This window comes from Physcomitrium patens, chromosome 5, assembly GCF_059467195.1.
Source record: "Physcomitrium patens ecotype Gransden chromosome 5, ASM5946719v1, whole genome shotgun sequence".
In the NCBI taxonomy this organism is placed as follows: Eukaryota; Viridiplantae; Streptophyta; class Bryopsida; order Funariales; family Funariaceae; genus Physcomitrium; species Physcomitrium patens.
In genome coordinates, this window is record NC_143414.1 from 6,470,890 (window position 1) to 6,542,978 (window position 72,089).

The window sequence follows — 72,089 nt, forward strand, 5'->3', positions numbered from 1 at the left end:
ACAAAAGTTGCTACCATTAGTAGTGCCATTTCAAATCTAATGAAAGAGATAGAATAGAAAGAAGCCACGCATTGAAATGCTTATTTCAAGATGGTTAGCAATTAGTTGAAAGTGGGTGATATACAATATCAGGATTACATTCTTAGTAATGGCTTGCTCTATTTTAAAAAATAAATTTATGTATCCAACAATACTAAACTCTGGACCTGCATACTATAAGAAGGACATAATATTTTAATATCTGGATATCTCAATCGAGAGAAGATTCTAGAATGAATCTCAAGTACATGATTTTAGGTAGGTTTGGATTATGATGTTTGAACCTTTGTATACTCTTATAAGTTACGTCAATGTAATAAAGTATACAACGTAGCATCTCTTTGACTATTGCAACTAATTCTACTACCTACTGTATGTTGGAAGCAAGTGACTATAGATCTCATTACGTATTTGTTACAGATGCCTCATAATCATATTACAATTATTGTCTTTGTAGATCGGCTCTCAAAGCAACATCACTTGGCCGAGATGTGCTCAAATATTGATGCATCAATGCTTGCTAAGTCTTCATTGATGTAATCTCTTACCACTATGAATTACCTTATATCATCGTTTTTGATCAAGATCCATGCTTCAGAAAAAGTTTTGTCAAGCCTTGTTCAAGCTACTAGATACACGACTTACCATATCTACAACCTTCTATTTCCAAATACATTGACAAATAAAGCATGTAAATTAAACCTTGGAAGATATGCTATGGGTATTTGTGGTGGTTCATCATAATGATTGGGATGAATACTTGATTCTCTCAAAGTTTGATTATAATGATAGTATTCAAGCAAATATTGGTTATTCACCATTTTTCCTTAATATTAGTCAACATCCAATTATGCCAACAACTCTCCATCGTTATATCAATACCATCAACTGAATCACAGAGGAATTTATATAATGGCTTACAACATCCTTACAAGAGGCACGACACCGCCTCCTTACTACACAGAATCGACAATAGTAGTATGTGAATAACTATTAATAATACAAGATCTTCTAGAAGGGTGATCAAGTATTATTCTCTAATGCCAACTTGCCACTTACTACATCAACTCAAATTCATAATTTAGCACCTCGATGGCTTAGATCATTTTACATTTCTACAGTGATTTTTGATATCACATATCGTCTTGAAATTCCGCCACATATTTGCTTCCATCCAATCTTCCATATTTTATAATTGAAGAAATTTCATACCAAGCCTCAATACTTTTTGGATTGATATGAACCACCACCACTACCATTTGTAATTGATGACCAACAAAAATATAAAGTAGACAATATTTTACAGCATTTCTATATTTGTTATGGCAGTGGACATCCTCAACTTTAATACAAAATTCTTTGAAAAGGTTTTTTCATTCACAATATAACATGAGAACTTGCACAAAACCTCACCCAATATCAAGAGACACTTTGGATATATCATCGAGAGAAAAACAAAGATGTTCCACATTAATAGAGGGAAATTGACTGTAATAAGGTATAGTTAAGATAATTATATAGATAGAATTACAAAAGTTTATAGAATTTGGAATTAGATTAATAGACCAGATAGGATCTATTATAGAATATTCTAAAAAGAATTTAAGATAATTATTTAGGTAGGTTCTACCATAGAATCTTCTAAAAAAGGCTTAAGGTAGTTATTTAAGTGAGATCCACTACCTAAGAACATTCTAGAAAGTCCAAGGTGATATGACAAGGTATGAATAGAACTGACTAAGGCCTTTTGGGACATGTAGTCAAGTATGCTTTTAGACCCTTTTTCTTAGTAAAACTTGGTTTTGCATCTTTTTGTTCTATTTTCGTTTGCTCAGTTTTATCTTTCATGTTCTATTTTATTTAGTTCTATTCAGTTTTATTTTGATCTATTTTTTTCTATTTTATGATGATACTTTATGTTGTTGTAGATTAAAAAGATCTTGAATTTTTAAAACAATCTGGTCCTATTTCAATGTACATGGACAATAAAAACTCAAGTATTACATCACAACAAGTATTTTGAATTATTGCCAAGCATGTTGGAGCATGTTTTAATTAAGATTTGATTTTAAGATCACTTATGAATCCAAAAAATAATAATGTTTGGAAAATACCATTTTTAAATATTCTTATCTTATATCAAAAGAAAGAAATACATCTTTTGATTAACAAAGAATGATTTTCTTAAAGTCGATGCATTTTTATTGTCAAACAATGAATCTAATATTAATTTTTGATTCAACCTTTCTCAAGTAAGTTCAATCAAGTATATCCTCTAATCTTCTTATTTATGATGTTAAGAATACTTCTTTTTAGCCTTAGAATACTTTCAAGTTTGAATTCAAGAACAATCTATTTTATTTTAAAGAATGATTATACATTCGAAAAGATGAAGCACAATTACATGTTCTTCAAGCTTGCCATGATTTTTTACCAATCAAAAATTTTAGATACAACAAAACTTTGGAGCTAATATCTAAAGATTTTTAGTAGCTTCAAATGTAAAAGGCAGTTAAAAACTTTATACAATCATATGACATTTGATCAAGATAAAAAAAACTCATCATCATTGACCTTATAGACTTATTTAGCCATTACTTATTCTAAAACAACCATGATCTTTTGTTTCTATGGACTTTATTATAGATCTTCTAGTTTCAAGTTCTCTTCATTTTATATTTGTCATAGTAGATTGATTTAGTAAAATAGAATATTTTATACTATATACAAAATTTATTATAAGTAAAGTAATAACTAAGCTTTTTCTTAACAATATCTATTGCTATCATAGATTTCCATGGTATGAGTGGATTTTTCTTCCATTACTTAAATTTGATTTAATTAGATTATAATTTAAATTAGAGCTCAATATTAATTGATGTGGAGATGTAAAATATATATAAGATAGGAAAAATAAAATAATATAATAATCAAGATTAATCCAATAATACAATAAGTTAGTTACTTATTTTTATGATTTAATTTTTAGCATTTGTAGTTCATTTAGTTAAGTACCTTCCAAGCCTTATTCCATCAAACTTGAATTCTGAATGTTAAAAATTAGAATAAATTAAAAAAAACAACAAAATAAAAAATAAAAAAACAAAAATAAAACAATGGACACCACACTAGAGTGCTAGTCTAAGACTTTCCAAGATGGCATTAACCATGCAAATCGGAGTTCTATACAAGAAGTTATCTATAGATGAAGTTTTGATGATAAAACTTCATCTAGAATTGGAAATTTAATAATAAATAGCCTTAAATATTTAAGTTCCGTACTAGCATGATGTTAAGATTTTTAAGATAAAAGATGAAAGTTTGAAGATTACAAAATAAAAAATAAAAAATAAAAAATAAAAAAAAATAATTAAAATTAAAGTTAGAATTAATAATTAAAAATTAAGTGAAAGTTCAAAAGTAAAAAAAGTAAAAGTTGAAGGTTAAAAATAAAAATAAAAGTTTAAAGTTGATGATTAAAAGTAAAATTTTAAATATAAAGGTTAAACAAAATAGAAAAAAATTAAAAGATTAGATTAATTTTATTTTATTTTTTATTTTATCTTTAAAGGATAAAAATGAATAGAAAGATAAGAATTTAAGATTAATTTCTAGAGCGAGATAAAAGTTCTTTGAAATTAGTAAATAAAATTAATTAAATGATAATAAGACAAATGAGTGATAATATAGCAATTTAGGTGCTAAAGGATGTGATTAGAGGGTGATTAGGTAAGGAAAACTTATTTGGAGTATGTCTAGTTGAAGGCAGCAGATTCCTTGTTGTTCGGAAATTCGCCAATATTTTCGTATAGCTCTTAAGTAATTGAAGTTGTTTTTGGTTGATATTGACTTAGAGTTGCTCCTATCTACAAAATTTCATGGTGATCCGAGGTTTGACGTCTGAGATATGTGTTTTCAAAGCAAGGTGACTTGAGCTGCCTAGGCAACAGACCCGCTTCTACTTAAAAATTCACTTAAAATCAGTTATTAGTTTAAAATTGACAAATATAATTTTTTCCTAAAACCACTCTTAGTAGAGTTCTATTTTCAATAAATTTCAGCACAAAAATAAAGGTAAGTATTAAGATACAATTTTTCAAATCTGGTTGTTCAAAACTGCCAAGTCAACAGATCCCTTCGCATTTAAAAATTTATTAAAAAATTGATATAGCTCGGGAATTAGTGATTTAAATTTTTTAATAAACTAAACTTTAGAATGCAATTATTTTAACAATCCACATCAAAGTTTATTTAGAGGTCATCAAGTTATAGTTTTTTTAAGCTAATACTCCTACTCTGCTAAGGTAGTAAATCCCTACCATCTTGAAAACTTGCCTAAACTTTGTCACAACTTCAAATCAAGCGTGCTTTATGCCGTTACAAAGCTAAGAGTCAGTAGAATCTGCTTACAAATTTTCACAAAAAGAAAATAAAAACAAATAGACTGAGAAAGTTAAAATCGAAGCCATATAAGTTTAAAAAAGAAGATTTGCATTCACAAGATGAGGGGACATTTTGCCATGGCTTCGCCACAAGATGGAGAGGGAAAGGGAGCTCGGCCACCCTAGCCATCTTAACCAGGTAGAAAGAGGCCCAAAAGTGGTGGATACATCTCCACCATCAAAATTAAAAAATCCCTAATCAAGATCAAGGGTCTTCAATAACTCTCACCTAATCCCAATTTCAAAGCTGGAAATACCTAAAACTCAAAAACTAACACCTTTGAAGTAAAACTAACACCACTAATGTCTCTAAAACATATTTTTATCCTCAGATCAATTATTTACAAGCCCAAATTTGAGTTCTAAATCATAAGAAGTAATTAATTTGCTAATTTAGTTGTAAATTTCAATTACAATTCTAATTTTAATTAGTCTACTTGGAAATCAGCAAGGATTCTTGCCATCAAAGCCTTCATAATTACCATTCTTCAATTTAAACTCCTTTAAGCATGAACTCTTGACAAATCCAAAATCTAATTGCAAATTGACCTTGAATTAATACGCTTTTGATTTTTTCCAATTTTCCTTTTTTACAACTTCAAGAAGTGATTAAAATCACTATGAGAGCAAATTCCACCAAAAAATTTAACTTTTCTCCATCCTTTTAAGATCATCATTAATTTAATAATTATGTTTTATATTTTTAATCCAATTAAATTGTAAAATAAAATTTAAGCTTAAAAATCTCAAAATTAATTAAGAAGATAAGATAATTAGGTTTAAGGAACTTTTTAACTATAGTCAAATTAGAAATTAAATTTTGGATTGAAAATTAAGATTGTAGATTAATTTAAGATATAATTCCCAGGAATTAGAAGAAAAATTCTATTAAATTTGTAATTTTATCACTAAAATTAAAGATTTAAAATAATTCAAGAAAAAAAAATCATAAATCTTCTAAATTTACTATTTTTTCTTTTGAGTTTTAAAATAGTCAATGAATCTACTAATTAGAATTATCCATCTAATTAATAATTTAAAGATATGATCAAAGTTATAATTAACTAAAAAACTAATTTTCATCTATTAATTAGTTATATTAGCATTAAAATTAATAAAAATATGTTAAAAATTACAAAAAGAATTGTAACTAATCATTGGAGCTTTTAATTATGCTCACACGATGGAATATTATATTGAATAAGGAGATACAATTTATATTAAGATTTTGGAGATATCTTTTTAAGTTTTTGAAAGTAGACATAAAGATATCATTGGCTTTCTATCTTCAAACTAATAGACAATTGGAGCAAAAGAATCAAGGTTTGGAGCAATATTTGAGGTGTACCATCAACTATCAATAAGATGATTGAATAATTTTTTTACCATTGGCAAAATTTGCTCATAATAACATGGTACATTCTTCTTTTCAATTAATACCTTTCTTTTTCAATTATGGTTAATATCCACGACTTCTTACTTTTGAATTTTTAAAAGTTAATAATCTTGTAATAAAAAAATTGACAAATTTTTTGTCAAAGTTACATATAATAATAAAGGTTTAATTGAAAAAAATCAAGAACAAAAAAAGATCAATATAGATACTTATGGCAAGAAAAAACATCAATTTTATATTAATGACAAGATATGATTATTTTATTGTAATATCAAGACTATTTGTTCTTGTGACATGTTAGATTACTATTTCTTATATGTGAATAGATTAATCTAGTTGCTTATCAATTGCACCTATTAAAATCTTTGAAGATCCATTATTTGTTCTATATGTCTCTTTTTGAGCCATATATGACAATAAATGTATCAAAAAGATGACAAATATAATATCCTTCTATAGAAGTGGATAATAACCAAGAGTATGAATTCAAAGAAGTTTTAGATTCTAGATGGCACTTAAATAGGTTAAAATATCATATTCATTAGTATGAATATGATATTAGTGAACATACATAGAAGCCAATCAAGAATCTTAAAAATGTAATGAATAAGGTGGATATTTTTCATCAATGATATCCATCAAAATCAAAATAAAGGGTAGAAAATCTTTGCTATAAAAGAAGTATAGTTGAAAAAAAATTCATTCAATCTTTTATTCTTGTTTGTAGTTTTTATATATTTATGGTGCTAAAGAGATGAAAAATCAACAACCAATAGATTTGATTCATAAGCCATCATTTGTTGACTTAACAAATAAGACATTTTTATTATTAAAATCTTTAAGATGACATAATTGAGCTGAAGATCTTTAAAAATAATATGTTCTTCTTTAAATAAATGATGAGATATAATGTATTTGGCATCACAACTTTGAAAGAAACTTTCAATGTTTGGTGATTTTATCAAAGGTAGAAATAATTTGTGATGGTATTACAAATGTTTTATTTGAAAGAAGTTACAAAAACCTCAACAATGATCAAATAATATAATGGTCTACCTTCCTTAGAATAAAACATTATTGGTAGCTCAAATGACTTATTAACTAACTTTAAAAGAAAAAAAGATCAAAATATGTGACAAATAGAATTTATGTGATAGATATACATAAATACTCTAGTAAATACCTATATGATTATGTAGAAGTACATAAAATTAAATAAAAATAGATAAAATTTCATAATACCTTCTAGAGAAGTTTCTTAAAAGCTTCATAAATGCTACTTTGACTTTACATATATTATAGTTGATTGAAAGGTTAGAAACTTGATCAATAAATTAACCAGCTATTGATAGCTTATGGAACAAGCTAATTATGTGGCGTACATATAAAAAACTTATCTTATAAGTAAAGATACATGTCCTACAAAGTCAATACAATTTGGAGGTCTTATAGGACATTGCTACATAGCTCCCAGTTAAGAGTATATATGGAGGCAAGAGTAAAGCCTTCTTTACTCTTGTCAATGCCTTTCTAGTCCTTAGTCTTATTTCAAGTCTTTCTAATCATCTTATTTTTAGCAGCAGTTATTCTAGTTCAATATTATATCATCTTTGAGTAATATTTTAGTTCCTATCAATGATACAAGAGTATATAGAGGATATTATTTCTTTAAGATTCATGCCCTTGATAATTTGACAAGAGTGCTAACTTATCATTTCTGTCTTATTTGAAAAGTAAGTACATTATTTCACTTCTATTATTATATTTTGAAGATTGTGGACTATCTACTTTTAAACAAAAAATCTTAATTTTTAATACTAATCTTTTATTTAAAGAGAGTCCATTACCTCTCTTGTAGAAATTTTTATTTGATATTAAAGGTTGTGAAATACTTTCTTCTAATTTAACTTTTTGAATTTATTTGAGTTATCTATAGAAGAAAGTATTATAGATGCTACTTTCAATAAAAGTGAGAAAATTTTTATAACTATTAGAAAACTTCATGAGCTTATAAACATTCTAAGACTAGAAATCTCACTTATTTTCAATGTAAATTATGAAAATACTATGTTTACACTTATAGAAGAAGTTTAGAGTCTGTGGTAAGAAGTTGTGCAGTTCAAAGAAGTAAGTAGATTAACCTTGCAATTAAATCCAAGGAGTTTTGTTTCTATAAGTATAAAAATGACAAGGACTAGTATACTTGAGAAGTTTAATAGAACAAGATCAAAATTTTGAAGATTTTTGTAATAAGTCAAGTTTTACCTAAGGTTGCATCTTTTCTAAAACTCCAATGGATTTATTTAAGTCGGATTTATAGATGCACTTCTATTAGGAAGTGCCTTCTCTTTATTTTCACCTTGAATAAAAAAAGATTTGTGACTCTTTTATGATTTGAATTCATTCTTAGAAGTATTTACGGCTACATTTGAAGAAATTGATCAAGAAAGAGTAGCAAAGACTAAGCTCTTATCTTTACAGCAAGGATCATGATTAACCACCATATATGTTGCTGAATTCCAAAACCTTACTTGCGACATGGAATAGAATGACAAAGCCCTTATCAATCAATTTTGATATGAATTGAAGGATAATATCAAAGATTTGTTACTCGCAATGCCAAAAGTAGAGTCTTTGAAATAATTTATTGCTCAAGCCATTCCATGTGACAATTAATTATTTAAAAGATATTAAGAATAAAGATTTGGCTCAAAAAGAATAAATCAAATAATGATGGCAGTTCTTAAGTTTTCAAAAAATTATTCATCAAGGTTCAAATCAATGCAAATTGATACAATACGTATGAAATCCCTCATAGAGTAGGAAAAGACTTGACATTAAGAAGGCTTATGCTTATATTATAGAGAAACTAAATACTTTAATTAACATTATCCAAAAAAATAATAAAACTACAAAATGAGAAATATGGTTGCCAAAGAAGATAGTCTGTCAAAAAATAAGTTTTTCCAACTATAATAGGGACCATATGACTAGAATCTTATATAAATCTTAGTAAAGATCTTATTTTCTCCTCAGATCTCCCACCTTTTTTTATAATAGAAGTTTATAAGGTTTAAAAGTTTAAAAGTTTATAAGGTTAAAGTTTATAAGATTACTTATTGATCTAAAAACAATAATGTTTGTTGGACAACCTTTGTAGATGTTTTTATCTTAGATCAAAAGAAGAAGATGCATCTTTTGATTAATAAAAAATAATTCTCTTGAAGTCCAAATATTTTCATCTTTAGGTAACAAAATCAATATTAATCATTAATTTGATGTTTGTTAAGTAAATTCAATCAAGTATGTTCTCTCATACTCTTCTCTATGATATCAAGAATAATTCTTCTAAATCTCATGATAGTTCTAAGTTCAAATTCAAGAACAACCTACTTTATTTTTGAGAATAATTATATATTTCTAAAGGTGAGGCACAATTACATGTTCTTCAAACTTATCATAACTTTCCAATAGTCAAATATTTTAGATATAACAAGATTTTGAAACTAATATCTAGAGATTTTTGGTGGCCTCAAATATAAAAGGCAATCAAAGACTTTATATGATCATGTGATATTTGTCCAATATTCAAATCTGTATGTCATTACCTTTATAGACTTCTTCAGCCATTATTTGTCATGGATAAACAATTGAAGAAGATTTGAGAAGGTTCTAGGAAGTTTTAAAAGATTCTAAAAAGATTTTTATAGATCCTAGAAGATTTCAATAGATTTTAAGAAGGTTCTAAAAGGTTCCAACAAATTTTAAGAAAGTTCTAGAAGATCATAAGAGATCCTAGAAGATCCTAAGAGACTTTAGATGATTTAGAAAATTACCAAAGAAAGATCTTAGGCTTGTTTTGTTACCAAGACTCATGAAGACTTCTCAAGAAGCTTCCTAGGACTTAGAATATATAGGAATCAAGGCTGAAGGAATCCTCAATATCAACAACTTACTTCTTGATGTCTAGCTAAGATCATCTTGCCTTATATCTACTTAATGTTCTAATATCGAGCTAATTCCATTTCTTGATCTTGAATCCTTATCTTGTATATGGTCCTTAATAGTTTGTCAAGACTGCCATAAAATAATACTAGAAGCTTGATCTTTCTTCATAGAGAATAGATTATCCTTCTTCTTGGAAGTACTTTAACATTCTAGAGGTTGCAAAATACCTTCTCCTAAACTAATATTGTTCTTTTTTTGATATTTTTTTGATTTTTTTTATAGTATAAATCAAGTTTTTTTTTCTTTTGAATGTATATATTTCTCTGCTTTTCTATAGTAGAAGGTAGAAAAGTCAATATGACAAACTTCAAAGAGATCAACTTAGATTTTATTATTAATTCTCTTTAAGCATTAAAGATCAAGACAGAGAATTTGTCAAAACAGAATGAAGAACTATATATGACCATATATAATAGTCAAGAAGTCGAAGTGCTTCAACTACTACATCAAATAATAAAAGAGGTTCAAAATTTTCAAACGACTATATCTGCTTCAACAAACATAAGAGGTGCATCTACTAAAAGCAATGATCTAATAACAATAACAGTAAAAGAACTAAAGATCAGCATTTCAAAAAAGTTTGATGGCAATCGCTCAAAATTTTGTGGATTTGTAAATCAAATATGACTAATCACCCTGAATCAACCTCAACAATATTCTAGTGAAGCATCTCGTGTTAGTTTGGTTAGAACCTTATTCTCAGATCAAGCTTTATCTTGATTCACTTCATTATTTGAAAAGAATTTTGATATATTGCCTAATTTTGAAGCATTTTTTATAGCATTTGCAAAAGAATTTGCTAAACATGATAAGGTTCATTCTTCAACAACTAAAATTTGAAGCCTTTAACAAAAAAATATTTTACATCAATATATGCTTCAAATTTTTAATAATTAGTATATGATATAAATTGGAGAGAAGATACATTGATGAGCCAATTTTATTAGGAATTAAGAGATGATGTCAAGGACTTATTGTTATCTATGCCAAATCCTCAAATACTCAATGAAGCCATTAGTCAAGCTGTGAAGTATGATAACTATTTATTTCAACAACGACAACATAAATGTTCTTCAATTATGCCACATGTATATACAAATTATTTTATATCTTCTTCATCATCCAATTGTAATGAGTATTTGGAAGGAGAAGATATGCAGATTGATGTAGTTTGCTTCAAATCTCTTTCTTAGTAAGAAAAAAAGCATCAAAGGAAACTTGGCTTATGTTTCTATTGTTGAAAACTTAGCCATAAGATTGATAATTGTTTAAAGAAATGCCATCATATAAATTGAATGAGGAGTGCAGCCACATCATTAAAAGCTTTGCAAGAAAAAGACTATATCCAACCACAATAAAGACCATGTGGCTCGATTCTTTACTATTACAAATCAAAAAAAGTCCTATATTCTCTTCCAACCCTTCCTATTGTTTTACTGTACATATATAATTAGGAGTCACAAAACTAGAGTATTATGCATTACTTGATTCGGAAGTCTCTACATTTTTTATTGACAAAGAATTTTTTAGATCACACAAAATCTATATGATCAAAAAATCCAAAGCCATATATGTAGAATAATAGATGGTCGACCTTTATCCTCTGGAGATGTCACTCATGATACAATTCCATTAGAAATAATCTTTGACAACTATAGCAATTAAGTAGTATTCAACATCATTAGATGTTAGGGACATAGTCCTTAGACCTTTCTAGAGACAAGTTTCTAGAACCTTCTAGAAAGAAGTCTCTAGAAACTTCCAGAAGATTCCTTGAATATTTTCTTGGAATATTCTTCAAAGATTCCCTAAAGATTCTTTGAAAATTCCTTAAAGATTCCCTTAATAGGCTCTAGAAGATTCTTAGAATATTCTAGTAGATTCTTGGAAGTTACTTGAGAAGCTTCCTAGCTCTTGGGTAGTTACTCGAGAAGCTTCATAGTTCTTGGGAAGCTTCTTGATGCGCTTCCTTAGAACCATAGGCCAGTAGTATATATAGGAGTCGAGGCTGAAGAGTTCTTCAGTCTCGACAACACATCACTTGAAGCTCTAGCTCAATTCTCTTGGCGTTGCTCTTGTACTCATCTGATAATCTAGTTCTTGTCATTTCTTCTTGAACTTCTTGTTTAGATTTCTTGTTTGTATTTTTGGTCCGTGATAGTCTGTCGAGACTACCTTTATCTTAATATCAGAGCTGAATCCTTCTTGTTTGAGAGCGGATTACCCCTCTTCTTGAAGGTATTCTAGCGCTTTAGGGGTTGCGGATTACCTTCCTCTAAACTGATATTTTCTCAATCACAATATCAGAGCTTAGTTCTTTGAGGCAGAGAGTGGACTACCCCTTTCCTTGGAGATACTTGAGCGTTCTAAGGGTTGCGGATTACCTTCTCTTGGACTGATATTAATTCCTTCTTTTTGTTTAGCATAGCTAATAGAAAAGACTGTTAACATCGATTTCAGAGCTTTTCCTTCTTGATAGAGTGCGGATTACCCCTCTTCTCGAAAGCATTGAGGCATTTTTAGAGGTTGCGGATTACCCTCCTCTAAAACTGAAATCGTTTAGTGTTTTTTCTTTTCTTTTCTTTTCTCCGAGTAGGTTTTAGTGACAGGTAGTGCTACAATTTTCTCCAAGAGACTTAGCAATTCCTTCTTCTCTCAAAATTTTAATCCATCTATTCTCTAAATATGGAAGTAGACCAGGTCATAGACAGTGCATCTCCACAAGTAGACAATAGAGTGGCAACTCTTGCAGATCTTCAAGCTCTTATGAATAGTGTACGAAAGGAGATTGCATTTCTTCGCAATCCAAGTAAAGAACCTAAAATTGATCTAGTGACCGAAGAAGCTAGACGCAAAATTCATAACCTACAACAAGAGATTATTCGACTGTGAGAAGCAAGACATGTGTCACATACGACCCCTATAGATACTTCAAGGATTAGTACGAAAGAACCAAAAGCGAGCATGCCAGATAAGTTTGACGGAACAAGAGCCAACTTCCGAGGTTTTGTGCAACAAGTACGGCTTTACCTACGCCTATACCCTTCTCGTTATCCGAATGGATTTACCCAGGTTGCTTTCATATGTACTCTTCTATTAGGAAATGCTCGCTCCTGGCTTGCTCCACTATTGGAGAAGGATTCTCCAATATTGTACGACCTAGAGGCTTTCATAGAGAGACTTACTGCTGCGTTTGGAGATAGCGATCGAGAAAGAGTGGCTGAAAGAAAGATACAAAATCTGCGACAAGGATCACGTTCTGCTGCAATCTATGCTGCAGAATTTCAACAGCTTACATGTGATCTTGATTGGAATGATAAGGCGTTCATGACACGATTTCGATATGGACTGAGAGATGATGTCAAGAACTTATTAATCACCATGCCTAAGGCGGATACTTTAGAAGAACTTATATCTTAGGCAATTATTTGTGACAACCGCCTCTTTGAATTACGACAAGAAAGACGATCAGGCTGGAGAAATGATGGAGCATTTGCTACATTTTCAAAAGGTCCAGAGAATCACTCCACAGATCCTGAACCCATGCAAATTGATGCGGTACGTTTCAAATCCCTCACAGCTGAGGAAAGGAAGCGACGGTTTGAACAAAACTTGTATTTATATTACGGAGAAGTGGGCCATAAAGCTGTAGATTGTCGGAAGAAACAGAAGCCTCAAACAACAAGACTCAGGAGTACAAGAATGCAGGAAAACAATGATGCCCAGCCACAATAGGGACCGTGCGGCTGGACATCTCAACATCCAAAATTAATCAAGGTCCCTTTCTCTCAGCTCAACCTTCAGATTGTTTTATGGTACCTTTACATCTCGGTATTCAAGAACTACAAGTCGATGCTTTATTAGACTCGGGTGCATCCGCTTGCTTCATAGATGAAGAGTTTGCCAAGCTTCACAATATTTCTCTTGTAAAGAAACTTAAGCCTGTCCATGTAGAAGTCATAGACGGACGACCATTGTCTTCGTGCAATGTTATCCATGAAACTAAACCATTGAAGGTACTTCTTGAAAACCATGAGAGCAATATTGTGTTTAATGTTATCAAGACCCCTTCATGTCCTATCATTTTGGGACTATCTTGGCTTGATAGATATAATCCATTGATAGATTGGAAGTTGCGGAAAGTGACATTTCCAACAAACTCCTTGAAGGTGGAATCTGCCAAGACAATGTCTAGAAACAAATCCTTGTTTATAGGTGCAAGGGCTTTCATGAAGGAAGCCAAGCAAAATACACCTCTTGTCATCTTCGCAACTCCGACTCAAGAAGATGCAACTCCGACTTTGGTTATTCCAAAGCAGTATGAAGAATTCAAAGATGTCTTTGAAAAGAAGAATGCTGATATGCTGCCAGAGCATCGACCCTATGACTGTGCCATTGAATTGCAAGAAGGAGCACAACCACCTTTTGGACCAATCTACAATTTGTCGCAGATGGAGTTGACTGAGTTGCAGAAGTACATTGACGAGAATCTAGCCAAGAACTTCATCCGTCATTCAAAGTCGCCAGCTGGGGCACCAATCTTATTTGTGAAGAAGAAGGATGGCTCAGTACGGATGTGCGTGGACTATCGAGGTCTCAACAAGGTGACAAAAAAGAATCGCTATCCACTGCCTTTGATCTCTGGTCTTCTACAACAACTTGGGCGTGCAAGGATCTTTACAAAGATTGACCTAAGGGGAGCTTACAACCTTATGCGAATCAAGGAAGGAGATGAATGGAAGACAGCTTTCCGAACAAGGTATGGCCATTTTGAATACAATGTCATGCCATTTGGTCTTACTAATGCTCCAGCGGTCTTTAAACACATGATGAATGACATCTTTCGAGAGCATCTAGACGATTTTGTTGTCATCTATCTAGATGATATTTTGATATTTTCTAAGAACGAGGATGAACATGAGAAGCATGTTCGTCTGGTACTCAAAAAACTACGGGAGCGAGGACTCTATGCCAAATTGGAGAAGTGCTTATTTCACCAAACTGAGATGGAGTTTTTGGGATTCATCGCGACTACGGAAGGCTTGAAGATGGATCTAAAGAAGGTGGAAGCAATCATGTCTTGGGAAGTTCCGAAGACGGTTAGGGACGTACAATATTTCTTGGATTTGCTAACTACTATGGAATCTTCATCAAGAAATATTCTCAAGTTGCTGCCCCCCTTACTCGGTTAACGTGCAAGGACAAGCTCGAATGGGGACCTATCGTAGAAAAAGCATTTCAAGATTTGAAGATGGTATTTACTACAGCTCCAATCTTGGTACATCCGGACTTTACAAAGGCCTTTTATTTAGAGACAGATGCTTCGGATTTTGCTTTGGGAGCTGTACTTTCACAGATGGGCGTAGATGAGAAGCTCCATCCAGTTGCGTTCTATTCTCAAAAATTCTCTGCTGCTGAGATCAACTATGAGATCCACGATAAGAAACTCCTTGCTATAGTAGATTCTTTCCAAGAGTGGCGCCACTTTCTCGAAGGAACTGCACATCCAGTGACCGTATATACAGATCACAAGAATTTGGAGTATTTTATGTCGGCTCGGATTTTGAATCGGCGTCAAGCTCGGTGGAGTATGTCGCTATCCAGGTTCGACTTTGTTATTACTTATCGGCTTGGGAAGCAACAAGGGTTATTCGATGCATTATCAAGGAGATCATATCTCGTGCCAAAGGCTGGAGATGCAGCATTTGATCAACAGTGCACGACATTGTTGAAGCCAGAGAAATTTTGGCTCAACGCACCTATTGTACCAATTGATGCTGACTTCCTCGACCAGGTACGGGCCGCAACCATTGAAGATTCTCTAGCCCTTGATATCAAGCAACATGCTAGTAATGATAAATTCAAGATGGAAGGAGATCTAGTATATTTCGAAGAGCGGTTGTATATCCCAAAAGGACCAACACGACTTCGAGTTCTTCAATCTTGTCATGACTTTCCAGCTGCGGGACATTTTGGATTCAATAAGACCTTGGAACTTATTTCCCGTGATTTCTGGTGGCCTCAAATGTGGAAGGATGTGAAAGATTTTGTTGTATCTTGTGACATTTGTTCAAGATCCAAAAACCCTCGACATCGGCCTTATGGACTTCTACAGCCATTGCCTATTCCGCGCCGACCATGGTCTTCGGTTTCCATGGACTTTATTACGGATCTACCACCATCGAATTCATTTGACAACATTTTTGTTGTCGTAGACCGGCTTACAAAGATGGCGCATTTTGTCCCTTGCAAGAAGACATCGTCAAGCGAAGACACAGCAAGACTCTTTCTTGATAATGTGTATCGATATCATGGTCTACCAGATGATATCGTATCGGATCGAGGAACCCAGTTTGTGTCAAAGTTTTGGAAATCTCTTTTTGAAATATTGAAGGTGGATATCAAGCTTTCTTTGGCATTTCATCCTCAAACGGACGACCAAACAGAACGGGTGAATCAAGTTTTAGAGCAATATTTACGTTGCACCATCAACTATCAATAAGATGATTGGGTCGCATATCTACCGCTAGCCGAGTTCGCATATAACAACACCTTTCATGCGTCAACTCAACAAACGCCATTCTTTTCCAATTATGGATACCATCCAAAGCTTGACTTATGGAGTTCGTCAAAGATTAACAATCCGGCAGCTGAAGGATTGGTAAAGGAGCTTTTGCAGCTTCAAACTACATTGAAGCTTCAATTGCAAACTGCCCAAGAATCTTACAAGGCGTCCGCGGACAAATTTCGGAATCAGGCACCTAAATTCACGATTGGAGACAAAGTTTGGCTGCTTCGACGAAATATTAAGACCAAGCGGCCATGTGACAAATTGGATTATCGGAGATTGGGACCATTTGTTATCCAGAAGCAGATCAATCCTGTAGCGTATCATCTGGGGTTACCAACTACTATGAAGGTACATCCTGTCTTTCATGTTTCTTTGTTGGAGCCTTATCGAGAATCGTCTTTTCCTGGAAGAGTACAATGTCCACCACCTAGCATAGAAATAGAGAACCACGAAGAATACGAGGTGGAAAAGTTCCTGGATTCATGGCAAAGACGGGGTAAATTAGAATACTTTGTGCATTAGAGCGGTTACGATATTAATGAACGAACATGGGAGCCGGCTGAAAATCTCGTGAATGCGCCGCAAAAGGTACAGGAGTTTCATCGACGATATCCTGAGAAACCCAAGCCGGTTCGACGATAGCTTCTTACTGAAGCTTGCTCATCCAGAAAACAAAAAAGAGGAGAGAGCACCACCAAAATCCATAGTTGATGTAGTCATTCTCTCCAAGATAGCGTAGAACTTTGTTAGTAGCCCAAGTTTGTTCTTATTGTTTTAGCCTTTGAATATGAATAGCCAAGATACTACACTTGTCATGTCATCTCAAGCAACTAGCTCACGAAGACGACCGCGAGATGAAGAACCGCCTGCACCACGACGACGTCAAAGGATTCCGAGCAATAGATCGCTGGTGATTGTATTTGAGGTCGAGCCTGCCTACAATGGTCAGCCAGAAGGAGTGTTTGCAGGACAATTTCACAATGAAGACACGGAGGGTCATGCTTGTTTAGAAGTTGAAGGCGTGGGCCACTACCGTTCGCTTCAAGGACCATTGAATCACTTGCCTCGTGAACAACAATTGGAATTCATAGCAGAGGTTATGCGACAGATCTTCATTTTCTTGCGTTGGTATTGACTAACGATAACATTGCTTCTCGGAGATCTCGAAGCTAAAGGAGGAGGTGATGTTAGGGACATAATCCTTAGACCTTTCTAGAGACAAGTTTCTAAAACCTTCTAGAAAGAAGTCTCTAGAAACTTCCAGAAGATTCCTTGAATATTCTCTTAGAATATTCTTCAAAGATTCCCTAAAGATTCTTTGAAGATTCCCTAAAGATTCCCTTAGAATGCTCTAGAAGATTCTTAGAATATTCTAGTAGATTCTAGGAAGTTACTTAAGAAGCTTCCTAGCTCTTGGGTAGTTGCTCGATAAGCTTCATAGTTCTTGGGAAGCTTCTTGATGCGCTTCCTTAGAACCATAGGCCAGTAGTATATATAGGAGTCGAGGCTGAAGAGTTCTTCAGTCTCGACAATACATCTCTTAAAGCTCTAGCTCAATTCTCTTGGCGTTGTTCTTGTACTCATCTGATAATCTAGTTCTTGTCATTTCTTCTTGAACTTCTTGTTTAGATTTCTTGTTTGTATTTTTGGTCCGTGACATTAGATCACCATCAAATCCAATCATTTTAGGACTCTTATAGCTTAAAAAATACAATCCATGGATAGATTGAATATCCGAAAGTTAGAATTTAATCTAATAGATCATAGAACCTCCAGATCTATAAAAAAAAGCTTCTAATATCTGACAAGCCAAAACTTAAATAACATTTATTTATTAGAGCTAGAACATTTGTAAGGGCGGCCAAACAAGGTACTACATTTTTTGTCTGTGCAAATCCACCATAAGAACTTGTGATTTCTACAACAACAATTTGAGAAGTATACAAGGATTTTGTAAATATATTTAAAAAAAAAAATCTAGACATCTTGTCAAAGCATCGCCCTTACAATTTTTTGATTAACCTTTAAGAAGGTGCTTAATCATCATTTGGATCCATCTATAATTCATGGTAGAATAAGCTTGTAACTTTAAAAGAGTACATTGTTGAAAATGTAGATAAGAATTTTATTCGACATTCCAAGTCACCAACTGGTGCTTCAATATTATTTGTGAAGAAAAAAGATAGATCTTTACGGATGTATATTGATTATTGTAATCTTAATAAAATCAAGATAAAGAATTAATATCCATTGTCATTGATATCCAGACTTTTTTATCAACTTAGTCAAATAAAGATCTTTACAAAGATTGGTCTACAAGGTGCATATAACTTGGTATGCATTAAGAAGGGATATGAGTGGACGACAATATTTTGTGCCAAATATGGACATTTTGAATGCAATGTCATGCCTTTTGGACTTACCAATGTATCAGCCATATTCCAATACTTAATGAATGGCACAATGTATCAAAATTAAAGCTGTTGCAAGCATCTCAATGACTTTCTTGTAATCTATTTAGATGATATTGTAAACTTTTTCAAGAATCCGGAAGACAACAAAAAAATATGTCTACCTTATGTTGAAAAAGATATGAAGTACAAGGCTATATGCAAAAATAGAGAAGTGTATATTTCATGCATCTCAAGTTGAATTTGTTGGATATATTATTTCCAACAAATATCTTTTTATGGATCCAAAGAAGATATAAGCAATCATCGATTAGACAAAGCCAAAAACTATATGTGATATTCAATGCTTTCTTGGATTTGTAAACTTGTACAGAGTTTTTATTATAAATTACTCCAAGATTGCTGCTCCACTTATGCAGTTGATATGCAAGGACAAGCTAGATTAGAGCTCGGAAGTAAAGAAAGTTTTTCAAAGCTTAAAAGATGCTTTCACAATAGCTTTAATTTTGATACATCCAGATTTCAATAAACCCTATTTTATGGAGACTGATGCCTCAGACTTTACATTGAAAGCAATCTTATCACATTATAGAAAAGATTGGAAACTTCATCAAATTGCATTTCTTTCTAGAAAATTTTCAATGGAAAATATCAATTATAAAATCCATAATAAATATTTTTTTGCCATCATGGATTCTTTCCAAGTATGGTGCCACTTTTTTGAAGGCACCTTTCATCATATGACTGTATATATAGATTAAAAGAATCTTAAATACTTCATGTTAGCTCAAGTCTTAAAACATCACTAAGTGCATTGGAATATATCTTTATCGTAATTTGATTTTTGCATCACATATCGATCCCAGAGCCAACAAGGATTATCAAATGTATTATCAAGATATTCCTATCTCAAACCAAAAAAAGACAAGATAACATATGATCAACAACGGGCAACCTTGTTAAAGCTTGAGCAATTTCAGCTTCAAACAACTAATGTATTAATGCTTATGGATTTATCATTTCTTGATTAGGTTCATAAAGCCTCAATTATAGACCCTCTTATTTTTAATATCAAGCATCTTATAAAAAATCTTTTTGAAGAGTCTTCTAAATTTAAGATTAAAAACAACTTCTTATTCTTTAAAGAACGTTTGTTCATTCCTAAAGAACCAACTCACCTATGCATTCTTCAAACATGCCATGACTTTCCTATAGTTAGACGTTTTAGGTTCAATAAGACCTTAGAATTTTTATCTAGAGACTTTTGGTGGCCTAAAATGTAGAAGGATGTTAAAGAATTTGTACTATCATGTGATATTTGTTTAAGGTCAAAGAATCCTTGACACTGATCATATGGACTTTTTCAACACCTTCCTATTACAAGACAACTATGGTCATGTATCTCCATGGATTTCATTACAAATCTTCTACCATCAAGCTCATTTAATACTATCTTTGTAGTTGTTGATTGATTGATCAAGATGGCAAATTTTATACCTTGCAAGAAATCAATTATTGGTAGAGAGACAATAAGACTCTTTATTGATAATATATCATGGACATATATATTTATTTTAATAGTTACTTATATGATTAGGTAGAAATAAATAAATATAGATTAATTTCATAAAGTCTTTTAGAAAAGCTTCTTAGAAGCTTAATAGATGCGGTTTTGACTTTAGGGGTATTAGTAGGATAGAAACTTGGCCAACAAGTTAATCAAGTATTGATAGCTTATAGAACAAGTTAATTCCATATAATAGCTTATAAAACAAGCTACTTATATGGCACATACATATATAACTTGTCTTGCAAGTTAAAACATGTGGCTAACAAAGTCAACATATGTTAGAGATCCTATAGAATATTATCATGTAGCACCTAGTTAGAGAGTATATATGGAGGCAAGAGTGAAGCCTTCTTCAGTCTTATCAATGCCTTTCTAGTCCTTAATCTTGTTACAAGACTTTCTAGTTGTCACTACGATTTGCCAAACAACATTCTGCTGGATTGTGGACTACAATTTGAATCGAGGTTTTAGAAGGCACTTTTCAAGATTCTTAAGGTTGATATCAATATTTTTTTGTCTTCCACCATCAAACTGATGGCCAAATGGAATAAATCAATCTAATTATTGAGCAATATTTGACATCTCCCATCAACTATCAATAAGACAACTAGATTTTCTACTTGTCATGGGTGAAATTTGCATATAACAATACAATCCATGCATCTACACAACAAATTTCATTCTATTCAAATTACAACTATCATCCAAAATTAGATATAATAGAGCCTTCAAAGTCGAAAAATCTAGCAGCAAAGAAGTTTGCTACAAAAATGGCCAAACTTCAAGAAACCATGAATATTCACCTAAAAAAGGCTCAACAATGTTATAAGCTAGTGGCAGATGAATTGAAGAAGGAACATCCTTCATTCCAAGTTGGTGACAAAGTGAGGCTTCTTTGGTCCAATATAAAAACCAACAAGCCATTTGATAAGTTGAACTACAAAAGGTTGGGACCATTTGTGATTCAAAAATAAATCAATAACGTAACTTATTGCTTAGAATTATGTATATCTATGAATATTCATTCAGTCTTTCATGTTTTACTTACAGAAAAGTATAAAGAATCAAACATATCAAGTCAAAGTCAATGACCACATCCTATGGTTGAAATCAATAATCATATTGAATTTGAGGTAGAAGAGATAATAAATTCAATGATAAGTTATAGAAGACTTCAATATCTAGTCCATTGGTGAAGATCTGATATCAAAAATTAGACGTGGAAACCAGCTACCAATCTTGTAAATGCACAAATGAAGGTTCAAAGGCTCCATCAACGACATCCATCCAAACCAAAAGTGACAAAATGAAGAACAGTAGCTTGGTAAAATAGCTTCATCATGAAGATTCTTAGTTCTTGGCCTCATAAAGTAGGAGAAGAAGCAATCTCTGAAGAAGTAGTTTTTTCAAATGTTTAGAACAATAATAGTCAATAGTTCGAGTTCACAACTGTAAATTGTTTATATTCTTTTGATCTTTTCTACTTTATGTCATCTAGATAGTCAAGACATAGATACCGTGTTGGTCATATCATCTCAACTAAGTAGCTTGCGAAGATGACCTTGAGATGAAGAGCTACCTAATCCACAAAAAAGTTGAAGGATATCCAATAATAGGTCACTAGTAATTGTGTTTGGGGTAGAACTTGCCTATGAAGGACGTTGTCATAATACGTGAAGTCTTGCTTGAGAATGCTCCGGGCACCTGGCTGTGGAAGGTAGAATGGAAATTGCAACAATATAATCCTAATTCTAATAGAACACTAACAATGCTAAATAAGATTTCATCAAATTTAGATAAACCTCATAGGAATTCCAAAGAAACAATAAGAAATCTTAAAGAAATATTAGAATGATTACAAACATATCTCAAATACATCTCAATTCAATCTTAATTTAATCCTAGTTGAAATCTTACATCATTCAAACTTTAGGCCAAAAACTAACTAAATCTTAAATCCTAAAAAAACATAAATAAAATCCTAAATCCTAAATCAAATCGTGATTAAATCCTAACCAAATCTTAAATCCTAACCAAATCCTAAATCCTAAATCAAACCCTAACCAAATCCTAAATCCTAAACCCTAAACCAAACCCTAATTCTAAATCAAATCCTAATCAAATCCTAAACCCTAATCCTCAATCAAATCCTAATAAAATCCTAATCTTAATTCTAAATCCTAAACCAAACCCTAACCAAATCCTAACCCTAAATCAAATCTTAACCAAACCTTAACCCTAAATCAAACCCTAACCAAACTCTAAATCCTAAACCAAATCTTAATCCTAAATCAAATCCTAACCAAATTCTAATCCCTAAACCAAATCCTAATCCTAAATCAAATCCTAACCAAATCCTAAACAAACCCTAGTCCTAATCCTAAATCCTAAACTAAACCCTAATCAAACTCTAATCCTAAATCAAATCCTAACCAAATCCTAGTAATTTCTATAACAAAATTAAACCTCAATAATTAATGAATGAACCATTGATCTTAACTCAAATTTTGCTCACTTCTTACAAACTAAGTTGAAAACAAGTATAATTCCGTAATGAAGATATCAAAGTGCATGCTTGGTTACAAGTAGAAGGCTTTGTGATGGATTAGTGGGTATGCTCTAACTTATAAGAAGCATTCACTTAAAGTTCGAAGGACCAACCATTACATTTTCAGTGTACAAAAGCCGAATTCAAAGCCATTCCTTCAATCATCATCGGAGTTATTAGAATCAATGAAATAATTGCTCTCTACACAAATGTCTTTAGTTGCTGGAGAGTTCTCACCGATTTCACCATTTTCCTCCATTTAATGTACAAATAATTGAGCAGACAGGACGAGCATTCACTGATAAAGAAAAAGAAAAAACAGAAAAAAGAAAATGGACCTTATCAAAGCACAGCTCTTTATATCTAAGATCCATCCAAGAGCATCGGCAACTCGCAGAGGTTGCGTATCTAATTTACTCAATCTTGCAACATCCAGTCATTTCTAGGTCACTGTTTTCTGACCTGAAATATGTACTCTGAAGAAGCCTACATTTCACAGAGGCCAGAGAACAGATTCATAGTTCTCATTAAGAACCTTGGGCTGATCTTGAAGCAAGGACTTATAATATCGAAATTCATTCAAGATAACGATTGTCATCCACTTAGCGAACGAAGAACTCTTTACTCGTATGAGCCCGTGGAAACCATCCGGACCACGCAACCCGTGTCACAGAACCATCGTTTGCCAATGACAATACGACAAGTCAGCGCAACGAATCCGACTTGACATACACGTCGGACTGGACGAGGTGACGTGGTCCGCCACGACATCGGCCCTTCTTGTTCTTCATAAAGGTGCCGCCGGCACAGCGTGAAGGGGGGGGGGGCTTGCAGGAAATGGCTGCTGCGGGGAAGAGGAAGAAGCCCTCTGGGCTCCCCATACAACCACTGTTGGTGTGTGCAATTATATTCAAGCGTGTCTGCGCGTTGTCGTGACAATGTCGTGGCATTGTCCACTACTTTACTCGCTAGAGTCGTTGAAGATGCAGTTGTGTAATTGGCCTTTAAATCAGACCTCGGCATTTCGAGTGTGAGCCGAGTTCGAGGGATGAATTTCTGCACAATGGCTGAAAGGTTCTGAGGGCCATGGCGTGAAGGTGCGGAAGGTGGGGTTTTGGAGATTGAGAGGGATGAGTGAAGGCAGGGACCTCGGCGTGTTTGCGGAGTAGAGCAGGACCGATGAGGCATTGAGCACGATTGCTATGGCGGAGAACAACACCGTCGACGTGACGAAGAGGAAGAGTCACGGGAGGTGGCTCTCGTGTGTTTACTGTCTCCTTGTGTTGTCGGTTGCCGTGGCGGTGAGATTTTTCTCTCAACCCTTGCCATTCCAAGTGTTGCAGCCTCAGATTGCCCGACATAGCTCGGATTCGTGTGAGTGCGAACGCAACCAGCAGTTTCAGGGTGTGGTGAAGGATTGTTGTTGCGACTACGGGACCGTGGATTTGTTGAATAAGGAGGTGCTGCACCCACTGCTCCAGGAGCTCGTGAGGACGCCCTTCTTCCGGTATTACAAGGTGAAGTTGTGGTGTGACTGCGAGTTCTGGCCCAACGATGGGATGTGCCAACTGCGTGATTGTAGTGTCTGCGAGTGTCCGGAGAGTGAATTTCCCGCCGCGTTTAGGTCTTCGGGGCATGCAAGTTGCCAAGAGGGTACACCTGAAGGTGCAGTCGATCGAACGGTGGACGCCAAAGCTTTTCAGGGTTGGACCGACAGCGACAACCCTTGGACTGTGGACGATGAGACTGAGAGTGAGGACATGACGTACGTCAATCTGCTCTTGAATCCGGAGCGGTATACGGGGTACAAGGGAGAGTCTGCCCGTAGGATATGGGATGCAATTTACGCGCAGAGTTGCTTTGAGAATGGTGAGAATGAGACATGTGCTGAAAGGCGTGTGTTTTACAGGCTCATATCCGGGTTGCACACCTCTATTTCCACCCATATTGCCGCGGATTATCTCGTGGATGAATCGGTGAATGCTTGGGGCAAGAACGTCGCACTGATGCATGAGCGCGTTCTGCAGCATCCGGAGCGTGTTCAAAATCTGTACTTCACTTACCTCTTCGTCTTGCGCGCTGTCATCAAGGCCGAGGCCTACTTGTCTGAAGCTGAGTACTTGACCGGGAACGATTCCGAGGACAACCTTACTCACAAGCTTGTTGCAGCGTTGGTGGGTAATGAGCGGCTTCGAACCGCATGCCCTATTCCTTTCGATGAGGCTAAAATGTGGCGTGGACCAGACGCGATCGAACTAAAGGAACAGTTGCAGAGCCATTTTCGGAATATCAGCGCATTGATGGACTGCGTTGGCTGTGAGAAATGCCGACTTTGGGGCAAGCTCCAAATTTCGGGTCTCGGCACGGCACTCAAGATTCTCTTTTCCTTAGATGGAGAGACTAGCGCTGGCAACGTGATTGATCTTCAACGGAACGAGGTGATAGCCCTAATGAACCTCCTTTCCAGATTATCAGAATCCTTGGAGTTAGTACATGAAATGGCTGACGTGGTCAAGGGTCACAACAAGTTGTCCACCTCTGTCGACGGTGTTTCGACAGTACCGAATCAAAGTAAGAGCAGCTGGTGGTTTCTTCAGGAAGATGACAAACCTCCCAAAAGTCTTCCCAGCTTGTTTCAGAACTTCGGATTTTAGAAGTCTCTTCTCGGTTGCAGAGAATTGAGCGAATTTATTTCTGCATGCTATGTGTATACATTTTTGAGTCCTGGATTGCGTAAGTGGAAAAACAATAGAGCCGCACGTTGATTTCAATCAATCAGCATTTGTATACTAATGAAGAGGTATGTTAAGACTTCTATACTCCAGTGGGGTCATCAAATGCCCTGGTAGAGCTGGGGCTGAACAGTTGTGGTCTCTGTCTTAGATTAGTATGATGATCATTGTCGATGAGCGTGTCATGACATGCCGCAGCTGGGTCCAAGACCGAAACCGTAAGCATTTGACACAATCTACTAGCAACCGATCTTTTGAAGGTCAGTACGGTAATCTTTTCCTCATGTAGGATCCAGGAAGGTGTTTCTCTTTAATTTATTTTTTCGTGCAAGTTTGCCTTTGGCAACATGTTGCAACGCTATTAAGAAAATAAATTGCTTGATGATCCATTCTCGGAAGACACCGTGCACCGCAGCAATCCATGTTTCACTTTCTTGAGGATCTATATTCTGAACGATTTCCTTGAGTTTCTGCTAACCCTGGAATGTCCAAAATTATTTTTTCCTACAGTAGTCTTGTCTCCTCCACTCTTGCCTTGCTGCTCTGGTGTGGTTGGTTTTCCCAGCCTCTCTGGGCTTGCTACTCAAGTGTGTGCGTTTGAGTCTTAAATAGTCCTCATGATCGATCAAAAGTGCAACAGTAGTGTGGACCCTCGTATACACACTGACCGGTTATGTTTCATATCCAGGATTCTGTGGAGGTGATCAGAGATGGTGAGCTTCTTTTCCGTGCTACTTAAAGAAATTTGCAGAAGATTGACTGGGCTAATCAAAGAATTGTTGTGAAGTTCAAACCCCGTAATGACAAGTGTTCACTGTTAAGCATGATGGGAGTGCCTCTGACAGACAAGCAAGACGACGAGCCTATGACAACTCTAAATTCCAAGTAATAAATATTTCCATCCAAACCGTGTGAACCGATGTCATCGTGCAGTGAATCATTCGGCAGAGAAAAGATCCACCTCCAGTAGCAGCTCCAGCTCCATCTCCTATGGTAGAACCAGGACTTTGTCTTCAGCTCCCCGAAGCCCTTTTGGGTTTCCTTTCTTTGCTTTTTTGCCCTTCCATCCCTCACTCCCTCAGTCTGTGCTTTGTCTTTGCTGTGCTTTCATCTCCTGAACCCTCAATGCCTGTCGAATTAATTGTGGCTCCAAAACATCTTTTTCTTCATTGTCCTTTTCACGTTCACATTTATTGGAAGTTGAAGAATATTCTTGTCTGTATTTTTGTTGTGCGGTTGGAATATTCTCAATGTCTATCTTCCACTTTCGGTATGGGTGACAATTTTTTTTCTGTTTTCTTTTATTCTTTTCTGTGTAGATATTTGTGCGTGTTTGTTTCCCTGTAGTTTTAATGTCATGTTTTTATCTGTACCCTTTCAAGTAAAAAACTGTTCAAAAAGTTGTGAAATGTATACAATATGTACAGATTCACTATTTTTATGTAATTAGAATGATCAAATTTCAAGGCTCTCAAACATCGTACAAAGATGGATTACATTGTCTTCAAGTTTGCAAACAACAAGAATTGTATCATCTATTCTTTGAAAAGCAAAGCTTGCCTCAATTAACTCTCATCAAGTTCCACAAAGCACTATAAGTTTCAATTTTGTTTCTACACACATAAGCTGTAGAATTTTAATGTGGAAATTATGATTATTTTAAAAGATGCATTAAGCTTGTAATCTAGAGATTTGTACTTGATTGCAAGCTCTGTATGTGAATTTGCATTTGATTTTTGTATATTTTAGTTTATTATTCTTTTAAGAATGAATATGTAGAAAGTATATTGAACAATTTAATGTTGTTGTCCATAGGCATATGATAATTATTATAAAGTCATGATTTTTCGTTTTTAATTTTTTTAAATAAAATTTTACTGTATTTTCTTAAGAATATATTGCACTATTTGTGAAGGTTAAAATTTACTTTACTAAATTATCTTTGGAATAAAATGTTATAAAGAAAATCAAAGAACATTTATTTTCTATCACTTTTTAATTTTGTGATAACTTAAAGTTAAAATTCTAACTTAGTTATGATTTGATCTTATACTTCATGTTACATGAGATTTTAAACAATAATCAAATCAACACATAATACAATAACTTAATACTTTTTGTATTTTTTATTGTATGTGATACAAGCACCTACAAATTCTTTGCAAACCTGCAATTGTATGAAATTATAGTATAATATGTAGATTAGCTCTTTAAGTTTAATTTATTTCTATAATAGAATTTTTATTAAAAAAATATTAATTTAAAATGAAATTAAATCTAATCATTATAAAACTCAACTTAAATGATTCTAATCCTAAAATATATATATATATATATATATATATATATATGCTTTTTAAATTCTAAAAAAAATTAATTCTAAAATAATTCTAATATTATATGAAACTTAAATTTTTAAAAAAAAACAAACAAACAAACAAAAAAAAACAAACAAAAAATCAAAAAAATCCCAAAACATTTCAAATTGGAATTCTAATTTATATTTCTAAATTGACTCTATGCTAGTCTTTAATCAAGTGCTTGGTTATTGTCTTCTACCCAAGTGATATTTATTTTCTTTAAGAATTGATTTTGTCAACAATAATTCTTTGTTTAATCTCCACACTCATGTTAATTGCATTGTAGTCTAGCTTATATATCTTTGCTCTTGTAAACTACATCATTTTAAAGTTTGGTTTTAATTACCAATAAAAGTACAAAAAACAAACTTAATTAATCATTATCTTTGAAATTGATTCTACTTGATTTTTTTTGAAATTATTTAAACACATACACACACACACACACACACACACATATATATATATATGTATAATTTGCACAACTAAACATATAAATATTTTGGCCTTAGATACTCTTATGTTTTTTTATTATTTATTATTTTATTTTTTGGATGTAAAAACTAATCAAAGAAATAAGAATAACTACTACATTTCTCTTTATAATAATATAACTTCTAAATATTTTTTTTGTATCTTTAATTTTTTATTATTTATATATTTTTATATTATTTTTATAATCATCATTTCTAAAAAAATCTATTTTTTTTACCTTTATTTCTTTGTGGTTTTTGCTTAAAGCCTTACATGTCAAGGATATAGATTTGACAATATCCAAAAGAAAATATACTTAGTTATGAATAAAAATAGAAGAAAATAATGAAAGAAGATATGTCTGTAAGATATAAAAGAATTGAAATTGCTATTACCAAATATAAAGATACCAAAAAAGTCTTGAATAAATACTACAATAGAATAAAAGTGTTGGCAAGTCTTAAAATGGTCTCAATCTTGCCTTCATATAAACTAGCCATAAAGAAGGTCTTGTAGAAGCTTTTCTAGAACTAAAAGACTTGTGGCTCAAGCATCAAATTATAGGTTGCTTTCAACACAACTTCCTAAAATTAAGAAACTAGTGAAATAGGTTTCAATAGTTACATAGCATATCCAAAAAAGTTGAAATATCTAATCCACATCTAAGAAACTAACTTGAAGCTACATAAAGAAGATATTATCTTTCCAACATCTTTCTACTAACTTCTACTTATTTTTATTTACTTCTATTCTTTTAAGTAATTTAAACATTTATTACAATAAAATCTTATCATGGTAAATAAATTTTATTTTATACTAAAAAACTTTGTTATTCTTGCATGTTTTTTATATCAATTTATTCAATCTTTTTTCTAATCCTTCTATATCTACAACTTCACAATTTATCCATCTATTATTTTTTTTTTTTTATAAATTGTCTAAAGGCCAAATTAAAAAATGAGATTGAATTTTTATAAATATATGTGTTGATATTTTTTATATTTTTCTATTTTTAAAATTTTGATATTAATCAATTCTCTATTCAATTCTAAATTTATTTTTTATATGCATTTGTCTTCTTTCTTGGTTTGACAATAATACACAAGCTTTTAGACTCTTCCTAGCTATACATTATGATCTCAAATAATATCTTCTTTTATAAACAAAAATTCTTCTATACCTTCATAAATTATAGGTTTACAATATAATTATTTCTTTTTTATGATTTTATTCCTATACAACATGCATAGTAATCATTAAAAATCGTATTTTTATTTTATTTTATTTTTATTTTTTTCAAAATTCTATATATAATATATACATAAGTTTATTAAAAAAATAAAATACACCAATGATTTCTTATCTCAAAAAAAGATTTTTAAAATTACCATTTTTATATATTTTTTAAAAAATAATTAAAAACTAAATGATTTTTTAAAAGAAATCACTTAAATATTTTTTAAAATAACTATAGTTTCTAATTTAAGATTATAGTCTAATTTTACTATAAAAAGTTCTTATTCTTTTAATCTAAATATTTTACTATCAAAACATTCTTTAATAAAATTTTTCTAATATTATATTAATTTTTTTAATATAATATTATATTAATATATTTTTAACTAGCATAATTAATACTTTAATCTAAATCAATATGATCATAGTTAATTCCCTAAGTAAGTTCTTTAACCTTTAAACCATAACTTTCATGTAATCAAACTTGATTTATTGTAGATTCTATAGATTATGTATATATTAAAATTTTGCTTCAATATAATCAATGATCACAATCTACTATATCCTAAATTAAAATGTGCAAATGTATATATACAATGTGCAATGGTAGATATATCTATTTAATCATTAAAAATATCTTTTATATTTTTATTTTTTTTGGAACCACCTCTTTTGTAACTTTTCCATGATGTATATATATGTGAGAAAATTTCTAATATCATTTTTGACTAATTATAAATTTAATAAAAATCTCAAAGATTTTTAAAATAATTTTAGATACTATTTTTTAATCTTTAAATAATTGATTTTAAAAACTCAATCCTTGATTCTATCTCTTATAAATTATGTTAAATAAATTAACTCTTTTGTGTCTTTTATCTCTTAATATTCTACCATCTATATATATATATATATATATATATATATTTATATTTATATATACAAATTTATATAATAAATATATTTTTTTCTAAATTCATTTATTTTTACATTGATTTAAATTTTAATATTTTTTAATTTTTTAATAAATTATTTTGATTTATAGATATGCTAAAAAAATTAAAGTTTTATTATAATAATACTATTATTTTTATAAAATTACTAATAGTATTACTTATGCATGTATCAAGGACATGAATCACAAATAACCAAATTATCAATATACTCTTGTATTGTCAAAAAAGAGTGGATTTTTACTCAAAGATACTATAGTAGTGAAACTAGAATAGCTATTGTCAAAGACAAAAAGACTAGAGACACTTGAAACAAAGTCAAAAAAAAAAAAAAAAAAAAAAAACATTGATTAGAGTTAGGAAGGCCTCACTCTTGCTTCTACACATACTATCTAACCAAAAGCTACAAGGCAATGTTTTATAGGACCCTCAATATAAGTCCAACTTACAGGACATGTGTCTAATTTACAAACCAAGTTTCATATATGTGTGCTACATAGCCAACTTATATCATAAGTGGCCAAAATGTGCAACATATGGCTAACTTATTGGCTAAGTTTTTAACCTACCAATTACCTAAAAATATATTTAAAGCCAGATTTATATCTATGAAGCTTTTCCATAAGATTATAAAATTATATAATTTATTTATTTTTACTTACTTCTACCTAAGTTTTCTTATATAGGTAATTACAAGTAATGATTATATTTTTAATAACTTGGTTTTAAGAATAGATAATACTACTTCTAAAATCGCACAAATATAAAAAAATCTTATATTAAATATTTTTTGTTCAATAGATAATAATAGATATTTATAATAATAATTTAAATTTAATTTTTTTATTTATAATTTAATTTATATACTACCTTGACAATGCTCAATATTTGTATACATTAAAACAACCTAGGATAAAGATTCTGTATATGTAAGATTATATATGTATGTAAATTATATATATATGTATATATTATTATTATTATTCTTAATTTTTAGATGTAAATTTTTATAAAAGTGCATAGAAGTTAATCCTAATATAGTTCTTTATTTTCTAATTCTAATCAATTATAAGTATAATTCTAATTTTCTTTTAAAATTGACCTTCTTAAATTTTATTACTAATCTTTTGATCCATAATATTTTACAACTTAACTCAATTTAATTGAACTAAATTATTAAATTAGTTTCTAAAAATTTAATTTAATCTTTTATACTTAAAAACTATAAGATATCATTAGAAAGATTGGATTTTACATTACACTTGTAAAAGTATAATTATCCAAAATAAACACCTAAAAACTTTAAAATTAGAATACATCAAAAAATTAAATTTTAAAATTTTAAAATTTATTAAAATATTTTGTGAAATTGCATTGAGATTTATCTTTTAAATTTTATAAAATAGAAAATAGTACATACATTCAAAATTTAATTCCTTTAATTTTTATCACTTCTAATTAAATTTTGTGAAAATAAACTTGTTAATTTTTAAATTCACAACAAGATTTTATGTATGATTCAGTTGTAAAGGATGTAATTTTTTTCTTGAACTTAAATATTATGATATTCAAAAAATAATTTTGTATGAGTATTTTTAAAATTTTGTTTGATTAATTTTTTTTAATATCACAAATATACATTAAGTGTCTTTTAGAACATTTTTAGATATTTGAAAATCCTTTAGAATCCTCTAAAACATTTAACCCCATTCTTAAGGTCTTAAAAAACATCATAACATATTGGAACACTTTGTAAGATTCTAAACTTGAAGGCATTAAATTCAGAAAAAAATTCAAGTATAACCCTTAAGAACCCTGAAATATCAAGAATATTCTTGTATTTTTCATAATAACAAATGTATCCATTGTATATGATAGGATATCACTACAAAAGATTTATTTGCTATTTTCAAAATCACAAGGATGTTCTTGATATTTTTTTGGTACTTGAGGGACATATTTGAAAATTTTCCGTAAATTTATTCTATAATAATTTATAGATTGGACCAGCTGGTGGTTGAATTTTATTTTGAAGACTAATTTTACAATTTTAAAAACAATACTTGAAAAAAATATTAGTATCTTTTTTATAAAAATTATCTTGATAACTTTTGTATATATTTTAATAATATTATTAAATTATTTATTTAAAAAAATAATAGAAATTACATATTTGACAAAAAAAATATTTTATACTTGCACAAAATAACTTTGCATATGCAAATATAAAATAACTTTGCTTATGACCATATCAAGCCAGTGAGCGAAATATATTTGTGTGTGACTTACTTTTTTCTCATCCATCCATGATAATAAACTTGAGTAAACCAAAATTCTGTTCGTACCATGAACTGCAAACCCCACTTTGTAACGTGGTTCTTGGTGTGGAATATGTGCCCTGCAAGTTGCTTTGCCCCACTGAATTCTTCAAAATAAACGAATGAATGGATGGATGGCTGAAGTCATGGATGAATGGGAAAATACGTGCGTTGATAGAGGGGATGATGATTGGATGGATGGATGAATGTTTACAAATGAATATGTGGATGGGTGGAATTTCAAGCCATTATGGACACCATCAAGAAGTTTCTTTTGGTTGGATTTATATTACTATTATTATTATTATTATCATTCACAAGTACATTGTGTGTATGAAGTTGCTTGTAGTAGTATTGTTGAGTTTGGTTTTACCCCAGTTGTGGTGCATTTTATTTTAAAGACAAAATATTATTACCAAAATGGTTTAATATACAGCAACTGGTAAAACCATCAAATGTTGCCTAATCACATGAGTGAACAACATCAAACGGTCATTATTTGGTTTTTTATACAATCTTTACATTTGCATTGATCTTTTGTAACCATTAAAAAAAACTCCATTGAATGTTTATTTACTCATATTGTGCCAACTTATTTGCAATTTGATCATTCAATGCACATCCTTATGAACTGATTAACAACTATTGTGGCTAATTTATAATGTTAATATGACGAATTGGGGCACAAAATTGACACAAAATATTGATAAAAAAACAAAAATGGACTTTATTTTGCTCAAACTACTCTCAAAAACACATTATCAATCCAAAATCTAAAATCTCTAAAACTCTATTTTGAAAAATTAATAATAGCAATTTGGTAAAAGCATACTAGTGCTCTCATATTCATATATATATAAAAATTTACACACACGCACAGAGACATACATATACATATACATACATACACACACACATATATATATATATATATATATATGAATACACTCAAACATACGATATTCATTTCATGTGTTACGGGGACAACAATGATGAGTAATGATGGGAAATTTTCAGGGGATAAATTATTCACAACTAACCATTCATGAGCAAGCAAAGGGAAGAATATTTTATCTTGATATTTCAAAGTTAAATTAAATAAATAAAAATAAAAATCAATAATGATGATGCTCAAGACAGTAGTATATTCAAGAATGTGGTCTGGATACTCCCAAGCCTCGGTATCCTGAAAGGCGTTAGTTCCCCTAAAGTCAGATCCCTCTTGTCCCTATAAAATATTCTCCTTCACCGGCTCAGCCGGTAACCTCACGACACCCGCAAGGGCTGGAGCAAAGCCCAGGTTAAGCGGGTGGGGACCAGACGGCGACGGTCCACAACGGCCCCAGCCGTACGCGAACCGTGATCCCAGATCCTGGGCCAGGAAAGGTCCAGGCTCAGTTGGTGCGGTGGCTCGGGTGGGAGTTGTAGCCCTGGGACCGGGTCTATCGGGCACGGGTTCACGGCGCCCTGGGCGCACCCGGTCGACAAGTTCTATCTCGTCACACTGGCTTCTAGTCCAGAATAGCCTTTTTTCGTCCCAGCTCTTCTTCTCACGTCACACTTGATTTTTCATTTATGGCATGCAAACTCCCATGCTAGAGATTAGATCCCTCGTGGTGGTGATTCAGTATTTCAGGTTGTGAGTATCATCCAAAGAGGGTGTTAGGCGCTGCATTGAGAGAGGGGAGGAGGAATCAGCGAGCAGGGTGGTGCCTGGCGTGGGGTTGTTACTGGGTCAAGGGAGATTTTATATCCCCGCAGTTCTGGTCTGGGAGGGCTAGAGATCTGGTCTGGACCTGTGAGGGAGAAATGAGAGTTAAGGGTGATTGAAGAGGTCAGGGGATGATAATAAGCAGGAACGCGCCTGCAGGAGTGGCCCACAGGTTGTATTGGGCGAGGGTTTGTCCTTATCTCTTCTCTCTTGGGAACCCCCCCCCCCCCCCCTTATTGGTGCTTACCCAGCTTGTGCATGCTACTGCAAGTTTTATATCACCAGAACTGGTAAATCAGTTGATTTTTCGCCTGAGTGCTCTGTGACACTGTAGCTCTAGTCTTTCAATTCTGTCGAATCTAGCAATATGTGTGCCGAGCTCAGGGTTCAGTTCACAGCAAACACGTTGTAAGACAAAAGAGACGCATGTAAGAGGCGGTTTTGGAGACGAAAGTTGAGGTATCTACGTCAAGTGCTCACCGGTAAATCACGGAATTTGAAGCCGTCCGCCTACAGGAACCGCAGATGGCCCACTCGCTGATCAGTCAGCAACGATCTTAGAGGAAATATTCTCCTCAGGTCTTGTGGTGCGGGGATTGGTTGGGCTTTTTGCCAGATTTTCAGTTTGTGAGGCAGGAGGAATCTTGCGAACATCCTGCAGAAGCAGCCACACTATACCGATGTTCAATTAATCTTAATTTATGTAGTCTAGCAAAGAATTTCAGAGCCACTATAACATACAGTGACGTCCCTGCGAATTTGACGTGCAGATATCCATAATTATTCCGGAGGTGAAAGCAATTGACTGAGTAGGCAAGGTGCCCATAGCACCATACTTGTCGAGTGGACAGTTACTGTATATCAGGCAATGCACCTCGTTCACGCCACTGTCAGACTCATTCTACGTCAAGGCTAACAGACAAATGACCTGTCATGTTCAAACGACTTTCACAAGTACCTTACAGCTACATCACTATTCTGATGCGATAAAAGTCTAACTTCTGTAGGGCTTGTGGTATCCTGTACTTTCCCACTCCAGAGAGTATCATGTGTATATGCAGGATGTAATATACGTATATATGAAGTCCAGTGCCAGGTTTCTCCACTAGTTCTACTCAGGACCGGGTATTCTCATGCAGTGCAGCTGAATTATCTGACTGACATAACTGCGGAGAATGTATAAGGGTAAAAGGACTGATTTACCATAAAGATGGAAGGGGCTATGGGAGCGTTAAGAGCGATGAAGGAAGGAGGTTGACTAGTAGGTAATGGTGGGAGCATTAGGCTAAGTGTACTTGTGGTGAGATGGGGAGGGAGAGGATTGCTTTGGAGATGGAGTTGGGCTGATGCTAGCAGCTTTTTCTAAGAATATGCATGTGGGGGGCAAGTCGAGGCGCACTCTCCACCATCGGTACCATCCCTACGAGGTACTACGATTTCTTTGTCTACCTGCCTGCTCATTACCTCTCAGCTACTGTACACACCTGGACGATTATCGATTGACGACGTTGTTGCAGTCAGGAACGAAAAAGCCTCATCCGAGCTTGGGTCCCCTTGCGAAAGATAGTGACATTATGAGCAGACTCAAAGTGCTAGCATCTTCGAATTACGCCGGTAAATTATACGCTCACGCCAGTGAATATCCAGTTCATCCATACCAGTTTTATGACAAAGAATACAGACGATGAGACGTGGACTTGGATCTTACGCTAGTGGAGTGAGAAAGACGCCATTCCGAGAGCTATTTTTCCAGATATCCGTCGCTCGGGAATAGACCTTTTATCAGACAGTTTCGGTTGCTTTAGCTCGCAAATTGATCAGCATGACCTCGCAGTGCTGGTTAGACAGTGTCCTTCGTGTTCGCTAGCAGCCCATGCTATTAGGAAGTCCGTGCCATCGCAATTCTAGTGGCTAGTAGAATCTTCCCCGTAACAGCACCTTTCGTTAAGAGCTAGAGAAGAAGATTTTAATCAAGGGGTGCACAAGCATCGCGACATTGTAGGCAGCAATCCCTTAAATCTTTGATCACAATTGTGACATGCAAAAAGATGAATCAAGCATCTCGTGGAACGTAGTAGGTAGTGAGCACAATGGATTCTACTCCGGGTGGATCCGTGCTGTGATTGAGAGGTATCAACTTATTCAGCACATACTGCAAAGAATCAATCAAATAAGCAGACAAGCAAAGTTTCAGATCTCATCGACCTCGTGTCCAGACTTGACCGTCTCTAGTTGGTATGCAGATGTAGACAACAGGCAGTTCAAGCAATAACCGTGCGTGTTGTGTAGCACCATCAAGACAGCCATGTCATCGGTATCTAATGCACCACGAAAGTCGAATGTGGCGTCCACGCTGTTCAAAGCGTCGAGTAGGTTTCTACACGGCGGAACAAGTAATGGACAAGGAGCTGGAGGAAAGAGTATGAAGAGACACAGAGCATGTGCCTTGTTAGATAAAGAGGCGGTCACCGCAGAGAATAGCGACGTTCAAGACACAGCGTTGAACGAGCTAAAGGATAGCTCTGCCGGGACAAAGACCAAGAAAAGGTTTGTGGGAGTGCGACAGAGACCATCGGGGCGTTGGGTTGCTGAAATCAAAGACACAACGCAGAAGATTCGATTGTGGCTGGGAACGTTTGATTCCGCCGAAGAAGGAGCGAAGGCGTATGATAGCGGTATGTTTGTGGTGTTCGTGAGTGCAGACTTTTTGTTACCATCTTCTTCAAATTGTTGGTCCTTAAAACTGCCCATGGTTTAGTGATTCGAGGTTAAACTGACAGGTTGTATTTGTAAATGATTTATTGCTTGCAGCTGCAAGAGCTTTGAGAGGGGCTAATACTCGCACAAATTTCGTTCCTGCCGTGGCAAATGAGGGCACGGTGCCTGCTTCTAAAGCAGCTCGCCTCATCCGACTTCGGCAAATTGCAGCAGCTTCAAAAGCTTGCGAAAATGAGCCCCCCAATGTGACCCAACCGCAGGAGCAAAATGATCCCAACCTCGGGAAGATTCAGGACGAAGGCAACGACCGGCTGATCTCTACTCCGAAGAGACAGGATATTCAGCCCTCCAGCAATTTACGTACTGCTTTAGGTGATAATCCCCCCCACCTACCCTCGTCCCCGCGTAAACCTGCTCGTTTGATTAGCCACAGAAGCAATGCACCGTCAGTAAATGCAAAACCAGAACAGGAAGGTGATGCTCCTCTTCCTGTCATTACTGATCGAGGCGCAGTGGATTGTGACCTCAAGGTTAAGGTGGGAGATTTCCTCTCTCCGCATTGCTCCTCATCGAAGCTAGAACCTCAGCAATCCATCACCTCTGAAAATCTATCCACTGCGATAAATCGGAGTCTCACGGTTTCTCCACAAGATCCTCCAACCCGACCTTCTTCTCCTCCTAGTCTCTCTTCGTTTAGAATCCCTTTTGATGGTATGCAACCAATCAGTCTAGCTGATGGAGATGCACACTTGGTGAACAGCGGTTTAGCTGAAGCTGCAGCAACAGACCTTAAGTTCAACAAGCAAACGATATTCCCAACCCAAATAGTGGAAGAATGGCAACGACTATTGTCATGTGAGAGCTATTTAGCCCTCGCAGTTGACAATTTCATGGCTCTCCCTCCTATCTCCCTTCACGTAGCGCCGTTGGAAGCGTCAATGCAACTATTCAGATCGGATCATAACGTGTCTGATTTCGCAGCGAGCACTCAACATGGCGGTTCTTCCCAACATCATATTCCTTGTACCACCAATAGGGATCTCGTGACCATTTACCCGCCTGCAAGGTACAGCGACCTCAATCCCAGGATGAGCAACGGCAATGAGATCCCATACAGAGCGAGCGTCAGTCGACAGGTGAATTCGGATGATGCCATGAGTATGGACGCTTCCAAGAGCGTAACGGAGACAAAATGTTGTAAACCTGCTTCGACGGTCCCCAAAGAGGAAATAAACTATGGAAGCGCTGAAATACATGGCGTGGAGACGGAGAGAATAGTACAAGAAAGATACGCTTACAGAGAAAAAGAATTTCCAGAACTTCTTGTCTTGGATCACATGCCATGGTCGGAGTACGGATGGGGGGACGAAACAGGCATGGAGTCCGGGTTGCTAGGGTTGAATCTAAGCAGTGAAAACTCAGAAGTATACACCCCAGCGTTCGATTTCTCTGCAGAGACCATTGACAGAGATTCCTGTACAAATGTGCCTTCCAGATCCAACAGTTTTCAAGAATGCGTCGAGTTAACGAAGCACTCAGAGTTGGACTACAGCATGTCACCACACGAATCGAGTCTTTCTAGCCCGCAGTTATCTCCTCCAGCAACCCATCTCTCCATGTCATCATCAGACCTTTGGAGTCTGAATGATACGAGCGCATGGGATGGTCAGTCAAGTGGGAGCACAGAAACCATCACAAGCTCAGACATCAAATCGGGTGGCGATGGCAACGGCGAGTGCACGAGCCAAGACCACGAAGCTCTCTGGAGTTCCATGGACCTCCCTCCGCTTTGTATGGTAGCGTAAGATGTCATTCGACCTAGTTTGGTTCACTTTCCATGTGAATTTGGGATCAAGAGCTTGCCCCCAGTCTTGATCATGCGACAAAGAAAGGATTTCAAACCTTAAAGAGGTGAGCTGAAACTTAGTGAAATCCCTATCGGCAGCGTTTCGGTGATTGCCCACACCAAAACGATTTCATTATAATTTGAACGAATTACTGTACTTTGAATTCGCACTAGTTACGTCCAGCGCCCTGCACATGACTGGGATAGGGAGTACTGGTCATTCGTCATTCTGTTCGGCGGACCCAGCCTGATAATGTTGACTGCAAATCGCTTTTGCTAGATGTTCTGCATTTTTTTTAATACGTGGGATAGAAAATGTCATGACAACTTGAAAGTGTATCTCATACGAATGCTAAGAGGTACTTCGGAATGACAAGCAGCACAAGCTGTTAAGACGAATCGCCTCCTAGCCAGACAACTCTGAGACGATAGAAACAGCGTGACTAACCAACCAGTTTTGAGCAGATACAAGTCCTCTATATAGTGACAGCTAAGTATAAACATATTTGTACACAGGAATCTCGATAGCATGTAGAGTCATTAAGCAAGGGCTTCATCATGAAAATAATCACTAGAATTGCCAAGACATTGCTGACCAGTATGTGTGCTCAACGAATGAAGAGTCTAGCTATGGCAGACACAGCGGACCACAAGCCCCAAAACACAAGAGCAGCTACAACAATGCCTGCTATGATCGTTAGAACCGGTGGCCCTTGCTTCTGTGTCTCTGCATCCGGAGACTTCACTTCCTTCGATGTCTCTGCATCCGGAATATAAGCTTGCTTCGGTGTTTCTCCTATAGCCACAGTCTCATTCTGGTCTGCGGATCCAGCCTGACAACTCCACTTTCTTCTCTGTATCTTCCCTGTACCAGGAACAAGCCCTGTGTAAGCACATTTGTTGATTTACTGCAATGCAACCAGTACGACGTAGTAACATCTCCAACCTTGCCAAACCATCGTCTATCTGGACACCCTGGTAATATCCTCGGAATTGAAATCGCGAGACATTTCACTACTCCAATAAGAGACACGCAGTGGAAACAAAAATGCACAAGGAAGTTCACAGGAAAAAAGACACCTTCACCATGATAGTGTGCAAGATATTCATGTTACTTTTACCCTCTTGAGCTCGCTTAATGCACACACGGAAAGAACGACAAAACAATCTTGGAAGAGGAGAGAGATCTTTATACCTAGGGTGTTCTTCAATCCTAGTCTTGTTGCATTCCTGCATAAATTTGAACGACGTTGCAATATTTCATCAGTAATCGACTAGAAGGTGTCGATGTCCTAATGAAGTGAAAGTGGTGAATTTTATTTCAAACATTGAATTCAATTTTCATGTACTTAGGAATATTCCAATCCGTGGATATTACAAATTGAACTGTGGGTTGATTTCACGGCCTCCTCTCCAGAACAAGCGAGAGAAGAGAGCTTAAGCATTACATTATGACTAAAATCGTGAAAAATATCGCCAAGACGTAATCACTATGAATTCAGCAGCCCTTAGAGAGTCCCTGAAGAATGAAACGGACTCTTGAATCTAATAGGACATTTGAGCAAGACACGCATTCATGCCTTCTTTCATTAACTTCTAGGGCCGGAGCATTCACATGCAACGATAGATGCTAGACTATGTAAAATCATAACAGGTTCTGACAAATACGACAACCCAGACCACAATACAAACAATGAGCCTCCGCGTAGCAGACCTAACTCCCACTGCCTGTAGTGACAAGCGCAAACTACACCTCAGCCGAACAAATACTAACCAACCTCGATTGCTAAAACGGGCTAAGATGTGAGATAAAACGGGAACTCTTACCGAAACCTTCACTGAGATGCAATGCATGCATGCGTAAATAAATAAATAGATAGATAGATAAAAACAGCACCAATCCTACTGCGGGAGACAATTACGAGACCCGAAAGCATATTCAGGATACAGTGCAAACGAGAAAGGGAGATACAAGTGTGAACTTACGTGAGCTTCCAGGGTAGAGGCCTGAAAAGTAGAAAATCTGCACACGGCAACGAAGCCTTGGGCAAAGTAGCTGCTCCAGCGGTAAAGAGACGCGAAGATGAAGGGCACTTAAGGGAGGGCAGCGCGAGCGTGGCCATGGCTGCAAGCGGCGAGGTGAGCGGGCAATGGCGAGTGCAAGCTGGAAGGGTGGACACAAAGAAACTTGAGCTTCGCTCGAACTCGCGAAGCAACGAGAGCCAGTAGCCCCTAACCAGGCCAGAGGGAAAGAGACGAATGACCTTTTAACCATGTATTCTGTGTTCTGGATAGAGTTTCATTCAGTCAGCTTCCTTACAACATTTACATTTGGAAACCAGTATCTCGGGTCATCCTACATTGGGGTTGGTGAACATGGCTGGGGTGCATCTTCTCTTACAACCTTACCATGGTAATTTTTCTTCTTCATCCTTGAATGGATTTTGTGCAATTTAAACAAAAAAATTATATGCCTATCCTTGCCCTTGCCCGTCCATGAAAACTGGTCCTAACTTAGGACCTAGAGGAGTACAGGCCAAGGCAGGTTTGTTCCAGGCTAAAGGAGAGAATTAGGGAGAAGCAATTATGTGAAGAAGGGACAAAATATAAATATAACATGTTTAGTCTATTGTGGAGGCAACCAGAGTTGAATTTGAGACTTGTCCAGCTCAATCAAGTTTCATAGCTAGTACACTTGCTTTTCCAAAAGCTGATTTTAGACTCTAATTTCACATAATTTATATTAATTTGAATTTTGTCCAATCCATTGTGCAATGTTGTGTTATAACACAATTATTTGGTGAAAGAATTATTATATCTATATATATCTATATATTATAGAAATGCTCTATTGAAAATATAGAAACAAATTACTTTAGAAAACATAGGTAAAAGATAAGAAGATCATAAAATATTTAGTATTGATGTTATTTTTTTGTAAAGAAGGAATGCTTCTACTTACTTTAGGATTTAGGATTTAGAAAAAATAATATCACTTGCATTTTTAAGTGAAAGTAAATGGTAGCTTTCAACAAAGTTAACTTAGAAAAACCGTAGATTGATACTTGGGGAGAATTGATTATAAGCTAAGATTGTAACTACTTTCTAAAGCATAAACCATGCACCAACAATAATTGTCAGATTCTTCTCTTGATTTGAAAGCAAGATTGAGAAGCAAACTTAATAGGTTTTTTTTAGCAATAGTTTTGAATGATTTAAGTAGATAATAACTTTGAAAGAACTTTACAAAGTTACTATTTCCTTAAGTGACTTTATTTTTTGTAGAATAAAAAAGAGTTTTTATTTAAAAAAAATTAAGAATCTTTAAGTAAATCAATGTATGAAAAAAATTAGATTATTAAATTTAATTTTTTTGAATATATATTATGTATTTTAGCTTAATTGGATAGTTAAATTAAACATTAATAAAATTCAAGTAGATCAAGATATTGTAGATATATATAATTATGTAGATAAGAATGTTAGGTAAAAGATAAATGTAGGTAGATTTGATAATATGTTGTAAAGAAGTTTTAAAGAAACTCTATAGACTTGGATTTGATTTTATACGTATTTATAATTAATTATTAGGTGTCAAGAATAAAAACTTGATAAATACAAATAAAGTAGAGAGATATTTTTTAAAGAAAGATAATAAAAGAGAGATCAATAAATATATATATTTAAAAGAAATTAGAATTATTATTGCCAAAAGACAGGAAATATTAAAAACCCTTGAAACTAGACTAAAAGCAAGAAAAAAGTGTCACAAACATAAATATTTACTCCAAGAGTTATCTAGATATTATAAATAGATAAAAGTAGATTAATTTCATAATATCTTATAGAAAAGCTTCTTAAAAGCTTTATAGATGCAATGTCACTTTTATGCATGGCAATAGGTGATTGATAGATTAAAAACTTGACCAAAAAATTAGCCACATGTTATACATGTTGATAGCTTGTGGTACAAGCTAAAGATGTGGTGTACATATAAGAATCTTATCTTGTAAGTTAAGACATGTGTCTTGGAAATTAGATATGACTCAGAGGACTTATAGAATATTGTCATATAACTTTTAATTAGATAGTATATAAAGAGGCCAAAATGAAGCCTTTTTCAGTCTTGACAATGCATTTCTAGTCCTTAATCTTGTTTTAAGACTTTTTAGTCTTCTTGTCTTTGGCAATAGTCATTCTAATTTCAATATTATACTATCTTTAAGTGATTCTTCAGTCTTTTCAAGTGATATAAGAATGCATTGAATTTTTAGTTCTTTAAGATTCATATTCTTGAGAAGAAGTTGAAAAGAATATTAACTTATTGTTCTTGACTTTTTTTTAGAATTGAGTAGATTATTATACTTCTATTGTTGTGTTTTGAAGATTGTGGACTATTGACCTTTAATTTTATATTTTAGTACCATAATAGTGATTTTTTCCTTAAAGAGGGTGGACTACCCATCTTTATCAAAAATTTCATTTAGTATTAGAGGTTGTAGATTATCTTCTTCTAATTTGACTAATAGATTTGTTTTGAGTTGTCTATGGAAAGAAAAATTATCGATGCTTTTCTTAGCAAAAGTGAGAACAGATTTCTAACCATTATAGATCTTTACAAGCTTGTCAATACTCTTAAGGTCGAAATCTCATATATCTCTAATATCAATTATATAGATAGTATTCCAATGCCTATAGAAGAAGCCAATAATAAATTTTAAACTCTATGCTTACAAATTGTTCAATTGAGAGAAACAAATAAATCAAGTTTATAACTAAATCCAAAAAGTCTTACTATAATAAATATGAAAAAGATAAGGATAAGTATATTGGAGAAGTTTGATGGAATAAGATCAAAGTTTTAAAGATTTCTACAACAAATAAAGTTCTATCTAAGATAGCATCTTTTTCAATATTCCAATGGATTTATTCAAGTCGGATTTATAGAAGGATTTTTTTCTAAGAGTGCTCTCTCTTATTTGTACTTTTGATAGAAAAAGATTCATGACAATACTATGATTTAAATTCATAAAAAACTTCATTGCCACATTTAGAAAAAATTATTGAAAAAAAATAGTAGAAACCAAACTTGTATCTTTATAATAATAATCATGTTTAGCCGTTGTCGTGTGACGTGATTTGTAATTTGAGAATATATGAGATATCTAGCTAGAGAAAGTTTAGCTTTGACTTATTGACTAAGCTCCAATCAGTGATTTGTCCCACCTTTAACTTATATACAAAGTCTTGACTTCCAAAACTTCTTCACTTTATATAAAATACCCAAATTGTAGAAAAATCCTTTAAAACATATTTTTTTTGTAAAAGATTTCTTCTTCTTGAACTTTAAAAACTCATATCTTTTGATCCAACCATTAATTTTTTTTTCCAATTTTTATATAATTTAGCTATTATTCTTAAGCTTTACTATTAAAAAAAAATACAAAATTTCTATCAATCTTTTGACATCTTAGAAATCCTAGCAAGTGCTCTAAAATCCTAACTTATAAGCACCTAAGTACTATTTTCTTCATATCTCAAAAATTCAAAATTTAAATGCCACAAAATTTAAGCATAAAGTTTATCATTATGACTATATATATTCTTAGAAATTTTGAGCCAAAATCTTGTCAAATTGCTTAAGATATAGCTCAAAATACAACCACCAAGGAATTGAGTTACTTACTACCCTTAGATTTACAAGTACTTACTTTAACTTCTAATATTTCTCTTTTGCTAAGTTGGAATCTATCAAATGATATACTAAAAATATAGCCAAAATAGTGTTCTCTTCAACCTCATTTGCCAATCTTTTATTGCTTTCTCTACGCGCATGTTATATCCAAAAGAGTGATAGTAGGTACAAAATCAACATTTTAACTTTGAGTGTCCATATTTCTTTCATATACAGTCCAAATCACATAAAATTTGTACCAAGATCATAGCCAAAAACCTTAACTTTTTGGCCCTAGCCTTCAAAGTTCAAATGGCCTTAAAGGAGCAATCCTAATCCCTAATAAGGCCTCAAGTAGCCTCCTTGAAGTCCATTGGAAATGATTTTTGGCCAATAGGAATCGAGATTTTTATCATCTATCTTCATTTATCCATATGGATGCCATAAATTCTCTTTTTGCTACCAAGATCTATTTCCAATCTTTTTTCTTATATGATTTATATAATATATGCTCTAAATATCAAATAAAAGAAATAAAATAAGACTTTAAAGATCACCAATGTCTAACAAAGGTGACTTTAAATATATAAAAATTACTATCAACCAAAATTAATCTTAAAAGCTACTATCAAAAGAAAATAAAGTTATGTAAATTCTAATAGTAGTTTTTTTAAACAACCTCTATAATAAGATATAGATAAGATAATTATATAAATAATTAAAACCATAGAATTTTCTAAAATTGGAATCAAGTTAATGGACCAAGAAAGAACTCCATAGAACATTCAAGAAAGGATTTAGGGTGGTTATTTAGATAGGGCCTACGATGGAACCTTCTAAAAAAGAAATTAAGGTAGTTATTTAAATAAGGCCCACTACCTAGGAACATTCTAGAAAACCTAAGGTGATAGGATAAGGTATTAATAGGACTAGCTAGGGCCTTTTGGGGCATCTAGTCTAGTATGGCTTCATACCTATTTTCTTAATAAAGTTTGATTCTGCATCTTTTTATTCAGATTTCTTCTGTTCTATTTTTGTTTGCTCAATTTTATCTTTTATGTCCTATTTTGTTTAATTTTGTTTAGTTTTATTCTGGTATTTTTTGTCCCATTTTGTGAAGAAGCCTTATGTTATTGTGGATTGGAAAGATCTAGGATTTTTGGGATGGTTTAGTCTTGTTTCATTGATATCAAAGTAAATGTTAGACTGTTTGCATTTGGTAGCATGTCAATAGTCATCATTTACTCCAAGGTCAGTTGTTGTAATCACACTGGATACTGTATTGAGGCTATCACAAGCTACTCTTAAAAAATCAATTAGGAAGTGAGAAGGCATTACAATAGTAGAGTCCAACAAAGAAATTATAATATGGAAGATATAACAAAGCTATCCCAAATGGATACTCAAATACAACACTTCTTAAGCAAGATAACTACTTTGTAAGGACAAATAGAAGCCTTGAAGACAAGAGAATCGACATCTGCTGGGTTGAAATTGAATAAGGCTACTACATACTCTAAAACTTTAAAAAAAGAAGATATATGTCAATGGCTCTTTAATATGCAACAATACCTCCAACTAAGTGAGGCAAATATAAGTGAAAGAATTATATATGCAACCAGCTATTTGAGAGGTGTGGTAGCCATTTGGTGGCAATATTGAATTCAAAGTTATGGAGTTCAAGATAGATTTTGTGACTAAGAGGAGTTTGATACTGAGTTTAGGAATCAATTTTGGTCGATCAATGTGGAAAATATAGCACATAATCACTTGATAAATTTTACACAAGCTAAGTTGGTCTAAGATATTGTCTCCTGATTCAAGTCTTTATATCTCTAAATTGACAATGTTTTGGAGGCAAAGATGATGGATTGATTCCTATAAGGTTTGAAACCTAAAGTCCAGCAAGAAGTGGAATTAAAAGATCTATAAATATTTGAAGAGGCAATTTAGATTATAGAAAGGATCACTGCTATAGATTTTAATAAATGTGAAGCATGACCTATAGCACAAAGTCTTATACCACTATCTAATATTACTGCACAACAACCAATACCAATAGAGATTGATGCCTTACAAGGATCTTTGACACCACAAATATGTCAAATATTGGTGTAAGAAGGATTGTATTTCTATTGTCGAGAGCTAGGCCATCAGATTGGAGGTTGTCAAAAATGTTAAAGTGTAAGTACCAGCAAGATAAAGTAAATTCATAGTCTCAAAACTCATTGAAACAATAATGAGTCAAAGTAGGAAAACGGGGGCTTCTCAATAAAGGCATCGATGGCCAGTACTAGGAGTAGCTATTGTTTCTCAAAGATAAATGGCATAGCCTCAGACAACTATAAAAAAATTTGACTAGTACTTTTAAGAAGACTATTAAGAGGATAATCATGTCGAGTCATTATAGATTGTGGCTCTTCAAAAAATTACATATCAACTGTAATTATCAAACGACATAGAATTAAAACCAAAAAAAATCAAAGGAGGAAGTATATACGTTGTAAATGATCAAGAGAACATATTGAGTGAGATAAGTGAAGAAGAAACCTTTAGAATGATGGACACCTACATCTTAAGAGAGAGATTCAAGGTAATAAAGCTAAGATATGATGTTATCTTTGGTATGCCATGGCTAGAGATGACAAATAAGCAAGTTGATAGAGTAGCAAAGACAATCTCTTTTAAAGATGGAAGATGCAAGGTGACTTTTTGCACCTCCACATCAAGTGAAGAAAAATAACAATTTGCAATCAAAGTCTTATTTGTAGAGATGATCTTTATGAAGAAGCAGCTATAGTATGAGCAATCAATTTATATGGTGGTTCCAAATCTTGCATCAGTGGTGAAAAAGACAATTGAAGAAATAAAATGGGTGGAGCAATTCATATGAGAATATCAGGGTGTCTTTCCAACCAACCTATCTAGTGGCATATCTCATAATTGAAGGGCTCTCTTTTAAATAGAACAATTGTCTAAAGCCAAACCAGCTACTTGACCAATTTATCACCTAATATCAAAAGAACTTGAAGAGCTGTAGAAGACATTTAATGAACTCTTGAAAAAAGGCTTCATTTGAGAAAGCACCTAAGAAAGATGGTGGACTTCACCTTTGCATCGACTATCAAGGTCTCAATAAGTAGATTGTTAAAAATACATATCCATTTCCACACATGGATGATCTTCTTGACCAATTTTGAGGTATGACCAACTTTTGCAAATTAGATCTTTGAAGTGGATATTGAAAAATATCTATTGCAAAAGAAGATATGAAAAAGATGGCATTTTGTGTAGGCTATGGACATTTTGAATGGCTGCTTTTATCCTTTGGCATCACCAATGCTTTAACCTCTTTCATAGATCACATGAACAAATTGTTTCAAGACTTTTTGGATAAGTATGTAGTCGTCTTTCTTAATGATATCTTCATATATAATAAAATTCATGAAGAGCATGAACAACATGTATGAGAGATGTTGTATCAATTGCAAGATAGTTGTTTTTATTGCAAGCAATCAAAATGTGAATTTTAGAAGTCGGAAGTCACCTTTTTGGGGCACGTGGTGTCCTCCAAAGACATGCGTATAGAACAAGATAAGGTAAAAGTAATAGAGGATTGGCCAACCTTCAAAGATGCTTCTATAGTTTACTCATTTTTAGGCCTTGTTAGATACTATTGCCTTTTTGTTTGGTGATTTACTTACAATATTGCTTCATTGATAAATCTATTGGAAAAAAGATGCTCCATTTGAATAGAAATTGGAATAGAAAAATGCCTTTAATAAGTTGAAAGAAGCACTTATTATTACTCCAAAATTGTAACCATATGATCTTAATATTTTTTGTACGCTTGACATTGATGCTTCCAACTTTGCTATTGGAGTGATCCTTCCACAAGCTCAGAAGGGCAGAGTGTAATTATTCTACTCCCGATTGAAAGTAATTAGCAATTGTACATGCTACAAAGGTATGACAATATTCTCTATTGGAGAATCAAGTGGTTGTTTGGACTTACCATCGATCCTTGTTATATGATTTGCATCTGAAAAATATGAAATCATGGTATCATTGTTGAAAAAAATAATTGCAGCTTTTTGATATCTAGCTTGAGTATAAACAAAGGTGACAACATACTATACCAAACAATTTATCATGGAGACCAAACTTAAAGGACAAATCAGGAGATAAGGCAAAAGTTGCTACCATTAGTAATAACATTTTAGATGTAATCAAAGAAGCAAAATGGAAGGAAGTTATGTAAAGGGATGCTTATTTCAAGATGGTTAACAATCAATTGAAAGTAGATGATATACAATATTAAGATTAGACTCATAGTAAAGGCTTGCTCTATTTCAAAAAAAAAAAAATTATATATCTGACAATACTAAATTCCAGATATACATACTTCAAGAAAGACATTACATCCTAATATCTGAACATCTAAGATGAGAGAAAATCCTAGAACGGATCTCAAGGACATACTTTTGGGTAAGTTTGGATTATGATGTTTGAGCCTCTATATGCTCCTGCAAGTCATGTCAACATAACAAAACATGCAATGCAATGTCTCTTAGATTATTGTAGCCAATTTTGCTATCTATGACATGTTGAGAGTAGGTGACTATAGATCTTATTACGTATTTGTCGTAGATGCCTTATAATCATACCTCAATTGTCATCTTTGTGGATTGACTTTCAAAGCAATTTCACTTGGCCATAGTGGATTTGGATATTGATGCCTTTATACTTATATGAGTCTTTTTTGATATTATCTTTCATTACCATGGATTATGTTGTATCATCATTTTAGATCAAGATCCATACTTTACAAGAAGTTTTTTGCAAGCCTTCTTCAAGCTACTAAAGATACAACTTTTCCATCTATAGCCTTCCATCCTCAAACAGATGAACAAACAAAGCATGTAAATTGAACCTTGAAAGATATGTTGCGAGCATTTGTGGCAGTTCATCATAATGATTGGAATGAATACTTGATGTCTTTGGAGTTTATTTATAATAACAATATTGAAAAAAGTACTGATCATTCACTATTTTTTTTTAATATTGGTCAACATCTAATTATGCCAGCAACTCTCTATTAGGTCATCGACACTAACAACCCAACAATAAAAGAATTTATATAATAACTTATAACAGCCTTACAAGAGATATTACATTGCTTATTTATTGTACAAAATCAATAGAAGTAATATATAAATAATCATTGATAATACAAGACCTTTCAAAAAGGTGATTAGGTATTACTCTCCAATGCCAACTTGCCACTTACTATGTCAATCCAAATTTGTAAACTGGCACTTTGGTGGCTTGGACCTTTCTACATTTCTACAATGATATTTGATGTTGCATATTGCCTCAAGCTTTTGCTACATATTTAGATCCATCTAATCTTTCATGTTTTACAACTCAAGGAATTTCACACCAAACCAAAGTGCTTTTAGAATTAACACCAACTACAACCACCACTAATTGTAGTTGATGATCAACAAGAATATAAAGTAGATAGCATTTTGAAGCATCGCTACTTTTGTGACAATGGATGTCCACAACTTTAGTACAAAGTTCTTTGGAAAGGTCATCCCATTGACAATGCAACATGAGAATTTGCACAAAATCTCACCTATTGCCAAGAAACAATTCAGAGATACCATTGGAAGTAAAATGAGGACGTTTTATATTAGTGAAGGATGATTAATTATAACAAGGTATAGATAAGATAATTATATAAATAATTAGAACTATGGAAGTTTTTAGAATTGGGATAAGATTAAGAGATTAAGTAGGAACTACCATAGAATATTCTAAAAAGGATTTAGGATGGTTATTTAAGTAGGACCTATCATAAGACCTTCTAAAAGAAAGCTTAAGACAATTATCCAGATGGGATCTACCATAGAACCTTCTAACAAAAGAATTAAGGTGGTTATTTAAGTAGAATCCACTAATTAAGAATATTCTAAAAAGTCTAAGATGATAGAATAAGATATAAATAGGACTAACCATGGCCTTTTGCAGCATCTGGTAAAGTATGGTTTCGGATCCTTTCTCTTACTAAAGTTTGATTCTGCATCTTTCTTTTTGAATCTATTATGTTCTATTTCTATTTGCTCAATTTTATTTTTCATGTCTTATTCTATTTAATTCTGTTCAATTTTTTTCTGGTTTATTTTTTCTATTTTGTGAGGAGGTCTTATCTTATTGTAGATTGGAAGGATCTTATATTTTTGAGATAGTCTAATCCCATTTCAATATTTTTTTTTAAAATAGTAATCTAACTATATTCTATAACTAATTAAAATCTACTGACATGGTATCAAAGATATGAATTTCAAAAAAGAAAATATTCAACACACTCTTGTATCATTGAAAGAACTATAAATTCAGTCAGAGATTATATAATATTAAATTAGAATGGCTATTACCAAAATAAGACTAAAAAGTTTTCAAAGAAGACTAAGGGCTAGAAAGGCATTGATAAGAGTGAAGAAGGCTTCATTCTTGCCTTCATATATACTCTTAACTAAGAATTATATGGCAATGTTAAGGTAGAGAGAGTTTACCTTAAAAAAGCACTAGGCTATTAGCTCCCCCTAATTGCTCAATCAAGTCTTGAAATAAGAAAGACCAAGTTTATATATGTATATAATACTTTTAAGTGTAATTATACCAAATATATAAGTCTTAAATTTCCAAAAATATCCAAAATATGATAAAAAATTCTAAATCCTTATATTTCTTTATGGGATATTATTCTTGAATTTTAACAATTCATATCTTCCAATTGGACTTTTTAAACACATTCAAATTTTATATGAAGTATTGATGTACTTCTAAAAACTACTACAACAAATTTCAACTACAAATTCATCATGGATCTTAAGATATCACCAAAATCCTAATAGTAGCTTTAAATCCTAGTTTTTATATACTTATGTATAATTTTCTTCATATCTCACAAATTAAGCATTTAAATGTAAAAAAATTTATATGTATAGCTTTTTAATATAATAATATTTTTTTAGAAAAGATTTGAGCCAAAAATTCATCAAAAAACTCAAGATATGGCTTCAATCATTACTATGAATAAAATCACTTATGTACTGCCTTTGATTTGAATATGCTAACTTCAACTCTCTATAAATTCTTCATTCAAACTCTAAATTCATCAAATAATATATCTAAAGTGTAGTAATAAAAGTACTCTCTCTAATCTTAGTCACCAATCTTTCGTTGCTCTTTATATATATATGTTATGCTCCAAAGAGTGACAATAGGTATGAAATTGATACCTTAATTTTGAATGTCAATAATTCCTTCTTAAAAACTCCATATCATACAAAATTTGTACCCAATCCTTATTCAAAAATCTAAACTTATTAATTTTAGCCTTCAAAGCTTAAATGACTTTGAAAGAAAAATACTTATCTCTAATAAGGCCTCAAGCAGCTTCCTTGAATCTTATTGGATATGGCTTTCGACCAATAGAGATGAAGATCTCCATTCCTTGCCTTCATCCAACTATACCTTGCTTTCATCCCTCCCAATAAGCCTCCTACTAGTGAATATTTTTATCTTTAGATTCTAATTCCTTTTCAAGGATTCATTTTAAACATCATAATATAAATATTATAATAAAAATAGATAAACTTTCAAATAAATTTTCTTATATCAAATTTCTTTGAATTTACATACTAACCACTCTAATCTACATTAAGACTTATAAATATAATATATATTTTAATTAATTTTTTGTATACTGTAAGTAATTACAATATGATAGTGATGTCTTATAAGACCTCTAAAATGTGTTGACTTTGCAAGACACATATCTTAACTTATAAAGCAAGTTTTCTATATATGTACTATATAGTTAGATTGTTTTATAAGCTATCAACACATGGTTAACTTATTGACTAAGTTTTTAATCTATCAATTAAGTACAAATACTTGTAAAGTCAAATAGCATCTATGAAGCTTCTAGAAAGTTTTTCTAAAAGGTTTTATAAAATTAACTTATTTTTATTTATTTTTACATATTCCTACCTAATCATATAACTATTTATTAGAATACTTATATATGTTCCCAACATCACTTCTCCTTCTAGGGACGAGTTCCATAAGGAGCAGTCTTCATATGTTGAAAAAATCTAAGATGCGGCAAATTATATTTATCACATACTCCAATCTTTGTTTTCTTCAAAGATAGTTGATAGGTCCTGTCAACCATCGATAGTATTCAATACCAAGACAAGAAGACCATCCTATTATTTAGTCATTGTTAAGGCCTTCATAACTTCTTTCAAATAAAATATTTGGAATACAGTCAGGAGTTCTTCCTACCTCTAATAAAATCACCAAACATTGGGAGTCTCTTCCAAAGTTGTAATACAAAACACATTATATTTTGCCATCAATCCAAAAAAGGTATTTTATTCTTAAAGATCTTCATCTCAATTTTTTCATCTTGAAGGTTGTGAAAATCAAAATATCTCATCTGATAAGTCCACAAATAAAAGCTCTTGAGTTGAATCTGTTGGTTGTTTCTTAATCTCCTTAATAATACATAAGCTACAAAAAAGGATAAAAAATAGAGTGTTATCTTTTTTTGATCTTTTTTCTTTTATAGCAAAGATTTGTTATTTTTCATCTTCATTTTGATGGATGTCATTGATGAAAGGTTTCAACTTTTTTTTCTACATTTGTAAGATTCTTTGATGGCTCTTATGTACATTCACTAATATCTTATCTACACCAATAAACACAATATTCCAATCTATTTTGGCATCGCCTTGAATCTAAAACTTCTTCTACCTTGAACTCTTCATTATTATCTACTTTTATAAGAAAAAGTGACATTTGTCTTTTTTTTGAGATATTCATTGTCTTATATAGTTCAAGAAGGGATACAAGAATTACAAGGTCGATGTTCATAGACTTTGATAGATATAATCAATAAGCAATAGGATTAATTTGTTCACAAAAAAGAAAAGATTCTAGCCTATAAATAAAGACAAGTAATCTTGATATTGCAATGAAGTAATCATACCTTATCAACTATATTAAATTGTAGTTTCTCCTTGTATTAGGCATCTGTATTGGTCTTTTGCCATTCTTAAACTTCTTTTAATTATATCTTCATTGTTGCATGTAGCTCTAACAAACAATTTGCTAAATCTTCTGTCATAAGATTATCATCTTTTAAAAAATAAAAAAATATCAAGTCATGGATGATAACCATAATTGGCAAAGAAAGGTGTTTGTTGAGTAGAAGAATGCATCAAATTATTGTATGCAAATTGTGCTAATGACAAAAGAGTTGTCTAATCATCTTGATGATAATTGATGGTATACCTGAAATACTACTTGAAAACTTGATTCACCTGTTTCGTTTACCTATCAATTTAAAGATAAAAAGCCAAAGAGAGCTTTATATCTATCTTTAGAATCTTGAATAGAATTTTCTAAAATCTTGATATAAATTGAGTCGCCCTATCTAATATAATATCTTTTGGTAATCTATGATAGCAATAGATATTGTCAACAAAAAGCTTAGTTATTTCTTTATATAAAATAGATTTTATATGTGGTATAAAATATACCATTTTGGTGAAGCAATCTACAATTACATATATAGAATTATATGAACTTGAATTTAAAAGATTTGTAATAAAATCCACAAAAATAAAAGACTATAGTTGTTTAGATATAAGCAATGATTAAAGAAGTCCATAGAATCGATGGGAAGGAATTTTTGATCTTAAACAAATGTCATATGACTGAACAAAGTCTTTTACTACCTTTCACATTTGCGGCTACAAAAAATCTTTGGATATAAGTTCTAAAGTCTTATTGTATCCAAAATATCTTATTACTAGAAATTTATGGCGTACTTAAAGAATATATAAACAAGCTTCTCTTTTTGAAACATTTAGGCATTCTTTGAAATAGAAAAGGTTTTTTTGAACTTGAACAAGATTCTTGATATCATGAATAAGAGGATTAGAGGACATACTTGATTAAATTTGTTTGATAAAGCTCGAATCAATAATCAATGTTGATTTCATTACTCAAAGATGAAAATGCTCTAGCTTCAAGAGAATTGTTCTTTGTTGATCAAAAGATATGTCTATTTCTTTTGATACAAGATAAGGGCATCTTAAAAAGAACATCTAATAAATCTTGTTATTTTTTAGGCCAATATATGATCATGTAATCAAATCTTAATAATGACATGCTCCAATAGACTTAGCAACAATTTAAAACAAGTGCAGATATGAAATACTTGAGGTTCTTATAATTTGTACATATTGTGAATAGACTTGAAGTACCTTTTAGACAATGATGCTATTCTTAAAATGAATCCATAATTGCAAGAAGTTTTTTGTCATGGATCTCATAATTAATCTTGATTGCTAAAAAGTTTTTGGAATGAAAGCTACTGGATGGAATTTGTCATCTATTCCCATTTGTGATAATATTATATCCAAGGCAAGATTTGATGCATCTATTTCTATAAAAAATATCTTAGAAAGGTCAATGCAATTCAAAGTTGGTGCAAAAATAAATTCCTTTTTGAAAACAACAAACGATGCTTTGGCTTTTTTATTCCACTCAAGTTTATCTTTACAAGTCAAGTATATAAGTAGAACTAAAACTTGAGAAAAGTTCTTAATAAAGATTTAATAATAATTGGCAAAGCCCAAAAAACCTGAATTTATTGATCCTAACCTCCAAAGCTCAAATGACCTTCGAAGAGAAATCCTAATTTCTAATAAGACCTCAGGCAACCTCTTTAAAGCCTATTCGGCATGACATTCGACCAATTGGGATAAAAATCTTCACCCCTTACCTTCATCCAACCTTATCTTGCTTTCATCTTTTCCAATAAGCTTTCTAATAGATTATACTTTCATCTTTAGACTCCAACCTTCTCTTAAGCTTTATATTAAATATCTAAATCCTACATAATATAAACACTATAATAAAAATAGATAAATCTCCAAATAAATTTTCTTATATCAACTCTTTTTAAATTTATTTATTAATCACTCTAATCTACATCAAGACTTACAAACATAAGATATGTTTTAATTAATTTTTACATTCTAGAAGCAACTAAAATATGATAGCGTCAATAGAGTACATAGTGTGACCATAATAATTAACTTCAAATTAGATGATGACTATTCACATACTACTAAAGGAAAGGCTAATATTTGCTTTGATATCAATAAAATAGGACCAATCTATCTCAAGAATCTAAGATCCTTCTAATCTATAGTAATATAAAACCTCCTCACAAAGTAGGACAAAATAGATCAAAATCAAATTCAATAGAACTAAACATAATAAGATGTAAAAGATAAAATTAAACAAATAGAAATAAAACAAAATAGAATTGAATATGAAGATGAAAAATCAAATTTTATTAAGAAAAAAGATATAAAGCCATACTTAATTAGGTGATCAAAAGGCCCTAATCAATTATATTTATACTTTATTCTACCATCTTAGACTTTTTAGAATATTCTTAGGTGATGGATCCTACTTAAATAATTATTCTAAATTCTTTTTAGAAGATTCTATGATAGGCTCCATCTAAATGTTTTCTTTAAGTTCTTTCTAGAAGGTTCTATCATAGGGCCTATTTAGATAACCACCTTAAGCTATTTCTAGAATGTTCCATGATGGATCCTACGTAGTTTACTAATCTAGCTCCAATTTTAGAAACTTCTATAACTTCTCAAACATGGTTCTAACTATCTTTCTCTATGTGTCAACAATAAAAATATCTTATCTATATCCTATTGTAATTATAATATCTTATTTGATAAGTCAATAAATAATAATTCTTTAATTGAATCTATTGGTTGTTGATTCTCTATTTCTTTAGTACCACAAATACTTAAAAATTATAAGCAAAGATAGAAGGTCAAATGTAATTTTTTTTGAAGTACAATTCTTTTATAAAAAAGATTTGTTATCCTTCATCTTAGTTTGATGGATGTCATCAATGAAAAGTATAAATTTTTTCTATTTTATTTATAAGATTCTTAACTAATTTCATATACATTCACTAATATCATATTCTTACCAATCAACAAGATATTCTAACCTATTTTGGTACCACCTTGAATCTAAGACTTTTTTAATTTTATACTCTTGATTATTATCTACTTCTATAAGAGGAAGTGGCATTTGTTATCTTCTTCATAAATTTTTTGTCTTCTATGGATCAAAAAGACATACATAAAATATAAAATGGATCTTTATAGAGTCCATTAGGTACAATTAATAAGCAATTGAATTAATCTATTTACATATAAGAAATTATCAAAGTATATGGTAACTCAACTTATTATAAAAATAAATAGTCTTGTTATTATGATGAAGTAGTTATACCTTGTTATCAATACAAAACTAAGATTATTCCTTGAAATAAATATTTTCATTGATATTTTGTCATTCTTAAGTCTCTTATAGTTGCATCTTTATTGTTGCATGTAGTTTTAACAAATAATTTGTCAAATTTTTTGCCATAGGATTATCAATTTTAATAAGTAAAAAATATCATATTATGGATGATTCTATAATTGGCAAAATAAGATGTTATTTGAATAGAAGAATATACTATATTACTATAAATAAACTATATCAATTGTAAAAGAATTATTCAATCATCTTATTAATAGTTAATGATATACCTCAAATACTGCTCTAGAACTTAATTTATTTACTATGTTTAGCTATTAATTTGAGGATGGAAAACCAAAGATAGTTTTATGTCCACCTTCAATATCTTGAAAAGAATTCTCTAAAATCTTGATACAAATTATATCTTATTATCTTATATAATATTCCTTGGCAATCTATAATAGCAATAGATATTTTCATGGAATAGCTTAGTTATTTCTTCATCTATAATAGATTTTTTATATAATATAAAATATTCTATTTTGATAAATTTATCTATTGTTACAAATATAGAATCAAAAAAACTTGAATCATAAATAAGAGGACTCAAGGACATACTTGATTGAATTTTCTTAAAAAAGGTTGAATCAATAATTAATGTTGATTTCATTGCTTGAAGATGGAAATGCTCCAACTTCAAGATAATCATTCATTGTTGATCAAAAGATGCATTTCCTTCTTTTGATGAAAGATAAGAATGTCTAAAAATGTCATCTTACAAATCTTCTTATTTTCCAATATCATGTAGTAACAAGGCCATTAGATGAAAGGAGAAAGAAAGTATTTTATTATAAAAGAGCCTAATTAAAAAGATATAATAGAAAAATATAGATAAAAGATAGGCAAGTAATAAAATCTTATAGTATTAAAATTATTTTTTATAAAAATAGATTCTATTTATTTTATATAGCCATAAATAAGATAAAATAAGATAGATTAGAAAAATAAAGAATATAGTTATATATAAAAAAGAATTAGGGGTTAAATTTAATAAGAATTATCTTTAAAAAATAAAAATTGATAGTCAAAGAAGACCAATTACCAATCAGGGTAAAAATTAGACCTCAAGGCAAAAAACCAAGTAATTACACTATATCTATGGTTTTTTTATAAATTAGAGTTTAATTTGAAAGCAAAAAAAATTTAACTTCTTTAAGCATTAATTTTGAAAGATTTGAATTTATAATGATTTTATAAGAACTTTTCAAAATTAAGATTATTTTAGATGACTTTGGATTTTATAAAATTAATTAAAATTGATATTTTGGATAATTTCATAAGTTTTATAATAGATATACAAGTGGAAATTTGTGAGGTTGTGAGTATAGTTGTATTTAATATAATATAAGTTTGAGTTTAATCCAATAGTTAGATAACTATTAGAGTAAATATGTATATATATATATATATATATATAATAAAAAGATTGAATTATTTTTTATATTATAAATATGACTTATTCTATAAAAATTTGAATTAAATTGAAAGATTTGTACAAATTTAGCTCTATAAATCATTATCTATCTATTAAATCTCAATTTTATAGCTTTAAAATTGTAAAAGAAAAAAACCAACATTGAGTTGTACCTTAGTAATATTTATACATTTATTGGATAACTTGCCAACATTATAGTCATGATTCTAGATAAGAAATTAATAAAAAATAATTTAATTATTCTTCTTTCTAGGTAAAATGCCTTTAGAAAAATGATCATATGAAGGAAATGTTCTCCAAACTTAAAGGAATTAGAGAATTTGCTACTTCGAGAAGACATAGTTTGATTAAAGAATTGTGAATGTAAAAATAATAAAGAAGCATTTATGGTACAACATGAAGTATTATTTGCATCATGACCAAGATTAATAGGAGATATTTTTGCCTATATAAGTATTTTATCTTAAGACCTTAAGATGTAGTTTTTTCAATCACTATATTCATAGATTTTATTCTAAAAGCAATAGTGGAGCTTTCTACAACAATTTTAGCTTATAATTCTAAAGAATGTATTCTATCTTTAAACCACAAATATACAACAATGGAGTTGATGTATCAAATAGAGCATGTTGTTAGTATAGAAGCTTATATTATTAGATTGATAAGTTCAAGATTTGTATAGAGTAAGATTCAAGAGCTTGAAATATAATTTAGAGCAAATGCCTCTACTAATAATCCAATCACTCCATTAAAGATGATAAGCCCTAAGCATTAACTAAAGATCTTACTTCAGCCAAAAAAATTCAGATTTGTGCAATTAAAGTTAAAAATCACAAAGAACTCAAAGATTGGTTTATAGCCTTAAGAATAAGTATTATTATTATGAGAATCATAGATTTATTCTTTTACCTTAAAAATATACCACATTTTAGTGTAACCACATCTAAAAAAAATTTCTTTTTAAATTTAAGATGAAACATTATTAATGAAAATAAAATAAAATAATAGATAATATCTTTTATGTACTTTGTATGGTAAAAAATTCTTTTTTCATTAAAAAATTTATTGATTTAAAATATTATATATTATTTGATCTACATAACTATTAATTTTTTTTAAGATCTAATCTTTGAAAAATTCTTTACATAGACACAAGTAAAAAAAAAAAAAGTAATACTTTGTATTAATAAGATACTTATATTTAAAGAATATATTTAAAATCTATTCAATTTATAGCTAGCCTAGTATTAAGGATATAAATTTTAAAGAAAGAAATCCTCAATACATTCTTGTATCACTCAAAAAGACTAATAAATCATTAAAGAGGATAATATATTGAATTAAAATGGCTATTGCGAAAGACAAGAAGACTACAAAGTCTTCAAACAAAACTAATGACTAAAAAAATAGTGTCAAGAGTGAAGAAGGATTCACTCTTGCTTTTGTATGTATTCTTAACTAGAAATTATATGGCAATGTCTTATATGACCTGTAAAACATGTTGACTTTATGAGACAAGTATTTTAGCTTGCAATATAAGTTTTCTATCTATGTGTCATATAATTAGCTTATTCCATAAGTTATCAATACATGATTAACTTGTTGACCAAGTTTTTAATCTACCAATCAATTATAAATACTTGTAAAGTTAAATCAGTATCTATGAAGCTTTTAAGAAGCATCTCTAAAAAATATTATGAAATAAATCTACTTTTATCTACTTCTACTTAATCATATAGGTAAATACTAGAGTAAATATATATATTAGTGATATCTAGCATCTACAAAGTAATTCAAAATAAGTCATCTATGGCATAAGTAGATTATTTATCTAAATTTTTAATCTTTCTATAACTTATTACATCAAAAAATAATTATTGGAATATCTGAATTGTCCCTCTTATAATTGAACTATTAAGTATATGTCATAAGAATATACAACCACCATTTCATATCCAAGTTTAATCTCACTCCTATAATACATATTCTTCAACATGTCTATTTCAATTTGTGCAGCCTTCTATCTAAATTAATTTTATAATCTAGCTATATTCTTATTTTTATTAATAATTATAATAGATGCTATTAGATATATTTTTTGAGACTAAAGAATAGTACTTTTTATACCTTTAAGATATTTTAATATATGGTAGAAAAAAATTAGAAAAAAATAGACTTTTTATATAGTTAAATATAAATGAAAGAAATAAAAATCTACAAAATTTATCAATTATTACAAAGTAACATGCATCCAAAGACATCTCGTAATTACTTTTATACTATAAAAAAATCAAATATTAGAAAGAAAAAACCAATATCTATGCAAGAGTATGAAGACTCTTTTATATGGAGCAAAATTTCTTATCTACTTTTAAAAAGAAGTAGTTTGCATGACAAACTAGATTTCAAACTAGATACCTTATTAAGTCCTAAATCACATTATATTCCACAAATTCTACATAGATCAGGTACCGAATTTATCAAATCTAAGAGTATTTAGTTGTGTTGCATTTTTTTCATCCAAAAATAAAAAAAAAAATGGATCTAAATTCTAGACACATGGTTCTTATTGATTATGATGATCAATCAAAGGTATATAAATATTTTAATCATACAACCAAGAAACTAATAATTTCTACAAATTTATACTTTTTATAAGACTAGAATGGAATTTTAAATCAAACAAAATTTCCATCAAGTGATGATAATATTCTTATGTTCTTTCTACACGTTAATACTTTAATAACATCTCATTTTGTTTAATTTATTCTACAAATTTTAGAACCTATAAGTCCTACTACTCTACTTTTGTCTATCTTCCAAGAATAATACTTACTCTCCAATCTACTTATATTTATAATCATCCCATTATTTTTCTAAAAAATCCAACAATCAATTATAATTCTTTTTAAGCTAAGATCTCCAATCATATTTTACTAATAGATTTTCTTTTCTTCAAAGCTCCTTTTACTTTCAAAGATAGAATATATGCTTGGATGATTATGTAATTAACATCAATGCTAAAGACTTTGACATATGTCTTACAAAAGTTACATCTAAGCTTCAAAGAAATAACATTAGTATTTTCAAAGCCTTAAAATGATGGATGTTTAAATCTAAACTTGGGTACAATGACCAATTTTCTTGCCAAAAGGTATATTTTATTACAAAGATATTTGAATAATAGTTTGGAATAGACTTTGATGAATTTTTTACTTCTATTATCAAATGGTTTATTATTTAATCTTTGGTAATAAGAGCAGCTTACAACAAATATCAAATCGATCACTTAGACATGAAAACAACTTTCTTGTACATGCACTTCAAAAAGGAGGTGTATATAGACCAACTACTTGGCTTAGTACAACTCAATTCAAATTATTTTATATGCAAATTTAACAAATCTCTTTACAAACTCAAATATATTAAAGTAAATGGAGGATAAAAGATATTATCTTAGATAAGTTTCTAATGGTCAAAGGATAGCAAAAAGATGAAGGAAAGTTATTAAGGTGATAGTTAGGATTTTAAGTGGCGGCTAGGTTATAGGTGGCAGCTAGGGTTTAAAGTGGCGGCTAGGTTACAGGTGGCAGCTAGGGTTTAAAGTGGTGGCTAGGTTAAGAGGATTCTAGGATTTAGTTGGATGAAAGTAAGATGAATATTAGCTAAAATGGATGTAACTTCTACCTATAAGTAAAAAGGTATTGGAAGTGAAAGGTATCTCATTCTACACTTCTCTTCTGTCTAACCTTGCTGATTTCTACTTACTTGTGTCTTGCTTATTATTTTTCTTCAATAGGTTATGGACCCACACACACTTTGTTGAGCTATTCAAGTAAGTTGAAGTCATTTGCTGGTTGTTGTTCTTGTGTGGAATAGATCTTATGGTGTTTATTGATGTTAGAGATTGTATGATCTAATCTTGTGTTTTGACTTGTAGAGGTTCTGATTTGGGCCTTATAGATCTCTTACATTAGTTTGAAGGTTCTTAACTCCTAGGATTGAGTGATTAAGACCTTATACAAAGACCTTGATAGTGTCTTTGATTTTGTAGTGAAAAAATAAGTTTTATGAGTAGAAGAACTTGATGGTGAGGTTGATTGGAGTTCACATACTTGTTAGAAGCTTCAAGAGTTGATTTGGGAGTGTTTGGAGTGAAGAAAAATTCATTTGTTCACAAGAGGGCATTCTAAGATTTTACTAGTATAAAATTGTTTTAGTGATTTTAAGCACATAGAGATTCCTTTTTTTGATATTTTTTGATAGACCTCTTCTAAGACATGGCTTCAAGTAAGGGTGACGGTTTGAGAGTGATTGAGAAGTTTAGAGGTGACAATTTCTACCATTGGAAGGTCAAAATGGAACTTTTGTTGGCATCTTTGGACCTTTCGGACATCGTAGATGAAAGTGAAGAGCCTCTAAGCATGTATGCTAATGCTAAAGAGGCGAAGGACTTCACAAGACGTGAAAAGAAGGCTTTTGACATGATTGCCACTAATTTGGATGAAGCCAATTTTTCTCACATCATTTCTTGCAAAGGACCAGCAGAAGCATGGAAGATTCTTTGCAACATATATGAGAACAAGACTTGTTCAATATCATCTTCACAAGGAGGAAATTCTTCACTTGCAAGATGGAAGAAGGTGAAGACCTCATAGCTCATGTCAATAAGGTAAAGGTCGTCGCTCAATAACTTACTATTTTTGATAAACCTTTAGAAGAGAGTGATATTATTATGACCTTGATTATGAGCCTTTCCAAGTCCTACAACTACCTTATTGTAGTATTAGAATCCATCAAAGTAAAAGAACTCATAATGGATTACGTCATGGCAAGACTTGTCCATGAAGTGACCAAGAGAAAAGAAAAAGAACCCCAAAATGAGAATTTGGCTCTCTTTTCCAGGTAAGGCAAGGGGAGTTATCCTAATCAACGTGGCAATATGAGAACTTGCTTCATTTGTGAAAAACCAGGTTACTTTGCTCAAAATTGCTACAAGGCTAAGAAAAGAGATAGAGAAAGTATAAACAATCCTCGTGATGAATATAGAGGTCATGATTATGCATTCATGGCAAGAGAAGGTACTTCTATAGCTGCCATGTCGAAGTGGATCATTGATTCTAGTGCCACCAAGCACATGACTCCATACAAGTATTCATTTGACACTTATGAAGAGATTTCAATAGCAAATATCCTCATGGGAGACAATAGTATAGTATAAGCTATTAGAATGGGCTCCATTATTATTGAGATTGTTGTGAAAGGCCAAACCAAGAGGATCAAATTGAAGGACATCTTACATGTGCCAAAGATGAAAAAAAACCTCATCTCGGTGAGTAAACTTGTTTCACATGGTTGTAAAGTGCAATTTGATAAGAATGGGTGTTTTGTGAAGACATTGAAAGGAGATTATATTGCAAAGGGCTTTAGAGATGGCAACCTCTACTTCATCAAGTGTAAGAAGGTGAATGAAGTTGAAGTGGCGGCATTTACTAAATTTTCTCAAGATTAAGACAAGTTTGGCATGTGGCATCGACGCCTTGATCATTTGAATGCCAAGAGCATGGAAGAGCTCCAATCCATGGTAAGTGGCTTAGATCTTGGTCATATAAGCTACAATGCTATGACACTTGCTTGTGAAGGTTGTATTCAAGGTAAACAATAAAGGGCCTCATTTCCAAGTGGAGTTGCAATACGTACAACCAAGTTATTGGAGATTGTCCATTCTAATATTTGTGGACCTATGAGGATGCCATCAATAGGAGGTGCAAGGTATTTTGTCACATTCATTGATGATTTTTTAAGGAAAGTATGGATTTTCATCCTCAAAGCAAAGAATGAGTGTTTCACAAGGTTTTAGGAGTTTAAGGTACTTGTGGAGAAGCAATGTAAATGCAAAATCAAGGTATTGCGTACAGACAATGGAAGTGAGTATATATCAAAGCAATTCAATGATTTCTTAAAGTTGCATGGTATTGCAAGATAAACCTCCACTCCTTACACTCCACAACAAAATAGAGTTTTTGAAAGAGCAAATCAGACCATTGTGGAGATGGCAAGGAGTATGCTTCATGTACAACACCTTGGACATGAGTTTTGGGCGAAAGCAGTGGTGAATGCAGTGTACACAAGAAATAAGTGTCCTACAAGTGCACTTACATCAATGACATCGGAAGAAGCTTGGAGTGGAAAAAAACCTTATGTTTTTCACATGAAGACCTTTGGATGCATAGCATATGCAAAGATACTAGATTATATGGAATCAAAATTTGATGCAAAAGGTACAAAATGTGTGTTTGTTGGATATTAAGAAGGTACACAGGCTTATAGGCTCATGTGTTTGGAGACTAAAAAGATCATCAAAAGTTGTGATGTTGAGTTTTTGGAGCATAAGAGTGCTTGTAAGCACTTGGAGATGTGTCTAAGTGAGTAATGGTGTGTTTGTGGATACATCTTCAAATTCAGCAAAGAAGGAAGAAGACAAAGACAATGATGGTTGTAAAGGTGGAAATGAAGATGAAGAGGCAAAGAAGGTGGACAAGAAGGCCTCTACAATTGCTAAGACCAGCAATGAAGAGCATGAAGATTTTGATGATGATGGTGATGAGGATTATGAACCTTTGAGTGAGAAAAGACTATCTTCAAAAGAAAAGAAGGTTGGAGGTGACCATAGAATGCAACAAGTTGAGTCTTCTTCAAATGAAAGGAGACATCCTTTGAGAAATAGAAAACAATGTGGTGAATGGTAGAAGGACTGTATTTTTCCTCAAGGAAGTAAAGAACATGCCAATGTTGTACTTTTTGTTGATCCGTTGAGTTTATGTGATGCAATGAAATCTACAGATGCTATGAACTGAGAGAATGCTATGGAAGAAGAATACAAATGACTCATGGACAATGGAACATGAGAATTGACCCAACTTCCATCAAATCGAGCTTCGATTGGTTGTAAGTGGGTGTTTAGAACCAAAAGGGATGCAATGGGTAATATTATGAGGTATAAGGTAAGAATGGTTGCGAAAGGCTACTTATAAATTGCTGGTGTTGATTTCAATGAGACATTTGTTCCCGTGGCCAAATTCACCACCATTAGAACCATTGTGGCAATTGAGGTAGCAATGGACTTGAAGATGCACCAAATGGATGTGAAGATGGCTTTCTTATTTGTGAAGAAAAAAGATGGATCTCTACAGATGTGTATGGATTATTGAGGAATCAATAAGATCACCATCAAGAATAGATATCCTTCACCATTAATTTCAAGACTTCTTGACCAACTCAATGAAGCAAAGATCTATATCAAAATAGAACTACTTTTCAAACTAAGTATGGATATTTTGAATATAATGTTATGCATTTTGGACTCACAAATACACCGGCTGCTTTTCAACATCTTATGAATGATGTTTTTTGTGAGTTTTTAGATGATTTTATCATTTTTTATTTAGATGATATTCTAATCTAATCTAAGAATACAAAAGAACATGAACTTTAAGTTTGTTGTTTGTTACAAAAACTTAGAGATGCAAGATTAGATATCAAGTTGAAAAAGTATGTATTCCATACTACTCAAGTTGATTTTTTAGGATACATCATTTCTAATGAAGGCCTTATGATAGATCCTAAAAAGGTTCAAACTATTATAGATTGGAAGATTCTAAGAACAGTATGAGATGTGCATTGCTTTTTAGGCTTTGCTAATTACTACCAAATATTCATCAAGAACTTTTTTCAAGATGTAGCTCCACTTATATGTTTGACTTATAAAGATAAACTTGAGTGGAATAAAGAAACAAAAGTATCATTTGATGTTTTAAAGAAGGAGTTTAGTTCTATATCAATCTTGCATTGAGTCGATTTTTTCAAGATATTTTTTATAGAAACAGTTGCGTCAGACTTTGCTATAGGTGATATATTGTCACAAATGGAAAAGGATCACAAACTCCACCTTATAGCTTCTCCTTCCAAAAAAATTTCAGCAGCGAGGATTAATTATAAGATCTATGACAAAAAAGTCTTTGCAATCATAGTTTCATTTGAAGAATGGAATCATTATCTAGAAGGCACCTCAAATCCAATTACCATATATATGGATCATAAGAACCTCGAGTACTTCATATCAAGATGTATTTTGAATCATTGTCAAGCTTATTGTTGTATAGCATGATTTACTATGTGGAAATACAATAGGTATCTAGCTGTAGAGAGTTTACCTTAAACCTTTATATGAATTTTGTCTTAGCTTCTGAAACTCCTTTGATTTGCATAAAATTCAAAATATAACAAAATTCCTTCAAAGCATATTTTTTCCATAAAAGGTTTTCTCTTTCCAAATTTTAGAAATTCATAACACTTGATCTAGTTGTTCAATTTGTCTCAAATTTATAGGGTAGGTAGAATTCACCTTTAACTTTCATTACAAAAAAAAATCCAATTGTAAATTCACTCTCAATCTTCTAACATCTAAAAAATCCTAATAGATGCTTTCAACCCTAATTTACAAGCACCCAAGTACTATTTTCTTAATATCTCAAGAATCTAATATTTAAATGTCATCAAACTTATGTCCAAAGTTTATTAACATGAAATTTCACATTTTTTGAAATTTTGAGCCAAAACTTTGTCAAATTGCTCAAGATATAGCTCAAGTCACAATCACTAGTAAATCGGGTCACTTACTACCCTTTGCTTGTATGTGCAGACTTCAAAATCCAATATCTCTTTTATTCCAACTTAGAATCCAGTAAGCAGTATGTAAAAAATGTAGTCGCAAAAGTGTTCTCTCTAGTCATAGTTGCCGATCCTCAATTGCCCTTCGTACACGTATATTATGCCAAAATGAGTGACAGTAGCTTCCAAATCAACACCTTAACTTTAAGCGCCAATGTCTCCTTCATATAAACTCCAAATCATAAAAGATTTGAACCAAAATCATAGCCAAAAATCTAAACTTGTTGATCTTAGCCTTCAAAGCTCGAATGGCCTCCAAAAAACTAACCTAGTCTCTAATATGGCCTCAGACAACCTCCTCAAAGCCTATTGGTTATGATTTTTGACTAATAGAAATGGAGATTTTCATCATCCATCTCCATTCATCTATATGGATGGCCTAAACTCTCTTTGCTACAAAAACCCTTCTTCAACCCTTTTTCTTATAGGATTTACATAATTTATGCTCTAAATACCGAATAAAAGAACTAAAATAAGTTTTCAAAGGTCACCAATGTCTAACAAAGGTGACTCTAAAAATTTAGAAGTTACTATCAATCAAAACCAAACTTAAAAACTACTATCAAAAGAATTAAAGATATACAAATTCTATAGCAATCTTTTTAAACAACCTCTTTTCAAGGTAATAATCAAATTATATTCTACAAGCAACTAAAATCTACTAATATGGCGCTAATCATGTTACTTAATAAATTATATATTAAGTACATAATTACATTATTTTCATATAGTAGCCAAACCACAATGCGACACTGTTGGAGCATGTCTTTATCCAGATTCAATTTCAAGATTATTTATCAATCTAGAAAATAATAAGGTCTATCAGACGTCCTTTCTAGATATACTTATCTTATATCAAAAGAAGGAGATACATCTTTTGTTCAACAAAGAATGATCCTCTTGAAGTCTGAACATTTTCATCTTCAAGTAATAAAATCAACATTGACTATTGATTAAATCTTTGTCAAGCAAATTCAATGAAGTATGTCTTCTAATCTTTTTGTTAATAATATCAAAAAAAATTCCTCTAAGTCCTATGACACTTCAAAGTTTGAATTCAAGAACAACCTACTATATTTTGAAGATTGCCTATATATTCTAGGAGGCAAGGCACAATTACATGTCTTTTAAGTTCGTGATGATTTTCCAACAACTGGACATTTTGGATACAAGAAGACTTTGGAGCTACTATCAAGAGAGTTTTGGTGGCTTCAAATGTGGAAGGCAGTCAAAGATTTTGTACAATCATGTGATATTTGTTCAAAATCTAAAACTCCTTGCCATCAATCTTATTGATTGCTTCAATCGTTACCTATTTTAAAATAATCATGGTCTTCTATTTCTATGGATTTTATCATGGATTTTTTAGTCTCAAGTTCATATGTTTCCATATTCATAATCATAGATCGCTTCACCAAAATGGTATATTTTGTATCATGTACAAAATCAATTTCAAGTGAAGAAAGAACTAAGCTTTTTATTGACAATATCTATCACTATCATAGATTGTCAATGGATAGTATATTGGATAAGAGGATTCAATTTATATCAAAATTTTAAAGGATCTTATTCAAGATTCTAAAAGTGGATATAAAGCTTTTTTTTTCTTTTTATTTATCAAATTGATAAGCAAATAGAACTGGTGAATCAAATTTTGGAACAATATTTGAGGTATACCATCAACTATCATGAAGATGATTGACAATTCTTTTGCCATTGGTAGAATTTGCATACAATAATTTCATACGTTCTTGTACTCAACAAACACCTTTTTTTACTAATTATGGTTATCATCTACGATTTGATACTTTTAACTTTTCAAAAGTTGATAATCCTGTGACATAAGATTTAGCAAATCATTTGTCAAAGCTATATACAACAATGAAGATATAATTAAAAAAAAATTCAAGGATGGCAAAAGACCAACGTGGATGCCTATTGCAAGGAGCAACTATAATTCAACATAAGTGACGATGTCAGAGTTTATCTCAAGAAAGCACTGGGCTCTTGGTTGTTACTAATTTCTCAATCAAGCTTCAAAATAAGGAAAGTCCTAAGTTTATATATAAAATTTCCTTCTTTGGAGCAATTACACCAAATATATAAGCCTCAAGTAACCAACAACATCAAAAATATGATAAAATCCTCTAAAACCTTGTACATCCTTATGTAGAAATTTTTCCAAACTTCAATACCTCATATCTCCTGATCCAATCATCCAAACTTATTCAAACTATATATAAAGTACTGATATAATTTTATCAACATCTACAACAAATTTCAATTGCAAAATCATTGCGGATCTTAAGATATCATCAAAATCCTAACAATAGCTTCAAACCTTAGTTTTTATATACCTATGTGCAATTTCTTCATATCTCAAAAACTAAACATCTAAATACCACAAAGTTTATATGTAGTTTTTTAATACAATTATCTACCTTTTCTAAAAGGTTTGAGCCAAAAATTCTTCAAGAAACTCAAGATATGGCTCAAACCATTACTATGAATAAAATCACTTACTTACTACCTTTGATTTGGATGCAATGACTTCAATCCTCTATAACTTCTTTATTCAAACTCCAAATTCATCAAATAGTACATAAAAAGTGTAGTTGAAGAAGTATTCTCTCCAATCCTAGTTGCCGATCTTTTGTTTCTTTCTATAAACATATATTATGTCCCAAAGAGTGACAGTAGGTATGAAATTGACACCTTAACCTTGAGCGCCAATAACTCCTTCATTAAAACTCCAAATCATATAAAATTTGCACCTAATCTGTATCTAAAAACCTAAATTTGATGATCCTTACCTCCAAAGCTCGAATGGTTTTGAAAGAGAAATCCTTATCTCTAATAGGGCATCAAATAGCCTCCTTGAAGGCCATTGGGCATGGCCCTCGATCAATAGGAATGAAGATTTCCATTCTTTGCCTTCATCTAACTATGCCTTCCTTTCATCCCTCCTAATAAGCCTCCTATTAATTAAAATTTTCATCTTTAGGCTCTAAAGTCCTCTCAAGGCTTCATATTAAATATTTAGGTCCTATAATTTTTTTAAATACTATAATCAAAATAGATAAAATTCAAAATAAAGTTTTTTATATCCACTCTCTTTAAATTAATCTATTAATTATCCTAACATGTACCAAGTCTTATGAACATATTATATGTCTTAACAAATTTTTACATACTATAAGGTTTTATAGTACGACAATGAGGTATAATTACTTTGTCGCAATATCAAGACTACTCATTCTTGTTATAAGTTGGACTATCGTACGCTGAAACTTTTTTTTATTTGTAAAATAATCAATCATATTGCTTATCAATTACATCTATTGGAGTCTATAAAGATCAACCATATATTTCACATATCCCTTTTTGAGCAGTATAAGATAGTGAATATTTTGAAAAGAAGATAAATGCCACCTCTTCTTATAAAAGTAGATAAATAATCAAGATTTTAAGATGGAAGAAGTCTTAGACTCAAGGTGCCACCAAAATAGGTTAGAATATCTTATTTATTGGTATGGATATGATATTAGTAAATGTACATAGGAGCCATCAAAGAATCTTGTAAATGCAACAAAGAAAATTGAAGCTTTTTATCAACAAAATCCATCAAAACCAAAATAAAGAATAACTAATCTTTGCTATAAAAGAAAGAAGAAAAGAAGAAGATAACATTCTACTTTCTATCTTTCTTTGTAGCTTATGTATATTTGTGATACTAAGGAGATAGAGAATCAACAACTAGTAGATTCAACTCAAGAGCTTTCATTTTTAGACTTACCAGATGAGACATTGGGATTGTCACAACCTTCAAGACAATGAAATCAAGATGAAGATCCTCAAAAATGACATGTCCTTCTTCGATTAAATGGCGAGATACAATGTATTTGATATCACGACCTTAGAAGAAACTCTTATTATTTGGTGATTTTATTAGAGATAGAAATAATTCTTGATGGTATTCTAAATATTTAATTTGAAAGAAGTTACAAAGGCCTCAACAACAACCAAATAACAAGGCCATCTTCTTGCTCTTGTATGGGACACTATCGATGGCTGAAAGTACCTATGAATCAACTTCAAAGAGAGCAAAGATTGGAGTTTGTGGCAAATATAATTTATCACTGTTGTATAATAATCGCTTAAAGTATGTAAAAATTAGTTAAGACTTATAATATGTTTATAAGTCTTAGTACATGTTAGGATGGTTAATAGATTAATTTAAAGAGAGTGGATATAAAAAACTTTATTTTGAATTTTATCTATTTTGATTATAGCATTTAAAAAAATTATATGACCTAAATATTTAATATGAAGCCTTGAGAGGAGATTAGAGCATAAAGATAAAAATCTTAATTAATAGGAGGCTTATTGGGAGGGATGAAAGGAAGGCATACTTAGATGAAG

The 72,089-nt window shown here is 32.0% G+C and overlaps 3 protein-coding genes across 4 annotated transcripts; 2 read left to right on the forward strand and 1 right to left on the reverse strand.

Annotated features, from left to right (window-relative positions):
- Window positions 1-23,808: 23,808 nt before the first annotated feature.
- Window positions 23,809-27,193, forward strand: LOC112282645 (endoplasmic reticulum oxidoreductin-1). The gene is made up of 2 exons (XM_024520553.3): window positions 23,809-25,977; window positions 26,406-27,193. The coding sequence occupies exon 1, from the start codon at window positions 24,188-24,190 to the stop codon at window positions 25,637-25,639; it is 1,452 nt and encodes a 483-aa protein (XP_024376321.1). The 5' UTR covers window positions 23,809-24,187; the 3' UTR covers window positions 25,640-25,977; window positions 26,406-27,193.
- Window positions 27,194-36,336: 9,143 nt separating this feature from the next.
- On the forward strand, window positions 36,337-39,490 carry LOC112282694 (uncharacterized). Of its 2 annotated transcripts, XM_073534288.2 has the most exons (3): window positions 36,337-36,899; window positions 37,013-37,444; window positions 37,581-39,490. In XM_073534288.2, the coding sequence occupies exons 2-3, from the start codon at window positions 37,075-37,077 to the stop codon at window positions 39,290-39,292; spliced, it is 2,082 nt and encodes a 693-aa protein (XP_073390389.1). In that variant the 5' UTR covers window positions 36,337-36,899; window positions 37,013-37,074; the 3' UTR covers window positions 39,293-39,490. The 2 variants fall into 2 exon arrangements, with proteins under 2 accessions (XP_073390389.1, XP_073390388.1); XM_073534287.2 differs by having other exon boundaries at window positions 36,338-37,444.
- Window positions 39,491-39,865: 375 nt separating this feature from the next.
- LOC112282695 (uncharacterized) lies at window positions 39,866-41,528 on the reverse strand. Its single transcript, XM_024520657.3, has 3 exons — window positions 41,320-41,528; window positions 40,529-40,563; window positions 39,866-40,198 (listed from the first exon to the last, which is right to left on the reverse strand). The coding sequence occupies exons 1-3, from the start codon at window positions 41,454-41,456 to the stop codon at window positions 39,942-39,944; spliced, it is 429 nt and encodes a 142-aa protein (XP_024376425.1). The 5' UTR covers window positions 41,457-41,528; the 3' UTR covers window positions 39,866-39,941.
- Window positions 41,529-72,089: the final 30,561 nt, after the last annotated feature.

What these genes read in the sequence shown, in the direction of transcription:
- LOC112282695 (XM_024520657.3), bottom strand. Translation starts at nt 41,456, where the DNA reads ATGGCCACGCTCGCGCTGCCCTCCCTTAAGTGCCCTTCATCTTCGCGT. An exon ending in CCTCTACCCTGGAAGCTCAC is followed by an intron (nt 40,564 to 41,319) that starts GTAAGTTCACAC and finishes AAATTTATGCAG; the next exon opens with GAATGCAACAAGACTAGGAT. An exon ending in AGGATTGAAGAACACCCTAG is followed by an intron (nt 40,199 to 40,528) that starts GTATAAAGATCT and finishes TTCCTGGTACAG; the next exon opens with GGAAGATACAGAGAAGAAAG.
- LOC112282694 (XM_073534288.2), top strand. Translation starts at nt 37,075, where the DNA reads ATGTCATCGGTATCTAATGCACCACGAAAGTCGAATGTGGCGTCCACG. An exon ending in AGCGAAGGCGTATGATAGCG is followed by an intron (nt 37,445 to 37,580) that starts GTATGTTTGTGG and finishes TATTGCTTGCAG; the next exon opens with CTGCAAGAGCTTTGAGAGGG.
- LOC112282645 (XM_024520553.3), top strand. Translation starts at nt 24,188, where the DNA reads ATGGCGGAGAACAACACCGTCGACGTGACGAAGAGGAAGAGTCACGGG.